Source organism: Oncorhynchus nerka, linkage group LG21 (genome assembly GCF_034236695.1).
Source record: "Oncorhynchus nerka isolate Pitt River linkage group LG21, Oner_Uvic_2.0, whole genome shotgun sequence".
Taxonomy (NCBI): domain Eukaryota; kingdom Metazoa; phylum Chordata; class Actinopteri; order Salmoniformes; family Salmonidae; genus Oncorhynchus; species Oncorhynchus nerka.
Window position 1 is genome coordinate 34,080,617 of NC_088416.1, and position 72,089 is coordinate 34,152,705.

At 41.9% G+C, this 72,089-nt stretch overlaps 2 protein-coding genes across 3 annotated transcripts; one reads left to right on the forward strand and one right to left on the reverse strand.

Moving 5' to 3' along the window:
* The first annotated feature begins 3,287 nt into the window (after nt 1–3,287).
* LOC115110710 (monocyte to macrophage differentiation-associated) lies at nt 3,288–25,300 on the forward strand. 2 transcript variants are annotated; one of them, XM_029636569.2, is made up of 7 exons: nt 3,288–3,474; nt 10,249–10,330; nt 12,088–12,248; nt 12,758–12,832; nt 22,258–22,359; nt 22,622–22,691; nt 23,613–25,300. In XM_029636569.2, the coding sequence occupies exons 1-7, from the start codon at nt 3,437–3,439 to the stop codon at nt 23,814–23,816; spliced, it is 732 nt and encodes a 243-aa protein (XP_029492429.1). In that variant the 5' UTR covers nt 3,288–3,436; the 3' UTR covers nt 23,817–25,300. The 2 variants fall into 2 exon arrangements, with proteins under 2 accessions (XP_029492429.1, XP_029492430.1); XM_029636570.2 differs by lacking the exon at nt 3,288–3,474 and adding an exon at nt 8,212–8,605.
* A 1,213-nt stretch (nt 25,301–26,513) lies between these two features.
* LOC115104314 (hepatic leukemia factor-like) lies at nt 26,514–41,486 on the reverse strand. The gene is made up of 4 exons (XM_029625714.2): nt 41,117–41,486; nt 37,627–37,983; nt 30,282–30,499; nt 26,514–29,739 (listed from the first exon to the last, which is right to left on the reverse strand). The coding sequence occupies exons 1-4, from the start codon at nt 41,226–41,228 to the stop codon at nt 29,524–29,526; spliced, it is 903 nt and encodes a 300-aa protein (XP_029481574.1). The 5' UTR covers nt 41,229–41,486; the 3' UTR covers nt 26,514–29,523.
* Nucleotides 41,487–72,089: the final 30,603 nt, after the last annotated feature.

Consider the following 72,089-nt stretch of genomic DNA (forward strand, 5'->3'; position numbering starts at 1 on the left):
GTTAAGTTGTAACAACTGTCTACATTTGGCGCACCCTCATGGTTGCCCACAGAGACACCATGGCAACAAAGACAAGAGTGGTCTATGCTGTTCAGTATTTGAACGTGAAGCTAGTATAGGCGAGAAAGGTAAAGTCTTTGTGCTCTAGCAGAAAGTGAGGCTTTTGTTATCAGAAAAGTCAAAGAAAAGACTAACCCCCCTAGCGTCCTCAGACATCTACACACAGAAAGGTTCCATCCAGACAGAGACGACAGATGGGAAGGCCCAAGGCCCTCCGGCAGGTTTCTCTACATACATATCCTTTCTCCCCAGCTCTCTCAGGGCGTCTGTCTGCTTCCAGTCCCGTGGAGACGGCCGGACACCCTGGCACCAGGTCTGGAGCTGGGAAAGATCGCCGGCCCAGATGTAAACAGGAGAGAGACCCCGCCCATGGGCATGGGACAGACAGACAAACCTGACATATCCTCTCCTGTAATCACTTTCAAAGAACTCAACAAAAACATCCCTCAGCTTTTCCTTCAACCCAATGTTAATTTGCTATTTTTTGTTTAGTAATCTTGAAAATGAAGCTATATGGATTGCAACGCACAAAGTCATCTCATTGATGCTGCAAATGACCTTACCAATATTAAACCATACCCACAATGTCATCTCATTGCCAAAATGTACCATTTCCCAGAAGGAAATTCTGGCCTCCAAAAATAAGGTTGATGTTTGCATGTTGACTATGTTCTGCATATCAATACACAAACAGACAGGCTGACTGTATTAATGCTGAGGCCGCTACACAAGGGCGTAGCCTTTTCCAGATGCTCATTTTGGGAATTTGACCAGATGAACAAGTGATGACGAACTGACTGACGTACAGAGGACTGGCATTAGTCTTCTTCATAAGCGTTCATGAAATATTGTGCTGATTGTCCTTCAGAGGCCAAAATAACCCTCTAGTTTTAAATCAATGTCCAAATGAACAGTTAGATCATGACATTTTGGTGTGGCTATGAAAAATCTTTGTAACCTTTGACATTGGTCACAAGAACATTAAAAACGTATTAAAGGCATGAAAATCCAGTTCTGCTATGAAGTAACAGTGAATCCTAACTAAGCCTCTGATGGTATTTGGAAACATGAAACCTATTTTTCAAAGAAATCCTTATTTTTTCGAATTAAAACAACTCTGTCCTTTGTTATAAAAAACCCATGTCATCTGTTTGGGGCTTGTCCATTGTAGACAATCATCCTGATAAATGGCCAGTTGAGCCAGAGGAACATGAACTCTAAAAACAGAGCTGTTAGAAGTTCATCAATTCACATAGGATCTATCTGGTTTTATCTTTGTTCAATAATACAATCTAAAACTCATGCACTCATAAAAATGCAGCAATCAAATCTCATCTATTTGTATTGAAGTGTCTGATAAACAAATATTTATTACCAACGACATCACATTACAGTTTGCCTGTCCCCATAGAATTAACCTTTATTTAACTAGGCAAGTCAGTTAAGAACAAATTCTTATTTTCAATTAACTGCCTGTTCAGGGACAGAACAGCAGATTTGTACCTTATCAGCTTGGGGGTTCGTACTTGCAACCTTCCGGTTACTAGTCCAACACTATAACCACTAGGCTACCCTGCCACCCCAATACATGACAGACACAGGAGTGTGTGTGTGTGTGTGTGTGTGTGTGTGTGTGCGTGCGTGCGTGCGTGCGTGCGTGCGTGCGTGCGTGCGTGTGTGTGTGTGTGTGTGTGTGTGATGGCAGTCTGGGTCAAAGTTCAGATTATCATCCTATAGATGGTGCTGTTCCTACTGCGCAGCTCATGTTGGCGATGATGACTGCCCTCTGCTGCTCATCTAACCCTCTCGCTTGAAAGCAAAAGGATGAAAACCATACCACAGGAACAACATTAGCTTCACTCAGTAAAAAGATATCAGTAAATAAATATGGTTAAGAAATGTCCTTGTGGTGGAAGTTCTCTCTTCCACAGAGCATGTGTATTTGAAAATGAAAAATGGCACTGCCTTAATTGACATGCGTCAGCACAGATTATTGACCTCATAGGAACGCTTTCAATTCCGTTAATCCGCCCTCTGATATCTCTGCAGCGGCAGCCTACAACGACTGTGTCAATCCTCTGCTACACAGAGTGAACAGAAGAGTACTGATCACACATATTTACCACAATAAATATGCCTGCATTGATATTTAACATTGAAATATGAAAGTCAAAGACCCCTCTTTCACATCTGAGTAGCTTTTTAAGTCTCCATCTCGGGTCTCTATTTAGCCAGATGGCTCCTCTCTCAATCCCCACTCACAATCAAGATTAGGATTACACACACACACACACACACACACACACACACACACACACACACACACACACACACACACACACACAACACACACACAAACACACAAACACACACCTCATAAATGCGTCATACACATGTTCATACTAACGACAGACTGTCCGTCCCCACCCTGCTTTTTCTGTTAATTCTCTAAATCCGTGCTGTTTCCGACATTAATATGCCCTTGATAAACAGATTCTGGTGATATAACACAGGCTTTCAAAAATGGCCTTTTTAAATGGGAAGAATCCTATATGAGATTCAGTTGTTGAAATTACAACTGAGGCTTAAGTTATTAAACAGAGCAGCTTTAATCATTGATCACAGAAATTCAAGGTTGGAGGAATGGCATGGATTAAAGTATTTTTACCACAAAGCCACATATCCACTGTGATCTGAGAGAGAGAGAGAGAGAGAGAGAGAGAGAGAGAGAGAGAGAGAGAGAGAGAGAGAGAGAGAGAGAGAGAGAGAGGAGATTGACGAGGATAGAGAGACAGCCCTACTGTCACTTGCTAGTTTAGTGATTCCAGCTCCACTGAAGGTGACCGTCTTCCATTCTCCGTCCCATCCACCAGCTGTTTCTTCTGGGCCTGTGGGCCGCACAGTATGAGGCAGCTACCATGGGCTTTAAGGAAAACTTCTCGGAGATTGATCCTGTCACTTTGAATCTCTGCATCCTTATCGCCAGCTATGTTATCTTGCTTCTGGTGTTCCTGATATCTTGTATAATGTATGACTGCCGGGGCAAGGATCCAACCAAGGAGTACGCGCCGGACCCTGTGCCGACCCAATCCCCCATCAGACTGGTGGTGATGCAGCAGACCACCCCTTCTCCGCAACATCAACGCTGGGACCAGACCAATATGGTCACCTCATATGAGCCTCAGCCCAGTCCAGACTTCAGGGAGAAGAAGAGCACCATGGTCTAGATTCTAGAAGGGCTACTGTGGTGCTGAATAACTCAGTCCACCACCTGTTGGAATTATCGCAGCGGGATAAACTTTTGTACATATATGTTTTTTAAAATCTGTTTCTACATTTATTTTTTAGACTGTATTTTTCCCTGGTGGCCAGGACAATGCTAGGATTGGACCTGCAGAAGACCAGTCTGAGACGGTAAGAGAGAAGCATGTGTGTGCAGTGTTGATGCACATGAAATCTGTCTTTTAGAAAGCCGTGGTGGATCACAGAAGCCTACAGCTTGTTCTAAAACAAGAAATGTCACAACTGATAATCAACATGGAATTCAGGAGCTGTACTATTAACAGTGGTTTGTGTTACACAACATGAGAGGGAAATGCAATTGACTGAAAAAGGGTTGCAGTTTTCAAACCATATCTTTGCACGTAGCTCAACTATTTACTACATCACAAAATGCCTCAGTGTTTAAATGTGATACAAAGTATTACCAGTTATAATTTTTCATTTTTAAAGAGAGACAGGTCTGTCCCCTCTCAGTGAGCGTCCATTGTCATCTTGCTTCACTACTTTGTCAAATGTTACTTGATAGACATTTGTATGATGCTCGTGTAATGTTTTCATCGATGACAAACTTGTTGTCCTATCTCAACCAGGACTCAGGAGGAGTGTATTTCAAAGTGTCCCCTGGCATTTTCAGATTAGGAGACTGCCCAACATTTCCTCGTATTGTTTATAGGTAAACTAAGGTAGCCATTAGCCAATTACATAACTTGACAGTGTTGAGTCTTTATGAAGTAACCAACCACAGTTCAGCCAAGTGCTGTCCAACCATGGTCCTGACCTGTGAGGCCCAGATTATTCTGCTATTTTTAGACTTGCTTCTTTAATCGCTCTCCCACCCGCCATGAGAAACAGGTTATTTATGGAGCCCTTTTCAGATATGTACCTGCTAACCCTTTGATGTCAAGACATGTGACTTGATTCAGCCAACAGTATATTGTGAGACAGAGGTTGTAGCTAACACTTATCCAATTATTCAGTCAATCTCCTTGAATTAGGATCTCTAAAAGAGAGTGCAAGCTGAAGCTATTAACTGAATTAAGCCCTTGCATGTAATATAATTAAACACCAGTAATCATACATTCACTCGAAGGTGTGACGGAAACCCGTAGTAGTCACTGCCAAAACTAGCACCTGTACACACCGAAATAGCTTTGCCCATGCCACCTTACCTGGAGCATAAACAAATTAAGCTGTTTTAGTCCTTATACTTAGAAATGCTACATGTATGCACCTTGCCCTGAGCTGACATACCTGGCAAAGCAGCTCCAATAGCTTGATTACAGTACAACAACATCAACACCTACAGTACCAACAGAAGATTACAGTACAGCAACATCAACACCTACAGTACCAACAGAAGATTACAGTACAGCAACATCAACACCTACAGTACCAACAGAAGATTACAGTACAACAACATCAACACCTACAGTACCAACAGATGACTACAATACAACAACATCAACACCTACAGTACCAGAATCAAGAGATTCCAACTGATGAGAAACTAGCAATCTGAAAGGATCATTTTCAGCTGAGTATTAAGATGTAAAAATAATTACCACTAAGATAGAATACCACAGAATCCCATCTAAGAATATACTGTATGGGAACAAATAAATGTACCATTTAGAAAAGGCAACATGTTGCAGGACAATGGGGCTCCAAAGGTCTAATATGAACATAAATCCAAATGTTCCAAATATCTGAAAATGCTTGCAGTGTTTTTGTCAACAGTGAAGAGCAATGTTACACCAATGTATTAGCTGGGTGCAGGTCGACTGTCATGCCTCTATGCAGACACTACACCAGTAATCCTTTGCTACAGGGGGAAATGTGCTTTACATTTACATTTAAGTCATTTAGCAGACGCTCTTATCCAGAGCGACTTTACAGTTTAAGAACACGCCATACTCAGCTTGTTAGTTACTAGATCAATTCTGATCTCTGTTGAGGCTGGGACACAACACAGGCTCTATCTTACTTTACAGAAGTTTGATTTATTGATTGAAATGGGCATTGACAGCATGGCTATAACATACACTAATATATCCACCATGCCATGAATTGCAAAAAGCAGCCATTTTATTTTTTCTCTTTACTGAAACCTCGAAGGGCATAGCTATGCATTTAGATGTTTAGCCTTTTCACATTGACAACATTGATTCATCAAGCATCTGAATATCACACCTTTACATTTATTGTCATCTTTGTCAGACAGAATTAGCGTTGTTGTTGTTATTAAGTGTGAGGATGGGAATATTCTGTGGCTTTTCATTGAGGTGTTTCCAGCGTATTGTAATCCACAGTATTGGGAATCCCATGTCTTCCCTTTTTAGAGGTACTGCATTCCAGCATGAAACAGTAAACCAATTACAGAGCTGTTTAACCCTGGCATCACGTGTCTTCACAAAGCCTCTGTTATCCTGTGTGTAGTCCCACCAGTGTCTGTCTTACAGTAGCCACTAAAGATGTCATATTAACAGCATGGCCTGCTGTGTGCATGTACAGTACAGTGCATTGCTGTTGGGCAGTATGGAACATTGTTTAGTACTGTTGATCTACATGGTGTAGAGAGCTTTTACATCCTGGCAGAGGGCTTTGTTGGGCAAGCTTTGAGTGTTTCAAAGCAATCAATGAAAATAGGTCACACACAGCCTTTACAGTATGTGTTGTTATATTGTGACACAGAGGGTGATTCTTGTCAGATGCTTAACATAATACCTGACCTGAGGGACCTTTAACTACACTTCCTCTGTAACATGATCTCTTCCACTTGCACTGCCGTTGTGGCTGGTGGAGTAAGTGAAATGGGTCTTCAGGTTGTTGACTGTGAGCAGAGTGGGGTAACGGATGAACTCTGCATGTGCCTCTAACATGTAACAGTGTCAGAAATAGAATGAGCTAAACACTGTTTTATAGCATATTTAGAAACACAGGGACACTATGCTGAGCTGCTAAACCTTGTGTTGTATGACAGAATGCCAACCTCCATGTCTCAGTCCTGTATCGCATTAGGGGTGTTATGGCACCATGGGGGAACTGCAGCCTTGCAGCAAGAACATGGAAACGCTAAACTCTAACATATGGCTGCTTGCATCCTCCCGTTGTCTCTGCTAATGTCATTCTTAAAACCCCTGCCTGCCTGCCACCCACCATCTCAGCTGTACTTCCACAGCTTGTAAACCATGAGCTCCTCCTGGGCTGGATAAACAACATTTGAACTGTCCGATGCATGGTGTACCCTAGGGATAGGATCTTGTGCAAAAAGTGGATTTTACTTTCATGAACTACAATACACATTAGGCTAGGGCTACTTTTGTAATCCTTTGGCATCACAACATATAAAACCAGAGAGATTAATTCATACTTAGAGGTTTACCCGTCTGTCCAAATATAACATGTGAAATCTTTCTCTAAGGGGTTGATTATACATCTTATTCTGAGTTTACCAATGCAAACATTTAAAATGGATACATTTGGGAATGTTATCTTCTCATGCATAAATGTGCTGGTTATTAATGGTTCTGAAAGGTATTGTACAAAGCCACTGCGTTGAAGTTGAGTCAGTATGGGCTTATGTTTCACTCTGGTTGTAATAGCCCAAAGAGAAAAAAAAACTGCAGGCATTTGTCAGTTTGAAACTCATTAAGACTGCATATCTCACTTAAAGTCTTATGTAAACAGCTATGTGTTGTGTTATCTAATGTTGTTCCTGAATGATCCAGTTACATTACTGTCGCTGTTATGTAAACTCTATGGGTTAGAGAGTGCTCATCAGATACATTGCTGAGTTACAATGCTGTCACTGTTATGTAACTTTATGGTTAGAGAGTGCTCATCAGATACCTTGCTGGTGTGCAATTCAACATTGGCTAGCAGCACAGCACACATATGATCCAAGATGGCGTAGCAGTGAAGACGTGTTTTGTTCGTGTCTCGTGTACTTTTGTATTTTTTGTATTTTTTGTATATATATTTCAACTTTATTTTCAATCTCTTTATTGACTTGTTTATTGTTTACTCCATGTGTAACTCTGTGTTGTTGTCTGTTCACACTGCTATGCTTTATCTTGGCCAGGTCGCAGTTGTAAATGAGAATTTGTTCTCAACTAGCCTACCTGGTTAAATAAAGGTGAAATAAAATAAAAATAAAATGTTTTGTGTCCTGTCCACATACAGCACAACATTATTACCCATAGGGACATATTTGCATCTGATAACATTGTGAATTAATCTCTTTGCATGCAAGTATGCATCTGTTGAAACAGGCCTATGATGTACTATCAGTTTATTTGCTCAAGTTTATTGACACTGAGATAAAAGGTCAATACTAAAAAGGCTGAATTTGGAAAAATAAATGATTAATTCATTACACAGGACATGATATTGAACTCTGAACAGAATACAAAAATCATTTTTGATGCATATTCAGGTTTTCGTCACTAGTTGCCACACCCACAAGGTCATAAACCCCGGCAATTTATACAACTTCTCTTCTTGAAATTAAAATCTGATTTAAAAGCTAACGCTAACATGAACCTTAACCACACTGCTAACCTTATGCCTAAACCCGAACCTTAATTTAAGACCAAAAAGCTACTTTTGGCTCTCATGAATTTTTTCGATAATGTGTTTTAACTTTAGGGTTGTAGTAACTAGAGTGGAAACCCATATTCAGGGTTGCTGGTTGAAAAACAAAAGTAACTACTACTGTTACATCTGTCTATCATGGTGTGACAGATTTTGAGACCTCCTCCAGCCACCCACACTGTCATCAGATCTTTGATTGGTCTGATAGGATGATGTCCCACACTTTTAGTGCTATTATTGGTTCAAGCATCCGTCATTCGAAATGTCTTTGCATGAACTAAATACATTTTAATCGTGAAAAGGGAACAACGCCGGTGTCTACAAGGGGACACAAGTGTTAGGAGGATATGTCTTTGCTAAATGATTGTATTAATGTAATCGATTGAAGCTAGTTTATATTTGCAGCACAATGGTATTAAGGAAAATACTAAAATAGTGTATCGATTTGGACTGGGGGTATTTTATTGTGTGTACAGATTACTGATTAGTTGATGACGTTAGCTGGGCCTTCAATTTCTCTTGTTTTGGCTAGCTTTCTAATTTCCCATTTGGCTAACTTGCGGATTTCCTATTTGTGACTGTAGCTCGCTAGCTTAATTTTGCTTCGTGATTTCCTCCCTTCGTTTTGCGTGAAGGCATTTGAAATGAAGAGAGTGAACAGCCTTCAAAGGTGGGTTAGCTAAAAATGTGGCAGTCATCCAATGTTTGCATTATGATTAATTTAGCTATAGATAGATAGCTGGCGTTTATTTGTTCAGGCAAGTGGTCTTGTTAACGTAAGTGAACCTAGCTATTGGCATTTACTGAGCCTTATTCTGAGATGGATTGTTTGTTTGTAGCCATGAATGAAGCAGAAACATGGTTATTGTATCATGCAGTACTATAGAATACGAGCTACAATGTTTCCCACCAGGAAATGCGATATAGCGCAGGGAAATGGAATCCGGTAAAACATGTCGCCATAATTGTCCAATCATGGCTTTGTAAATAATTGGTATATGTCCTTGATGAAGGGTAAATCTATGTTATCAGAGTGACGCTGAGACTCACTTTAAAATGTGTGGCAAACAAAAACGATTGATCGCAATGTTTAAAAAAAACATACACCTATATGCAAAAGTATAGTTTTAACAATTGCCACTGAACATTTTACAAAGATACTTATTTGAGGAACAGTGCAGATGCAAAGTTTGGTAACAGTAAAATCTCCCTCACTTTTTTATGTGACCACGTTTTTCAAAAACTCTTAAGTACTACGAATTAAGATTCAAAATGATTGCATTAAGAATTAGGTGTCAGCTATGATATGACACCTTGAGTATGAACAAATCTGTTCTGTTTATTGAACTACACTAAGTGAAGTGGATCAATACCCGGTAACAGAATGACTGTAACAGATTGACATCATGGGTCTGTACTATACATGTATAATTATGAATATCATTCTCTTCATGGTGAAGTGTCCTATACAAAGGTTGAAAAATGTAATATTCTCCTTTGCATGTTTGAGTATTATTCTACACACTGGCTATTATTCAAAATGTTATTTTTAAAATGTATTTAACCCTAATGAGCTCTGCCTCCATACTTGACCAAATGTGGTTGGTCCAGACCGGACCAAATCTCTACCAATCATGGATGTCTATGTTTTACAAGTTTGGACATTACAGTAAATTAAAGATATAGTACAGTATAGTGCTGTAGAGTATATAGTTCAATATATCACAGTATATAGTTCAATACAGCACAATATAGTTCGGTCCAGAAGAGTATATTACATTATATGGTATATATGGTATAAACTTCCATCTCTGTGCCCAGAAATCAAATCTTTTGCATATTCCACATTTTTAGGATTTAAAATGGTTGAAAAATGTATCTATGTTTTAATTCAAATTTTTAAAAAACACAGATTCTTAGCTTTCATTTGGAACAAGATGTTATATGCTTCTATAAACTCCTATAAACTTCAGGATAGTGCAGATTGGTCCTTTTACATGGAAATGACCTGAAACTAAGCAACTTTTATTGTTTTTCTTTGGTCAATCACTAAAATGTGAATGTACCAGTAGGCCTTCATGTGTTAGTTATATGCTATTTTTCTTTGAGATGTACTGTATGTCAGTTTCTTGTCTTCTTGTGTTCTTTTCCTGCTTCCTTCAATTGGCATGGCATACTGTTGCATGAACAACCCAGAACAGTGTGAGAACAGCCCTGAATCAGGATAACCTCTAACACCGGTATTGTAACAGCCCCTAGTCCTCCCCGCTACCTGCCCCACTAACACTTGCTGCATGTTGCGGTATGTTTCAGGTTCATGAACAGGCGGGCCTCTGCTAATTGCCGCTACCAGCCCACCTGCTATGAGCATGCTGCAAACTGCTATACTCACGCGGTGAGTTCACCTTCCCTAAGTGTAGGCCTACTGTACAGTCGTGGCCAAAAGTTTTGAGAATGACACATATTCATTTCCACAAAGTTTGCTGCTTCAGTCTCTTTAGATATTTTTGTCAGATGTTACTATGGAATACTGAAGTATAATTACAAGCATTTCATAAGTGTCGAAGGCTTTTATTGACAATTACATGAAGTTGATGCAAAGAGTCTATTTGCAGTGTTGACTCTTCTTTTTCAAGACCTCTGAAATCTGCCCAGGCATGCTGTCAATTAACTTCTGGGGCACATCCTGACTGATGGCAGCCCATTCTTGCATAATCTAAGCTTGGAGTTTGTCAGAATTAGTAGGTTTTTGTTTGTTCACCTGCCTTTTGAGGATTGACCACAAGTTCTCAATGGGATTAAGGTCTGGGGAGTTTCCTGGCCATGGACCCAAAATATCGATGTTTTGTTTCCCGAGCCACTTTTGCCTTATGGCAAGGTACTCCATCATACTGGAAAAGGCATTGTTTGTCACCAAACTGTTCCTGGATGGTTGGGAGAAGTTGCTCTCGGAGGATGTGTTGGTACCATTCTTTATTCATGGCTGTGTTCTTAGGCAAAATTGGAGTGAGCCCACTCCCTTGGCTGAGAAGCAACCCCTCACATGAATGGTCTCAGGATGCTTTACTGTTGGCATGACACAGGACTGATGGTAGCGGTTGTCTTCTCCGGACAAGCTTTTTTCTGGATGCCCCAAACAATCGGAAAGGGGATTCATCAGAGAAAATGACTTTACCCCAGTCCTCAGCAGTCCAATCCCTGTACCTTTTGCAGAATATCAGTCTGTCCCTGATGTTTTTCCTGGAGAGAAGTGGCTTCTTTGCTGCCCTTCATGACACCAGGCCATCCTCCAAAAGTATTCGCCTCACTGTGCGTGCAGATGCACTCACACCTGCCTGCTGCCATTCCTGAGCAAACTCTGTACTGGTGGTGCCCCGATCCTGCAGCTGAATCAACTTTGGGAGACGGTCCTGGCACTTGCTGGACTTTCTTGGGCGCCCTGAAGCCTTCTTCACAACAATTGAACCGCCCTCCTTGAAGTTCTTGATGATCCGATAAATGGTTGATTTAGGTGGAATCTTACTGGCAGCATTATCCTTGCCTGTGAAGCCCTTTTTGTGCAAAGCAATGATGACGGCACGTGTTTCCTTGCAGGTAACCATGATTGACAGAGGAAGAACAATGATTCCAAGCACCACCCTCCTTTTGAAGCTTCCAGTCTGTTATTCGAACTCAACCAGCATGACAGAGTGATCTCCAGCCTTGTACTCGTCAACACTCACACCTGTGATCACTGACATGTCAGCTGATCCTTTTGTGGCAGGGCTGAAATGCAGTGGAAATATTTTTGGGGGATTCAGGACTTTGCAATGAATTGCAATTCATCTGATCACTCGTCATAACATTCTGGAGTATATGCAAATTGCCATCATACAAACTGAGGCAGCAGACTTTGTGAAAATTAATATTTGTGTTATTCTCAACTTTTGGCCACGACTGTACAAAGACTGGTTTTCAAATGTCAGACCTCAATTGCTCTTTTTCCCCATGCTTAATTCTATTGACAGAATTCTACCTGGTGTTGATAGGGTTATGGAGAAAACACATTTGACCAAAAACACTATCATTGTAGACTATACTGAGTGTATGTTACAAGGATAGTTTTCAACAGTTGGTCATGTTAATCTGTCTCCCTTTGTCTGTACCCTGCAGCTACTCATCGTACCAGCCATTGTGGGCATGGCCCTGCTGCACCGTCTCTCAGACGACCGCTGGGAGAAGATCACAGCCTGGGTGTATGGCATGGGCCTGTGTGCCCTCTTCCTGGTCTCCACTGTGTTCCACATCATCACCTGGAAGAAGAGCCACATGAGGTGAGGAATGTTCTATCACACTAGACCAGGGGTCTTCAACCTTTTCTTGCCAAGGGACCCCCTCCCAAGCAAAACGGTGACCCAGGGGCCCCATCATAAGATAGCACTTTTTTTCTTCCTTTTTTTACATGTCTTGTCTTATCAGGTGAATGGAAAGGAGAAGTAAACAACATTTTAAAATGAATAGATTTGTTTGATTATTTTGACCTCTCCACATTCTAATTGAAAGAGGAAGTGTAAACTCAAAGCCTATTAGTTAGAAAGGTAACTCCAAACTCATTTTCGCTAAAAGCAGCTGTTTAGCTGGTTAAACAAAGGTTAGCCATGTGTTGGTAAAAATGAATGTCTAAGCTGAGAGCTTACCAGGTCTGATTACAGTAACCGGTCTGACTACCTGAGTTATATTATACAGCACCCAGCACATAATTTTAATTGCATACTAGGTATGAGTGGGCAGACACAATCAAAGGCCAAAGAGAGAAATACTGAATGCTTGGTCTTGATTCTAGGTCTGTGGAGCACTGCTTTCATATGTGTGATAGAGTGGTCATCTATTTCTTCATCGCTGCCTCCTACACACCATGGTAAGTTCTATTTCTAATACCAATTTCCATATGTCACTTATGGGATGCACCTAAGGGGCGGATCGCAAACTCGAAGTATCCAATCACGCAGCGTCTGTTGGAGACAGCGTGACGAATGAGGTGAACCCCTCTCCTTCATTAAGGTAGCCACTCATGGAATTGGCCAAGATGGCGTCGCTGTGAGAGGGAGTGTTTTCGCGCTCTTCAAAGCAATATTAAAGGTTAGGTGGTTAACAGTCAAATATTGGCTATTAATATTGAAAGAAACTAACTTTTTTATGGACATGTGATAAGTTTAGAGTTAGTTTTTGTCAAGTTGAATGGGAAGAACACGACAGAAAGACAAAAGTAGACGAAATATCCAAGTCTCACAGAAGACGTCTGACATGCTAGCTAGCCACAACGAGGACCAGAGCAGCACGGATACACAAGAAGCCGTGATCTCAAGCAAGAGAAAGAACAAAACTGACCAGGATGAAATCCTTGCAACCTCTTTACCTCAGACCCCAAGTAAAAATCCACCGGTGAAAAAAGTAAAAGAAGACATTTCCATGTCGGAACTTTTCTCTGCAATCCAGTCCCTGTCTACTAAACAAGACGCCACGCTCTCCAAAGTGTCCCTCATAGAGCGGGCTACAGAAGAAACATCAAAGAAGATCGATAATCTGTCAGAAACTGTCAATCAACTACACAAAATTGTGAGCGAGAACAAGGAATGTTCCTAGAGAATGAGCTGAAGAAAATCCAAAAATAATGAGCTGTGTGAGAATGTAGCTGAACTTCAAATGTACTCTCGCAGGTGGAATCTGAAAATCCAAGGTGTAAAAGATGTAGAGGGAGAGGATATTAGAGAAGGAGTCATTAATGTCCTGGGAAAAGTGGCACCATGCATCAAAGACAGACGAAGAGACGTGATTGATGTGGTACATCGACTTGGGAAACGAAGATCTGATGGACCCCCTCGCAATATCATCTTGCGCTTAACTATGCGCCATTACAGAGACATCATATGGAAAATGGCCAAGGGGAACAAGTTTCTGGACGAGGAGAAACTCTGCATCAAAGAAGCTCTGATACCACAGGATCAGGCTGCCAGAGAGAAACTGTGGCCGCTTATACAGAAGGCAAGACAAGAGGGAAAGAAGGTTGGGTTCAAGGGCCCACACGCATTTATCCAAGGACGAATGATTACTGGGTAACTCTGTTGACATTAAGCAAATTGGAACTGTGAGTACTACTATGAGTACAGTTAATGTACTGCCAATTATACATGTACCGTTCGAACTACAACTGATGAACACTTGCCAAGGAAAATGAAGTAAATAGATTTGTTATTCTGTTAACCACCGCTACCTCATCTGAGCATAGTTTTCCGTCTAGTAATCCTCTCAAGGTTCACTGTTTTGTTTTATTGTTCATTAATACTTGTTATCTAATTTGTGTTCTTTCTTTTTTAATGCATCTAATTTGTGTTCTTTATCCAGAGCGACTTACTTTTTTTTTAATGCAGGAGTTTCGTTTTCAATTTTCATTTAGCAGAATGCAGTGGAACAGTAGTGCATCTAAATCTTTTCAGGAGTTACTTTATCCTATCCTAGGTATTCCTTAAAGAGGTGGGGTTTCAGGTGTCTCCGGAAGGTGGTGATTGACTTAGTCTGAATGCTAGGGGTTTGAGAAGTCCTACAAAAAGGAAAGCTTTATTTTTATACTGTAAACTCAGTAATGCAGATTTTGTCCTTCAGGAAACTCATTTGGGTGAAAGTGATTTGAAATTTTGGAAAGCACAATGGGGAGATATGGCCTATTTCAGTCATGGATCAAATCATTCTGCTGGTGTTTTGACACTTATTCACAAGTTTAAAGGTGACATTCTAGAATCCACATCTTCACAAGATGGGCGATGGGTCATAGTAACTGTTAAACTTGACAATGCTGTTTTCATCATCTGTAATGTATACGGACTTAACTCACATGCTCCTAATAAGACCCTTTTTACCCAATTTACCAGGAAAGTACAGAATTTAAACAACAAATACTCTGAGGCTTTTCTAATTATTTCAGGGGATTTTAATGAAACACCTGATGCATCTGCTGATCGTTTTCCTCCTAGAACGAGTCAACCTTCAAAATAGTAACATTATGCAAGGATCTCTGTGTTGAGGATGCCTGGAGTTATTTCAAACCGGATGCTAAGGGTTATACCTGGACCAACAAAACTATGTCACGTAAATCTAGAATAGATTTATTCATAATTTCCCCCTTTTTGTTATAGATGTAGATCATCAGTTGGCTCCCTTTTCTAATCATCACTTGATTTTCCGTAATTTACAAGCCACTAAAAAAATCGAAAGGCACTCGAGGATATTGGAAATTAAACAATACACTTCTTAAAGATACTGATCTAATTGAAAACATCCAATCATTAGCTAAATATATTTTTGCTAGAAAAGACTTGGGTCATGGAAGTAGATGGGAATTTTTCAAATATAAAGTCAGAGTGGTAGTCATTAAATGCGCCAAAGAGCTGATGCACTTAAAGAACCTTAGAGAAAAAGAGATGATGAGCAAGCTTGACAGTTTTCTAAAGAAAGATAATCTATCTGAAGAAGAGGAGTCTGTGTTCAGGTCTTTGCAACTAGAATTAGAACAGACTTACACGGATCTGGCAAAGGGCGCCTTTGTAAGGTCAAGAGCCAAATGGATTGAAGAGGGGGGAAAAAACACTAGTTACTTTTTTGCACTTGAAAAAAGAAACTACAAAAGAAAATCTATAACTGCACTCAAAATTAACGATGTTTTATGCAAAGATCCCATTACAATATCATCATTTGTCAATTCATTTTATGAAAACCTTTGCAGCTCTCAATTTCAGGAAGATGGTTGTGAAAGCTACATTTGCCACATTCAGAATTATGTCCCTGTAATTGAGGATGATTTCCACTCAGTTTGCGATTCACCTGTGTCAATTGGAGAAATTAGAGAGGCTCTGAATTCAATGAAAAAAGGGAAATCACCTGGCCCTGATGGCCTATCAGTTGAATTCTATAGACAGTTTTGGGAGTTACTAGAAGACCCGATTTTCAATATGTTTCAAGATTGCATTAAAAATGGGGAAATGGTCTCCACTATGAAACAGGGCCTTATTTCATTGATTCCGAAGCCCGATAAAGACCCTTGTCTCATTGACAATTGGAGACCAATTACTTTATTAAATGTTGATTACAAATTGATTGCTCTGGTTTATGCCAAAAAATTAAAGAAAGGAATAGATACCATTTATAAATGAGACTCAAACAGGATTTATGAAGGGTCGTCACATAAGATCTAACATTCGTTTAGTCTTGGACCTTATAGATTATTCAGATGCAATTGACTCAGATGCGGTTGTCCTATTTCTGGACTTCTGTAAAGCCTTTGACATAATTGAACATTAATTTCTCTTTAGGTCTCTTAAACCTTTTGGATTTGGTGAACATTTTATTAAAGTAATTCGCATGTTTTACAAAGATATAAATAGTTCTGTGCTACTAAACCTTAATACTTCCAAAATATTTAGTAGAAGCAGAAGTGTACGACAGGGATGCCCAATTTTGCCATTTTTATTCATTTTGGTTGTGGAACTTCTATCTCTAGATATTCTGAATGATGCAAATTTGTATGGCTTAACCATTTTTTTTTAAAGAAATCAAAATTTCCCAACTGGCTGATACTACTCTTTTCCACTCATAAAGCTCTTTTGTGGAATAATTCAGACATAACTGTAAGGAATAAGTCATTGTTCTACCCCAGCTGGCATGAGAGGAATATTGACTTTGATCTTGATATTTTCGACAACAAGGGTAATATTCTCACATATGAACAATTTATAACATTGAAAGAGTTTCCAATACCTTTCAGGGAGTTTATTTCTGTGATCAAAGCCGTTCCCAGTGGTCTAACTACACTAATGAAAACTCATCTAACCTTATTTACCATTATGAACACTGCCTATAATTGTAACATAAAATATATAATATGTTACTATTGCAATGATAACAAAACCACTGAAATTATTGTTATTTTTTTTATTATTGTTGCCAAATACTTTATACAAAATTCTATAACAAAACTACCAATTTTTCTGATTGAATTTAATTCTTATTAAAACACTTACCCTAGTGAATAACAAAAAGAATAACATCTTCATGAATCATTATAATAAGATTTTTTCAGAGTAAATATAATTGCACTTAAATGGTTTCTTTTTTTGTATTTTATTTTTATTGATATTTTTTGTATGTTTGAGCATTGTTAATACCTGTGTTTGGTTTGCTAGAAATGTTTGATATAGCAATGTAAGTTGATTTTTGTATTATGAATTTAAAAAAATATATATATATTTTTTAATGATAATAAGACGGAAGCAACTCTTCAGTAAAAGGCACATGACAGTTTGCCAAAAGGCCCGTAAAGGACTCAGACCATGAGAAATAAGATTCCCTCGTCTGATGAAACCGAAATTGAACTCTTTGGCCTGAATGCCAAGTGTCATGTCGGGAGGAAACCTGGCACCATCCCTACGATGAAGCATGGTGGTGGCAGCATCATGCTGTGGGGATGTTTTTCAGTGGCAGGGACTGGGAGACTAGTCAAGATCGAGGGAAAGATGATTGGAGCAAAGTACAGAGAGATCCTTGATGAAAAGTGCTCTGGAGCAGGTTAGGACCTCAGACAAGGGCAAATGTTCACCTTCTAGCAGGACAATGACCCTAAGCACACAGCCAAGACAACGCAAGAGATGCTCTGAATGTCCTTGAGTGGCCCAGCCAGAGCCCGGACTTGAACCCGATCGAACATCTCTGGAGAGACCTGACAATAGTTATACAGCAACGCTCCCCATCCAACCTGACAGAGCTTGAGAGGCTCCCCCATAAGAATGGGAGAAACTCCCCAAATGCAGGTGTGGCAAGCTTGTATCGTCATACCCAAGAAGACTCGAGGCTGTAATCGCTGCCAAAGTACTGAGTAGATGGTCTGAATACTTACGTAAATGTTATTTCAGTTTTTGTATTTTTAATGTATTTGCTAACATTTCTGAAAACCTGTTTTTGCTTTGTCATTATAGGGTATTGTGTGTAGTGGGGGGGGGGGGGGGCAGTGTAATACATTTTAGAATAAGGCTGTAACGTAACAAAATGTGGAAAAAGTGAAGGGGTCTGAATACTTTCTGAAAGCACTGTATATGAAGACTGTTTTGTGCCAAAAATAAGGGGTTAAATACATTTATCTGGAACTATCTGTTCTACCATGTAGTCAATGCGTTTGTATGGGCCAATAGCAGTAAGGCCCAACATTTTTTATTAAATACATTTTTAATATATTTTTCTGATAACTAAAGAGGTCTTAAAATTCCAAATCAAATAGCAAAATGATCCTTGGTATGACCTTCTTTAAATTAATTCCATATAGCTTAGTAGTAGCTCCAGCCCTGATGTCTCTGTATCGATTGGCCAACTCTGGAAAAATACTCCTATCCCGCATGGCCCCGCTAAGAAACTGCTTCCCACGGTGACGGCCTGCCTCAGAGAGGCTAGGAGCTCATGGAATAAGCCCCTTACCAGCAGCATCCTGAATCGGGGTTCCCTAGCAAGAACATGTATGATCTGGGTTTCGCAACCCTCCCAAGGTGTAGCCGTCACTGACTGACCACCTCCACCCCACACGCTGTGCTGCTAGCACTACAGGCACTTCCCTCCCTGGAAAGATGGATCACTTTATTGCCTCCATTTTCCATAAGTCAATGGACCTTTGGACCTTTTAAATCTGAGACTTAATGTGACCTCTGTATTGTTGGCCTACCAGGCAGAGTTACAGGAGGATGTGGGGGAAGCAACTGGATCCAGGTACTCTGAATCTGGTTTCTTGGGATGAGATCTGTATGGCTACAGATCTAAAGCTCTGTGCCTCCCATAATGCCATCCAAGGCTGTGGTCATACTATGAGTCTGGCGGTGGTGGGAGAATTGGCTCTTTGGCTAAGCTTGTCCAGCTTGACAGACAAAGAAAAAGTGGACCTCCTGGATGCCCCTGTGATACCCAAGGAGTTGTTCGGCCTGCTGTCGCCGCCATGCAGCAGAAGTGCGACGTGTATGGAAGGTAAAACCTTCAACTTCTGCATGCCCTGCAAACCAGACCCTTTGGCAGCCCGTTGGTCACTGCAACTCGTCTTAGCCTCACAGGGGGCTAAGGGGGCCCTAAACCCAGGGGGCCCTAAACCCCAGCGACACAGCAGACTGCCAATACCCAGGCTAAGCCCTTGAACCAAGTCAAACCTGAAGCCAAACAATCCTTTTCTGCGGCCTCAGCAAGGTTCCGCCCTCCTAACCCCCCTAACGGGGGCAAGAAGTGCCAGTCAAACTAGGTCACAGCTCTAAGTGGCAGAGGAGGATAATGTGCAAAGCCTCTCTCGGGTTTAACGTAAGCTGTCCCTCCCCCTTGCGTGACAGTGGTGAGGCACATCTGTAAAAAAAATAATATATATATATATATATGTATATGTATACAGTATTCCCTTTTGCAGCAGCGCACTTTTGTGACATTGCTCACATGGGAAGATGGAGGATGTGCACTCTTACCACGAGTGCCATCCCCCTTGGACTCTCCGCTTGGCACCTTCTCAGGTTTTAGCCAGGGATGAAAAAGTTAGCATGTTCGTTCTCCCTCTGGTCTCTTCTGACATACGGAGCTGGATGACAGATTGACTTCTGCTATTATACCATGGCTTTCTTATTTTTCCTTGCCTTACGGCATTGTTGCCTCAAACTGTCTTTCGCACTAGCAACACAGTAAGAACAGGCTAATGTGGGCACCACCTCGGTGCTACCACCAGGAGGCGCCATCACGAACTGAGCAAGGCAGGGGAGAAACCTTGCACCTTTTTCTGTTTTCATAGTTACAAACAGGAAATCAGGTTTCCGGGGTTCACTTTAAGGATCAGTCTTTTTTGGGCAATTTTATGGCAACTTAGCTCTATTGATAGAAAACTATTTTTTTGAGCTATAGGACAGTCAGTACAGCATTCCATATTCCAAAAATAAGAGGGGGAAATGGTTACCTTTTGCTGGGCCCCGGAGCCCCATATAGCAATATGGTACACTAAGTACAACGCGCTCTGGCGTTTTTCCCTTGTCCCGTTCTTACCTGTGCTTGGTTTGCACAGTCTGAGATTAGTTCAGCTCCACCTTTGCTTTCTGAACGAGAGGCTGAGGAGATCTTTTCTCATTCTAACCCTCCCTTCCGGGGTAGGGCCAAAACAGACCAGACACATACAGGCAACTGCCAGAATAAAGGAAACACCAACACAAAGGGTCTTAATAGGGCGTTGGGCCACCACGACCCGCCAGAACAGCTTCAATGCGCCTTGGCATAGATTCTATATGTGTCTGGAACTCTATTGAAGGGATGCGACACAATTCTTCCACGAGAGGCTTTGATGGTGGTGAAACCACTGTCTCAGGCACCACTCCAGAATTTCCCATATTGGGTGGAGATCTGGTGACTCACACACACACACACACACACACACGCTTTAAACTCCCTATGCTTCTTTGAGACCCCTCTTTCAAAGACAATGAACTAATGGGCAACTGTGCATTTTTATACATGAGCATGATGGGATATGAATTACTTAATTAACTCAGGAACTACACCTGTGTGGAAGCACCTGCTTTCAATATGCTTTGTATCCCTCATTTCCTCAAGTGTTTCCTTTATTTTGGCAGTTACCTGTAGCTGATCTATTGCTTAGGATTAGGATCTGGGTAACCAGCATATTTCATTATTTTGGCTACACGGGTTGCCCCTGTTAGTCATTCCATTGGCCGGTCTCTCTTGCACAAAGAACCCCGCTCGGTGACACGGTATAGCCATACCTATTGCCACCTGTAGTCCAAGAGGATCAAGCAGGTTTTGCAAGAAACATTCATGCTCATATGCCTTCGACCCATTACGAGGTATCCTAGTTAACTGGGACACTCTTTGCCTCTCCCCCCGTGGTGTTATTATGCCCCGGGGTGAGCATGACACTCGGCCTCCCCATCTATCCAGACTGACTCGAGAAGACACTGTTAGACGGAAGGAAGGAAGGTTGTTATGGCAACCACTCAAGGGTAATGCCCTATGCTTTTTCTCTCTCCTAGGCCTGACACCCCCACTCTAAGCAGAGCGATGTAACAGGCTTATCCCTGATCTTTCGACTCCTGCAATGACCAGGTGCACCCTGGTTAGCGGAGACCACTCTCCTGCTCTATAACCAGTCCTGGTAGCCACTGTTATGCAGGGATCCACGGACCCTAACATACGGAGAGATTTGCACCCTCACTCAGTAGCCGTGACCCTCTGAGCATAGCCCGTGGGAGGATAAATCTGAATGCGACATGCCGGCCACTCAAAATCTTTCACAATCCAGAGTGCCAGTGCCCCACATACATGCCCATTGTTTGTAGAAACAGACAACGTGTTTTTTGGAGAAGTGGTGTAACCTACACAGATCATTCCTTAAATGCTCCGTATGCTTCATTGCAGTACTTTTTTTGGACAGAGGGAAGATCTCCAAACGTCCAGTTGACTGCTATCTCGCCTGTCACACAGGTCTCGACAGATGTTATACTTCTCTTTCTAACCCGCTTTACCGTCTGCCCTATGCCTGCAAAACGAATAAGCGGGCTGTACTCACTGGCAGCCAACCCCTTTTTTTGGGGGCACCTCCCTGCAAAGGGAGGCCACCTACATTGTTAACGGCTATATTGAGATAGTGTAGGCTATTGTATTGGAAAATATAATAGCAAGGTTACAGCCCAGAAGGTCTCATTCCACCAGAGATATGACTACCTCTTGGGCACTGGTCTAAGGCATCTCCTTAGGGGAGATTTGCGCTATAGAGTGTTGGGCCACCCCTCATATGTTTGTGGTCTTCACCGACTGGATGTCACTGCACCTTCGTGAGGCATACTCCCTCAGTGTCGTAGCCTCTGAGGGGTGATGCTGTTGGAGCTACCCTGGCTTCAGAGAGCATGGCTGTGTTAGTTGTCCATATCTCATAAGTGAGAGGTTCTATGAGAATATGAGTGAGATGTGTCACCGCTTTTCCCTGTTCGCAAGAGCGCAAGGACTAGAGGCATGGTTGAAAATGACCAGTTGGCTGGCGAATGGCTCCCTTTATTGGGGGAGAGGGGCTCACCTCATTCGCCATTCCACCAGGTTGTCTTCAACCTACGCTGTGTGATTGGATAATTTGAGCCTGTGACCCGCCCCTTCGGCATATCCCGTAAGTGACACGTCACTGGTATTCCCATAGAACCGGGGTTACACAATGTGATGAGGATTCTGTAGTTAGTATGTTTCCCTAGGCTAAAGTGTGGAATGAACATCATCTTTCTCTCCTGCCAGGTTGAATCTTCGTGAGCTTGGCCCACTCGCAGTTCACATGCGTTGGTTTGTATGGCTAATGGCTGCGGCAGGAACGATATATGTCTTCAACTACCACGAAAAGTCAGTAATAATCTTTCTGCATTTTAATTGTGCCTTTTTTGCAATGTAAATATATATATATTTTTTTTTAACTAAATCTTCAGTGGAGTAATTGGATATGTACAGACTGCGGTCTCAATGAATCCTATAACAATGAAGCTGATGAACAGGGCCATTGTTATATCTGCTAAACATCATCACTTTTGTTCTCAAATTTGTAGTTGTTCTGGTGATAAAGTAGGTATTTTCTATATTGGAATATTCTGTGTGTTTTTTGTTCTAGGTATAAAGTTGTTGAGCTCGCCTTCTATTTGACTATGGGTTTTTTCCCTGCGTTGGTTGTGACATCAATGGTAACGTACTCAGTTTTACATATTGCCTTTCTGCTGTAATCTCCTTACTCAGTCACCACCCACACTCACAGCGGAAGTGGCAGTGCTGCTTGCATCTGCTGCTTACTGTTTGCTTTGACACTCTGTTTCAAGCTCTCTGGCAGACGCATTAAAGAAGCATTTCTATGATCTGTGGTTAACAAAATAAGGTCCTAAAAATGCTTCTCTGTGACATCACAGGGTAGGATTAAAAGGGAAAAACTGATTTTCAAAACCTTGTGTTTCTTGCCCAAGGGAGGGTATTTTCTTGCTCCCCACGTCTCCATCAATCTCATAGTGTTTGAAAATCACTGTTTTTAAAATGGTTTAACTTTCGATGTATAAAACTTAGAAATGGGCCGTTGACACTGGAGTTGTGAAAATGAGGTTGGAGTTGTTCTAAGGTGCTCTATCATTTTGCACCTTTGTAATGCCTACCGTCATCTGGTGTTCTTGCAAAAACATCATGTTAATGTGTGTATTAGTGACTTATCAGTAGCATCCATCACCAAGGCGTAGTGATCACAGCCTCCATCACCACCCTTCACTTGTGTACCACTATATCCCTCAAACTCAACTCTGGACCTTGAAGCCAGTCCCACAGCATTTTTTCATTATTCCCCTCTAATCAGGGTCTGATTTAGACCTGGGACACCAGCTGTGTGCAATTAATTATTAGGTAGGACAGAAAACCAGCCGACTCCGGACCTCGTAGGGTAAGAGTTGAATAGCCCTGCGCTATATGATCAGCAGAATATCTGTTGTTCAGCTTCCTATGCCCCCCTGTGGTCTTCTTGTGGTAGGTCACTCAGACCCCAAAGGTTTTTAGGGTTTGTATATGCTGAACCTTGGAGAATAATATTCTAGTCCTTTACATGAGATTTTCCCCAAAATTTTCCACAGAACAACACTGATGGACTGTACGAGTTGGCCTGTGGGGGACTCATCTATTGCCTGGGCGTGATCTTCTTCAAGTCGGACGGGGTCATCCCGTTTGCCCATGCCATCTGGCACGTGTTTGTGGCGCTGGCTGCAGCCGTGCACTACTACGCTATCTGGAAGTACCTCTACAGGAGTCCCCCTGCTAATACTATTCGGGACGCCTGACCCCCACCGCATCAAGTAGGCTAACTGAAAACACATTGCCCTCCAGTGCCTCTCGACATAGGCACCAGCAAATAAAGACTCCCACAACTGCCCACCGAGGATGCAACCACAGCCAGAAAGTTTACGAAAACGACCATGCATTGTTTACTGTTTTCAGGTAGGGAACAGTTTTTCTGTTTATCTTTGACTGTACAAACATTGAACAAAGGTTATTTGTAATTCTGTTTTTGTACAACTGTTATTCAGTTGGAACCCCCAAAACAACTAAAATGATCAACTTTTGACTTCCATTTGGGAATTGTTCTCATCTTCTACACATAATGATACATAGGGCTGAGTTGATATCAGTGCTTTGTATCACTTCACATTCCATAGTTAGTATCATCTGTCATTTGTAGTGATTTTGTCAGTCATCTTATTGATTGGAATGCAGTTGGGAAGAACATTCAATAGAGTTGGGCTTTTCACACTGAGGTAAATGTGCACGGTACACATTGGACACACAATGTCTGAATCAGTATTTATCAGTATCTAAGTGCAGTCTTATTTTTCAGAAGCACTTTTGTATGATAAGAACCACAAAGAACCATTGGATATGATGTTTAATAAGTACTCTGATTTGTGTAATTGTATTCTTTCCCACAAATATGGAGCCTTCAGAAGGTGAGTATTTGAGTTGGTTTAGCTTTTAAAAAGGGTCTCTGTGATTGGACTGAACTTCCAAAAAGATACAATATCTACAGTACATCTGAGATGTCCTGTACTTCTGCACATATCACTGCTGCCACTTTAATGGTATAGTAGATAGTTCCATTATATCACACACTTCCTGATTTAAAAACTCTCCTTACATCCTAAATTACCCTTCTGTTCTTTGTATTAATTTTAACCTGTTATGTGTTTTTGGATCTTCAATGGTACTCCGTTCCCTACCTTTCTTTTGAGGAGTATTTGCCATTTCAGTTGAGAAACTATGAAGACCAGTACCATTATACTATGAAGTTGAATTGATTGAGAAACGTGTCATGTACAACCAACCCTATAATGATTTTTAATGGTTGGTAGATTTATCCATTTTTAGCTTTCTCACTTGTTTCTCAAATTGCCAGAGACAGTTTTTGGAACAGGTGTTCACAAATGTTCCTTGTGTAAAACACTGTACAGCCCTTGGTGAGCATGCCTTTTGTTTTCCCCTCCCTGACATTTTGTGAGCTATGCTAAGTGGAGAAATCAAATGATTTGTGTTATGGATTGTAGCCATTCTGAAATGTCTTGCTCCCTTTACCACAATGTTTTGTAATATTTGTATATTCTGTTTTGGCACATGATCCTGTACTGGCCTTTTTAGGGAAAACATCTGCTTCTTATTAAACTCTCTACTTTATCCATTGGGTGTATTGGTGCTGTACATATAGAAAACAATGTTCACTCTGTAAGAAATAGGTTACTAATGTGTTGATGAAAAATAAATGCCCTCAACATCGTTCCTTTCTTCTCAGTTTGTCCATGTCTTGTAAATGTGTACTAGATCTATAGGTTGAAACTATAGCTGACCTCTGGGGGCTTGTCACAGCACTTCATACAGACAGAAAACACATTTCTCCATTGTTCTGTGTAGGAAACCAAACCTTCATTAAAGGAGTTGCATTTCCCCTTAGCTCATTTCCTCCATGGACAGAATGGTAGCCAGACAGAGTCTCAGCAAGAGACCTTCCAATCACTGACTTTGATGCTTGAGACAACTGCTGGGCCTGGGAGCTTTTTGATCAATCAGACTGGCAGGTGGATGAGGAAAATACACACAAGCCACTGAAATGTTGATACCAGCGGTTTCATTCATTTAGTACCATGTCCTGAACATACCACAACTGACCTTAACCCAGCCACCTGTAAAGGTTTTTTACTCCTTAGAAATACTGGTTATGTGACATTACTTTCCTAAATGTATGCTAAACATTAGGAACAACTTCCTAATATTGAGTTGCACCCTTTTGACCTCAGAACACCCTCAATTTGCTGGGGCATGGACTCTACAAGGTGTCGAATGCATTCCACAGGGATGTTGGCCCATGTTGACACCAAAGCTTCCCACAGTTGTCAAGTTGGTTGGATGTCCTTTGGGTGGTGGACCATTCTTGAAACACACAGCAAACTGTTGAGCGTGAAAAATCCAAAAACCGTTGCGCCCGCCTCCGAATACCACTACCCCTTCAAAGGACCTTAAATCCTTTGTCTTGCCCATTCACCCTCTGAACAGCACAAATACACAATCCATGTCTATTGTCTCGAGGCTTAAAAATCCTTCTCTAACCTGTCGCCTCCCCTTCATCTACACTGATTGAAGTGGATTTAAAAAAGTGACATAAGAGCTCATAGCATTCACCTGGTCAGTCTATGTCATGGAAAGAGCAGGTGTTCGATCCCTGAATGCTGATTGGCTGAATGCCATGGTATACCATGGGTATGACTAAAAATGACTATTTACTGGTCTAATTATGTTGGTAACCAGTTTATAATAGCAATAAGGCACCTCTGGGGCTTGTGGTACATGGCCAATATACTACAGCTAAGGTCTGTTCTTAAGCACGACACAACACCGCCTCAGGCCTTATTGCTTAAGTACTATATAGACTCAGTTTATATAGTAAACTGTTTGAAAATGTTTGACACTAGCAGAAATAACAAGTGTGACACTCATCAAAAGAAACAGAAAATACTTTATTAGACACTATGAATTACAGATCGGGAGGCCAAGGCCTGAATATCATATGTTATGCATTCATTCCATGACAGACAAGACAGAATACTCCTTTCATTGTGTATCTATGTACCCTCTGTGAAACAGTCCATTGGTGTTGCCATTAATACAATGATAATTAGTTAATTGTGTTTTAAATAAGTAGAAAGAAAATGGTAAATATATAGAACATTTGCTGCATTAGATCTGAACCTATTCAAGTGGTGATAATGACAATAAGTCGCTGAGAGACTGAGGAACAGTCAGTGTATTCAAGGCACTGGAATAGACTCAGAATTATGGTTACTTTTTTCCATTCATGGGTGAGGTAGTGAAGTCACTCTACAGGGAGGTATGTGGGCAATGTGTGGACTGGTAATGGCTTTATCCTATTCTTTCATATGGTACATCCATAGTACAGAATAGCATGTTAAAATACATGGACACACACAGCTAACAAAACCCATATCTGTACGGATGGGCTATAGAAATGCGAATAAGGAAAACCACCTCCAGCCATTTCTCTACAGCCAAAACATCATATCTACTCTCACCTTGGCTGGACCATGATCTGCAACAGGTAAGGAACACTACACTGTATTTGGTCAACTGTGAAAGTATTATAGCAGAATTAGAGAGATTTCAGTAAGCTATGCAGTGTCATTGAGAGTAATATCACTCAGGCAGTGGGCTTACTAGAACTGCAAAGGTCGAACAAGCAGACAAACAGCAGCTACAGTAACCTGAAATTGCCCTCCCCTTCATTGTAACATCGTTCTAACTAGTGAGCATAGAGGTGGCTCCAAATATTAGTCATATTAGTTTATATCAGAATATGACTAAAGGTAAACCTTTTCAGTTTTACTATCAAAGGACTCCGGTGACTTATTTTGGTCATCTCTGACTGAAGGGACCCATAACAGGAGTCTAATTGAGACACCTAGTGGTGACATCGGGGACAATCAATAGCAAACAAGTGTTGGCATCTCCTTGGCAATAGTGGGTCTCTACAAAAACCGATTAAAGATCATTTCATACATTCCGTCCTCCATACTCACAACTTTATTTCATGTGAACGTTGGGGAGACTCGAGCTTAAAGCACTACGATTCCATGACACAAGGAACTAAAGGTTACTGATGGCTAAATCTATAGTATATAACCAGGATACAGGAGTGTCTTTGAATAATGCCCAATAGTATCCGTTACTGCTGCTGGATTTGGAGGAATCTCTGTAAAACTACCACATTGTTATGGTTAAGATATCAAAACACTACTATATTGGTTCTTTGAGTAATGTATTTGTATTCTTTAATATAATAATAATATTCTGGATTCTGTGCCTTTAAAATACATAGCCAGTAATGTATAGGAAAAATACTGTACAAAAACCCCCATATAGAATAGCTTTATATAAACATCTCTTATAACCAATGTATCATCTCTGTACTGAATCTTTTGGTTTGTAGTAAACTAATTGTTTGGGATAACCACAGTACTGGACAACACCATTCAACTTTTTTCCCCCAACATCTTTTACATTCATACAGCCATCTTACAGAAGAAGGCAAACACATATCTACAAAAATACAGATATCTCTATTGATTATTAAAAGAACCACTCTTGTTAATCATGCTAAATAAAAAGGAAATAATTCAACCACTTTGCGATTAGCTTGAGGTTTGTGTTCTGAGAAATCATGCTGAAATATTCAAATAAAAACGATGAGATGATAATAATAAGAATAACAATATCAACGACACAAATAGAAGTCATAATAATAACAATTCAATATTTTAAAAAAATGAATCTGTCCTTTAACAGAAAAGATACATAAATATCAGGCAGATTAGACTGAGGAACATTGCACCAGGGCAGATTGTGACACGTGTTAGATGATTGGTGCAGAGAGGGTTAGCGGAGTTGTGGTTGTGGAACAGGCTGCAGCAGAGAGACCACTGAGCACAGGGTGGGAAATCTGTCCACCATCACCATGCTAGCTAGCGCAACTCCCAACAGAAAATGACCGTGCCGTGCAACGCGAGACAAGAGGGTTGTGGGTTCTACTGGAGACCAAGAGGTGCTCTGATTGGGGGAATCGGTGTGGGAGGAAAAACTTGGTAGCATGAATTAATATAGATTTGGAAAAGATTATTGCTCAATGTGTGATAAAAAGAATCGCTGGTTTTTCTTTTCAACTGTACAGTTATACTGAGGTTTGAGAGAGAGGTTAAGTGCTAACAAAGAAAATATTAAAATCACAAGAGTAGCTTATAGTCCTGATGTGATGAACTGATGTTACAGCGCCGCAATAGAACAAAAATGGACACGAAAATGTATAATATTCACGGAAGTACAATAACAAAACAAATTGCAATACGAATGTACGGTACAAACCGTTTGAGAAAGGAAGCTACAGGACATAACAACAGACAGGAACAGGGTCTTAGGTAGGAGGAGAATCCCTCTGAAAACAGCACTGGAAGAACATAAGGATGGGGAGGGAGATACATTACAACAGCTCTCAGTCCTGATCACATGTATAAAACAGGTGAGAAAGGGGGAAAACAAACACCATGGCATCATTTACAAAATGAACAGTGGAAAGAGGGGACAGGGTAGGGATCCGGAGAGTAGGTTGTTGGCTCATTAACACTCAAAGTGCCTTGTAGTACTTGAAAGAGGAAAGTGTGTGTGCATACTGTACATACATACATACATACATACATACATACATACATACATACATGTTTGTACATGAAGGATGAGTGAGAAAACAAAAGGAACAAACAAACGGATGCCAGTGACAGAATTCAAAATGATAGAATCCTATAGGATTATCATGTACAGGGGTGAGGGGCTGGTGTGTGTGGGGGCCAGTGCCACCAAAAGGGAGGCACATTGTCCTTTAAACTCTTGGGTGAGGGGGTGAGAGGGAAGGGTGTGGTGTGGACGTTGGTTTGGGGAGGTTCACAGGGGCCCATGCTGAGCCTCGTATTTGGCCACAATGTTCTTGGTGCGACCCAGTTCCTTCCTCAAGTCGGCCACCTCTGAGCGAAGTGCACCGTTCTCCTTCTCTAGGAAGCCAGCCCGGATGGCAATTTGGTTCTCCTTCAGTCGCCTGGCATCTCGTGATCTTTTGGCTGCTACGTTGTTCTTTCTGCGTCTGGCCCAGTACTTGTCATCCTGGAAAGTGAGGTGAAACACACTGTTGTGATTCATATTTTTTTTTCACACTACCTGTGGTATTGTAAAATTATAAGTGATTCATCTGAGTAATAAACCGTATTCCAAATGTGACCTATTATTTATGTCATCACGCATCTCATTTTCACTTATTACATTTCCATAATGTTGTTTAAAACTGCCTGACACATTTAACCTCCTTTGCACCCTGCAGGAAGCCATCTTACCTCAACAAACAAAATAGTACATGTGATACACCTCTTCCAACATCGTATGACCCGGGTTAAGGGTGAACGGCTAAACCTGTCAATCTAAATCCTGGCCAAGTTCACCTCCTCCCTATCAATACTGAAAAAGCTGCCGGTTTGAGTTTGCGCCAACGCTCCTCCTTATATTGTGGTTTAAAATACTTCTGGTTATTTAGGTGGAATAAGTCCACTTGCTGCTTACATAACATAAGAAAACATGGTGCTTAAAGTTTTTGGCCAAACAAGTGGCAAACCCTTTCAACCTTCCACATAAGTAGGCTCCAGGTAGGTTACCTTGAGATCTTCGGGGATGAAGATCTTGCGTGCCTTTTTGATCATGGGCTGTGGTTTGAGCTCCTCTGGGGCGAACTTGCGTTTTCGGGGGTCAAACATCTCCTGTCCGGGTACGCTGGACAGAGCCAGGTCTGCAGGGTCGGGCTCGTAGCCCACTGGAACTTGAATAGACTCTGGATCGATGGGGCTGGGGGTGTTCCTGGCAGCTGAGGGTAGCACTGCAGGAGAAAGGCAAAGGAAAACAGGTTAGAGGGTCTGCTGAATTACATCTGGGCACTGTTTAGAAGAGACTGTACTCTCTGAAAGAGCAGGCTTTGAGGTGCAATGGTCCTTGAGAAAGTAATGGTTAGAAATTAGGCCTTATTAGACCTCAACTAGTTTCCTTAAAATGAAGGTTCTAGAATCTGCCATTAAATGTAATATAAAAAGCTATGACAAATGTGGCAGTCATTAGTACCCCATACTTTTGAGTTCTCTAGAAAGCCCCCTTTGAAAAGTCCCTAGGAGGGCACTTAGGGGAAACTAACACACGTGTGTCTATTTACATCATAGTATTCTGCCATTCTCTTCTTTAACATGGTTGTGCTTTACAAAGCTGATCCTCTAGAACAGGGGTGTTAAACATACTGTGTGTATGTTACACATACCTGTGTAAGGGCTATTTGACCAAGAAGGAGAGTGATGGAGTGCTGCGTCAGATGAACTGGCCTCCACAAATCATCTGAATTCAACCCAAATTGAGATGGTTTGGGATGAGTTGGACTACAGAGTGAAGGAAAAGCAGCCAACAAGTGTTCAAGATATGTGAGAACTTCTTCAAGACTGTTGGAAAAGCATTCCAGTTGAAGCTGGTTGAGAGAATGCCAAGCGTGTGCAAAGCTTTTATCAAGGCAGAGGGTGGCTACTTCGAAGAATCTCAAATATATTTAGATTTGTTTAACACTTTTTGGTTACTACATGATTCCATTTGTTATTTCATAGTTGATGTCTTCACTATTGTTCTACAATGTAGAACAATAGTAAAAATAAAGACAAACCCTGGAAGGAGTAGGTGTGTCCAAACTTGACTGGTAGTGTATGCATGCATACACTTTAAAATGTCTAAAACCAAATTTAAAATGTGTAGAAATGATAATGGACCTACATTCATATAGTTTCTTGACTGTGTCCAGCTCGCTAATAATCACCAAAATGAAAGCTAGACAGTCAGGGAGCATCGGAAATTCAGAAAACTACAAGACTATTTATTGCAAATTTTGACAGCAAGGAAATGTAAACAATTTTTTGTGCGGCCCTCGGGACCTCGTTGACGACCGTATGTGGCCCCGGGGCCTTGTTGACGACCGTATGCGGCCCCCGGGGAAAGATTTGTTTGACAACCCCTGCTCTAGAATCAATACCAGCCTTGCAAGTGAAGACGGACTATATTCTTATGTCCATCTTATTCTATACATGCTCATCAAGTCAATGACTATTTCAGCTAAATAATTCTACAACTGGCCTTGCCCACAGGGAAGCAAAACAACTGTGGTTGCACCTTTTAACCAACAGGTGGAGCACAGAGAACACAAACACACAGATTTACCGACACACAGACAGACAGACACTCTCACAAACACAGAAGATGTTATTTAAGCTTTTCTGGTGCCCTGTTATCAGTGCCTCTAGTCAGCTGAGCTCAGGCAGACAACATTTTGTCTGTAAATTGACTGAAGGCAACCTCCTCAGCATGTGCCTCTGCAATCTCTCTGTGTATGTTACGTAACACCTAATAGATTTCTATTGCACAGAGCAGCAGGTCAGCAGTTGACACGGTTTCACATTCTACCCTTCATCATTCAGTGGATTAGCAAGCAGAACTGAAGAACTTAATTGGATGGCTTCATCAAATCATCTGTAATTTGATTGGTGGCTGGCGGTGAGCATCTTATGACAGTAAGCTAATAGAGCCCAATGTCAGTGTATTTACTTGACTTAAACAGCTTGACAATTACAACGATTCACAATCGAAGGACTGTAGTCTTTTGTAGTTGGTTTCAAAACGTAATGAGGAATGAAAGAAATACAAATTCTTCCTGCTGACGGTGAAAACACTTCACTCAAACAGAATTCAAAGGCCGACATTTTAGGTCACTTCCTACGTCATTTATCACTCCAGTGTTAATCTGCAAAATTGTATTATTCGCCTACCTCCTCATGCCTTTTGCACACATTGTATATAGACTGCCCATTTTTTTTCCTACTGTGTTATTGACTTGTTAATTGTTTACTCCATGTGTAACTCTGTGTTGTCTGTTCACACTGCTATGCTTTATCTTGGCCAGGTCGCAGTTGCAAATGAGAACTTGTTCTCAACTAGCCTACCTGGTTAAATAAAGGTTAAATTAAAAAAATTAAAAAAATTTTTTAAACGTCATGACCCAGCTTCTCTGTGCTTTAAGCTGGCTATGGCCTTAAGCCTTCTGACCTTTGGTCACAGCAGCATTTCTAGCTCCAGCCAGTCCTGGCTGAGATTTAAGCAGAGGCCAACATACAGGTCTGACCTGCTTGTGCGTTATGCAGAAGGAAGTAAGACAGCTACTCCAACCCTTTCAGAAGAGAAAACAAATATGGATGAATATGTATGCCCTCACTACTATAAGTCGCTCTGGATACGAGCTTCTGCTAAATTACTAAAATGTATACACGCAAGCGTTACCAGTGAATCACTGCATCAGTAGTCACCGACACATTAAGCTAAAATGGCTGACCATCCAAAGTGATACTTCAGCGGGGGTCCAAAATCAATGCCTCATTTTAGTGAATTGTCAACAAACACGTTGGCTGCATGTTCGTCCCCAACAAAGACAGGCCACTGACTTAACACTGTCAGCTTAGTGCCAAGCTACTTACAAGGGCTAAATCAGACGCTGTCCAAAACAATCTGTCAAAGGTTATCACCTGTATAAATAACAAGCACTGTGGCCCAAACATCTTATCACTTTAACCATTAATTCTGACCAGATTACTGGAGTAAAAATACAGTGACATGCTTTACTGGCTAAGAGTGGCCTGGTGAAAAGCCTGGCTGATAGTGCCCTATAGAATTTGGCTGTGACCTCTCCTCTATGAACCTCCAATAGGAAGAGACAACACACACCCGTCTGACAACATGTGTCAAACGTCCACCAAACATAGCTAGAAGGTAAGAGCTCTGTGTCTTGTTCCTTCTCCTGTAGGTAAATGCTCAGATTTGCATTGTGTGGGTGGGTAGTAGTACCAGTGCAGATGGGATGGAGGGCTAAGATGGCTCTGACCTGACTCTCACCTGCATGTTCTTCCTCTGACTGCTGGACAGTCAGGAGAGAAACTCAAACCCTCTTAAAACTGGTTTGATTTTCATTAACATGTTAAGCTTGACCCCTAAGGAATGACAACATCGAGTCTGTGCCCTTTCCAACCAATCTTCAAAATGAAGTGTGAGCTAGTAGGGGATTCATATTATTGTGTTAAGTGTTTACTGTATATGAATGTGATGCTAAACAACATGGAGTCAACAGAACTAACCATACCTCCCCTTTATCTGTTTACTATAGGGAGAGGATTTCCATAGGTACCACACACCTTATCAGACAGTCACTTCCATGGCACACAAGTTTAGACCTGACCTTTGACCTCGTCTACGTTCCACTTCCCTTTTGGCCCCTGCCAATAATACAATGTGGGCCCCTTATTGAACCAGCAGTGGGACCCGCCCATCGCTAACTCCACTGGATATCTGCTGTGATAACAAAGCTATCTCAGGCTGCATTGTGCTTGCATGCAATATGGAATTGGGAGGTTGGTGGGGCGGGCTAGGCTGGAGGTGTAAATGATAGCAGTATAGCCTTGACCATGTGATCTCATCAGGGTTCAGCATGTGCCTCTGCTATGGCTCTGACTGGGATCGGTCTGGTGAGGGACAATTAAAAGGAAGGAGGAGATGCTCATGCCATGACAGTGAGGAAATAAATACTGAGAGGAACATTGTGGTCACTGTACATACACTGACGAAGGACATACATATGGCTGTGTTTGGCATGAGTAATGTCATCATTAGAAACAAACTATTACACTTCTGTCTGCGACTACTTTCAAGGGACAAGCTAAATCATCTTAAAATATGTCAAACAGAATGTCATACATCAGAAGAAGTTGTGAATGTTTTGTTTTTTGTCCATGGCAATTGTGAGGCTATTTTTGGAATGGATGGGAATTTAGGGCATTTGCAATTCATTCAAATGTGATTGCGAATCACAGTAAAAGCATGCTGGGTGGATCAGAGTAATAGTGGGGGGGGGGGGGGGGGGAATTGATACAGTAGAGTATCGTAATATTAATACTATTTATGACAATATATACATTTTATGACTCCAAGTATCAATTCTCAACAACAAACCATTTGTATATTTTCTGCTAGGTAGTTGACGTTAGCTGGCACTAGTCGGCTGTACCTGTGCCAAAACGTTGGTATTTCTCCTTCTATAGCTTTGGCCTCAATCTTCTATTAAATGGTGAGCCAACATGTTTTCAGCACATTTGTTTCCATGACGGATCAAAACTAATTTTTATCATAGGTCTCGTGTCCCCCTGCAGCAGACATAGTGAGCAACATGCACTGTGATAGTCTCAGAGGTCCGTTAAAAGCGCAGAGAGCATCATGAAGAACAAGGAACACACCAGGCAGGTCCGAGATACTGCTGTGAAGAAGTTTAAAGCCGGATTTGGATACAAAAAGATTTCCCAAGCTTTAAACTTCCCAAGGAGCACTGTGCAAGCGATAATATTGAAATGGAAGGAGTATCAGACCACTGCAAATCTACCAAGACCTGGCCGTCCCTCTAAACTTTCAGCTCATACAAGGAGAAGATTGATCAGAGATGCAGCCAAGAGGCCCATGATCACTCTGGATGAACTGCAGAGATCTACAGCTGAGGTGGGAGACTCTGTCCATAGGACAACAATCAGTCGTATATTGCACAAATCTGGCCTTTATGGAAGAGTGGCAAGAAGAAAGCCATTTCTTAAAGATATCCATAAAGAGTGTCATTTAAAGTTTGCCACAAGCCACCTGCGAGACACACCAAACATGTGGAAGAAGGTGCTCTGGTCAGATGAAACCAAAATTGAACTTTTTGGCAACAATGCAAAACGTTATGTTTGGCTAAAAGCAACACAGCTCATCACCCTGAACACACCATCCCCACTGTCAAACATGGTGGTGGCAGCATCATGGTTTGGGCCTGCTTTTCTTCAGCAGGGACAGGGAAGATGGTTAAAATTGATGGGAAGATGGATGGAGCCAAATACAGGACCATTCTGGAAGAAAACCTGATGGAGTCTGCAAAAGACCTGAGACTGGGACGGAGATTTGTCTTCCAACAAGACAATGATCCAAAACATAAAGCAAAATCTACAATGGAATGGTTCAAAAATAAACATATCCAGGTGTTAGAATGGCCAAGTCAAAGTCCAGACCTGAATCCAATCGAGAATCTGTGGAAAGAACTGAAAACTGCTGTTCACAAATGCTCTCCATCCAACCTCACTGAGCTCGAGCTGTTTTGCAAGGAGGAATGGGAAAAAATGTCAGTCTCTCGATGTGCAAAACTGATAGAGACATACCCCAAGCGACTTACAGCTGTAATCGCAGCAAAAGGTGGCGCTACAAAGTATTAACTTAAGGGGGCTGAATAATTTTGCACGCCCAATTTTTCCGTTTTTGATTTGTTAAAAAAGTTTGAAATATCCTATAAATGTCGTTCCACTTCATGATTGTGTCCCACTTGTTGTTGATTCTTCACAAAAAAATACAGTTTTATATATTTATGTTTGAAGCCTGAAATGTGGCAAAAGGTCGCAAAGTTCAAGGGGGCCGAATACTTTCGCAAGGCACTGTAGGTCTATTGGAATAAAAAGGCAGCAGAATGTGTTTTGTGTGAGAGTTCAACTTCTATTTAATCTGAGGATGTTTACTGATAATGATGTCAACTCATATCCATAAAACCCCAAGAAGTATGGGACAAATAATATAGGTCCCACCGAGCAGAGACATGGTAAACATGAGCTTCTGTTATACACTGGAACATTATAAAAAGGCAGGTTTCCATACAGTGTGGAAGTGATTATAAGGATTGTTTTTGACACACTGTGCTCTACCAACAATGTTAATGAGAAGATATCACAAACACCAACCAAAATACATACCAAAGTTACTATATAACACAAACCAATGGGCACACAGAAATATTCCTGTTAAACATATAACATACTTATAACTGATGTGATAATCAAGTATATGTAAATAAGGTGTTAAATAAAATAGGGTCATAAAGACAACTACCATCCTCATCATTAATTAACTAGTTTCAAACTAAAACAATTACAGGCAATAGAATCACTGTTTTCCCCTCGACTAGAAGATTCAGATAGGATGTCAATTTTTTAGCAACAAAGAATTGGCTAGCACAAACCAGATCACATCTGCCTGCTCCAACAAACACACCAATTACACTGACCATCTTTATTCACTCCCCCACTTTCAAGAGGCTGAAACCATGACAACTAGCCTTGGGGAAGATGTTTGCCTTGGTGATGCCTGTAAATAAAGGTATGTTTATCCTCACACCTCTAAATAACTGGGTACCAGGAATGTGTGTTTCATTAAGGAGGAACGTTTTACTTGTTTCTGGTTGTCTCTTCAGTAGGCAGCAACAGATACGTCAGGATTCACCTTAGGCAAACAAAGCAAAATAGAGCATTGCGTGCCAAACAACAAAATGAGCCAAATCTAAATCAATATTGGAATTTCATCAGGTATGTAGTAAAACTGTGAATGTTTGTTGACAAAAACTACACAGTTGAGGGATCAAAACTACAACCCACCCAAGTTGTACAACTACTGTCCCTCCAGTTTAACTTTCTAGTACTTGGCACAATGCCACTCAAGCTCCAAAGTCCCGTGCCAGAATTGTAGAAGAAATGTCCTAGCATACTCAAAGCCCCTGAATTAGCCTAAATACTGAGAAACCTCTATCTGTGCTTTTGGTCAGAGTGGAATGGGGTATACAGTAAAGGAGAAAGTTCAGTGTTGAGAAGACAACCTGGTCATGGTTTGCATGCTGAGTACACCAGGTGGATAAACAGCACCAGGGGCATATTATTACAAAGCGCAACAACTAAGGCTTTGACCATAGAGATTTGCCCTAATTTGAGAGCTGTAGGAGGGTTGTGTGTGTGCACGTGTGCGTTTGGTTGACCTTGCAGATGTTAGCCCTTGTTTGAGAGTGTTCCTGTGCTGTGTGTTGTGAGTGATATGGTCTTTTACCTGCTCTGGCTGGGGGGCTCTGGAGACAGTTCTGGGAGACCATGGCTGTATGAACGGAGGTAGTGGCGTGGCTGCTGAGGTCGACCACAGAGGGTATGGGGAGTGCTGGGGAAACCTGCTGGATAGTGGGCTGCCGGGACTGCTGTGGCTGGTTTTGGTTATTCTGAGCTGAGTTTGCGGGGATGCCATTCTCTGACAGAAACTCTTCCAGGTCCATGTACTCTAGCTGAAAGTTGTCCCCATCATATGGCAAGGTCTTGTCCCACAGGGTTGGCCCTAGGAAGGCCGACTGTGGAGTATTGGCACCGCCTTCCTCATCCAACTTTTTCTCTTTCGCATTCTTCTCTTTTCCAAAACCTGCAAATATTTGGAGAGAGTCATATCACTGTTAGACCAAAACAGCCAAACAATGCCTTTACAATGTCAAAACGGCTAAGCCAATAAAAGGCTACGTTTTTTAAATTTTTTATAAATAAATGTCTACTTGAGCCGTATTTGAATGTTTATATACTTGATGCAAATAGATAAATAACCAAACTACAGTAAACACCCCATCAACTCCAATAGCAAAAAAAAAAAAACCTCTAGGGGACAACCTCCAGTCTCAGGCAATATATTTTAATTTCTCTTCAACCTATTTCCAGAAGTTTTAAAGAGTTTTTCAAATCTTTATCTATATATTCCCTATCAAGTTGTTGACAAATAAGTACTAAATGGTTTCTAGACTGGCTAGTCTTTGGAATACTACCTATAGTGTATTTACAGTAGATTACAAACTTCCCACAATGTACTACTGTTGGACTTGTTTTTACCCTTTAAATGTATTTTTGTAGTAGTGTTGGGAAAGTTCTCAAAATGTCAGTTCTTTTAAAATGTTAGATAGAATGTAGTTGATAAAACAGCGGTTGTTTGATTGGTAGAAGATATTTCTGTTCTGATTTAAACAGCAGAGAAGTAGACCAAGATGCCATATCCTCTAAGTTTTTGCCTAAGTTGTTGGGAAAGTGGTCCAAATAGCTGATGTGTCAAAAGTCTAAATGTTTACTCATTGTCTCATGGTAGAAATGTGCTCACCCAGTGCTATAAATGGTATATTTCTGAAACTTATATGACAGTTGATTCAGGCTAGCCTAGTGGTTCGAGCGTTGGACTAGTAACCGGAAGGTTGCAAGTTCAAACCCTTGTCGTTCTGCCCCTGAACAGGCAGTTAACCCACTGTTCCTAGTCCGTCATTGAAAATAAGAATTTGTTCTTAACTGACTTGCCTAGTTAAATAAAGGTAAAATAAAAAAATAAAAAAAGTGGGAAGTTAGCTCATCGAATGCAGTGGATAACCATTACTAAAACAGCTGTCACTTTTGATCAGAAGAAGATCATTCTGTTCTGATTACAGATTTGAATGTGTTGTCACGACACCAGAGTTTTGACTTCGATACCAGGTTTAGTATCATGATACCAAAAATGATACCAATTGAAAAAATTAAAAGGGTATTAGCCAGTCACAGAATGGTAATTGATCCAGATGGATCTTTTGAGTCCATTATCATTACATTTGTACAAATGTTTTAATGTATGCATTAATTAATTAAAAAATAAATGTCACTTCATAACATTATGGTCATCGTTTATTTGAATGGTAAATCTCTAGTCTATTGATAAACTGGGTAAATCAAGATGTAGCCTATGTCTATTTACAATACAAGTGAATGCATATTCAATAGGAGTGTGTCCATGCATTGAGTTATTGACCTTGTCTCGGCTGATTTCATTGGAATACAGATGAAAACCAATCTGTTTCCATTTGGGACTTATTTTAAAGTATGCACGTTCTCTTTAAGACCCATGACGTCATTCACACATGCACACACTTTGAAAAAATGTATTAACAGTTTCAACATTTCCACATGCTGTTTTTCATTATTCAAGTGTGTTAACTTATGTGCAGCATAAGTGGTGATGCAGCTCAGACTCGCAGTGGTTCCTCCTGACAGGCTTGGGCTAGCAATGAGTAAGTGGAGCAGGCACGGTGCTCTCGCGCTATAAGGGGACATCGGCTACGCTGATAGACAGACTTGGTCCTACCTCAATCCGTAGACGACATGAGACATGACAGAAGTACCAAATATAACAAAACTGCTGGTACCCAACCGTTTTTCAGGTTCTAGTATAGAAAAAGTACTGAAGTTTCGGTGTATCGTGAAACACGCATCTGAATAGCAGAGAAGTAGACCAAGATCTCATACCCTCGAAGTTATTTTTGTCTAAAGTGCTGGGGAGTTCGGCCAAAAAATATGTTTTTTCAGAAAATGCAGTTGATGCGGTTACTAAAAGAGCTGTACCGTTTTATCGCAACAATATATTTTTGTTATAATTTCAGATTTCAATAGCAGAAGTAGAGGAAGATGCCATACGCCCTAACTTTTTGTCTAACTTGTTGGCAAAGTGTCTATGTAGCTGATTGTTGTCACAAGTTATTGTTCACAGTGCATAGAATGTTGGATGTAATGATGTCACAATGGGACCTTTAGAATGTTGAAATCCCTTTAGAGTGGATGGAGGACAAAACGAAGGGCAAAAAGCTTTATAGTTTATAAAGTGCATCCAAAAGTTGTATTCAAGCACACTGGTCCTGACCACTCTGCACGTTTGAATGATGTTTATAGCTTAAACGGTGTACGAAAAATAGCACTCCAAATAATAATAAGTACTGTATGCCAAAACTTACAGTGGGACGTGTTCTGTCGTAAATCACATGAATTAAAGGGATAGTTGCTACACTGTATCCTTATCAGTCCAAAGCTGTCATACCAGGAATGTATTTTTGACATTTAATGACAAATTGCAACCATCATGGATCATACTGTACTCCTTCCCGATCTGGCTAGATGTAGTAGTACTAATACATTACACTTAATGCGGAAATCAGCAGTATAAACAATAACAAAGCGAATCCCCGACACTGGTTCGGTAAAAAGCTGAGGGATGGGGCTAGAGAAATGTAACCACCGAAATGCATAGACATTAAGAGTTTGAGTTATGGATACAAGGATTGATTACCATCCATGATATCAAAATTATAGTTTTAACCATGTTAGGGCTATATAGTGTTTGTTTACAAACATTGGATTAAAACAATCTTATATTTGGGGTTCTGGTATGACAGTTGAACTAAGCTCATGAGGCATTTATAAATTCTACTCTTCAAGAATCAATGAATGTTTAAGTCCAACAATGGATGTAGCAACAGTGATTGTCCCTTTAATTTACACTTGAATCAACGCCAATTCTTAGTAAACAAAGGTGAGAAACACCGGGCTACTGAAATATTGTAGCCATCCGAGACGTTGTTTTTTTCTGCATTGTATCTTGCTTGCTCACGCGCTGCAACACTGACAGATCATGCTTGAAAGCGAGAACGACAAAACAATCGTCTCAAAACTGAATGTAAACTACCACGTAACAAATGATTTGATGTCTGCGTTTTGTTTACCTTCATGGTGAAATGGCAGCTTCATTGGATTCTCCAACAGGGATTTCAGTACGCCATTAGTTGGAGTTTGGAAAGATGAGTTTAAAGGAACAGGTCTGGCCATTTTCTCCATTGGTCTGGAGGACGATAGTATAGCGTACAATTGCTGTTATTCCAAAAGAAGACCCGCGTTTGAAAATATGTTAAACAAACACCAAACGTCAATGCTTGACCCAACCTGTAGTTCAGACCGAGAAATTGATATCCGCGCAGAAAATAACAATTAGGGGTTTCGTCGAACGACGCTAGTTCGAGAAGGCAGAGAACTAACTGGATGTGAAGCTCAAGATGGTTCACAGTCCATTTGTGGACACCTATGTACATGACGTCAAACCTTTGGCAAATACTTGAATACCGACTCTGCGAATGAGAAGGAGGGACTGACCACTGCTGAATTGGGAACTTTTTTGTTTCACGGTTTTTTCCCTATCATTTTTTTCTCAGCCCTTTTCTCCTTGAAAATATATATGTCAATCATGTTAATTGACAGATTACTCCGACATGGCGAACAAAATCGTTGTACTACCCACATCCATTAGCCTTGGTATGTAGTGCAGATCCATAGATTGAGCCCCCCCCCATACAGTTCTCTCTCTCCCAGTTAGGCTACACTATTCTGTTATGTACTATATGTTTGTTCATTCCATGTGTTGTTGTTTGTGTCGCACTGCTTTGCTTTATCTTGGCCAGGTCGCAGTTGTAAATGAGAATTTGTTCTCAACTGGCCTACCTGGTTAAATAAAGGTGAAATAAAAGAAATGAAACACTGGTGACAGCAGTGGGCTCATTGTGGTGTTCTCTCAGGGCCTTGTAAGCATGTGAAGCTTTGAGTGTGAGGACAGCCGGTGTCCTGGCTAAATTCCCAATCTGGCCCTCAAACCATCACGGTCACCTAATAATCCCCAGTTTACAATTGGCTCATTCATCCCCCTCCTCTCCCCTGTAACTATTCCCCAGGTCGTTGCTGCAAATGAGAACGTGTTCTCAGTCAACTTACCTGGTAAAATAATGGATAAATAAAATGAAAATAAAATACAACCCTTCTTTAAAGAGGTGGAATATTGTAATTTAGGCCTACTGCAATGTGGTGTAGTGAGCTTCGTTGGACATATACACAGAGGCCTGTGTTATTAGGTACTCAGCTCTGTAATAGGATATGGATCAAGCCCCCATCATAGCTCTCTCGCTCCTGTACATTCAATAGATCATTTAAAGCTCGTTTCCACCAAACTGGTAACTATTCAACTCTAATCATTTGTCACACACACACCGCATAGTTGTAGTGAAATGTGTTGTTTTACAGGGTCACCCATAGTAGTATGGCACCCCTGGAGTAAATTAGGGTGGCACCCCTGGAGTAAATTAGGGTGGCACCCCTGGAGTAAATTAGGGTAAGTCAGATTTTTCACCTTGTCAGCTCAGATATTCAAACCAGTGACCTTTCAGTTACTGGCCCAACGTGCTAACCGCTAGGCTACTAAAAATAGTAGGCTTATAACAGGTGTGCCAACTGTACATTTCTTAACCTTAGACCTATAGACCTACTATTGGCCACAGAGTAATTGAATTAGACAAACATTTATTTTATCTCTATTATGCCCTACAAACATTTAACCTATGGTCTACAACAGCCCTCTACACTCATTGTATTTCTTCAAACCAATCAATTAGAATGTTAGTACAAAAAAATTCCCAGGACATCTACAGCACCCAATGTCACAGGAAAGCAAAAAAGAACATCAAGCACATCAGTCACATGCGCCGAATACAATAGGTCTAGACCTTACAGTGAAATGCTTACTTACGAGCCCCTAAACAACCACACAGTTTAAGAAAATAAGAGATAGAACTAACAAGTAATTAAAGAGAAACAGTAAAATAACAATAGCGAGACTATATAGACAGGGGGTACCTATACAGAGTCAATGTGCAGGGGCACCAGTTAGTTGAGGTACTATGTACATGTAGGTAGAGTTAAAGTGACTATGCATAGAAGACAACAGAGAGTAGCAGCTGTGTAAAGAGGGGGGGACTGCAAATAGTCTGGGTAGCCATTTGACTAGATGTTCAAGAGTCTTATGGCTTGGGGGTAGAAGCTGTTTAGAAGCCTCTTGGACCTAGACTAATGAAGCTGGTTGAGAGAATGCCAAGAGTGTGCAAAGCTGTCATCAAGGCAAAGGGTGGCTACTTTGAAGAATCTCAAATATAAAATACATTTTGATTTGTTTATGACTTTTTGGGTTATTACATGATTCCATATGTGTTATTTCATAGTTTTTATGCCTTCACTATTATTCTACAATGTAGACAATAGTAAAAAATAAAGAAAAACCCTGGAATGAGTAAATGTGTCCAAACTTTTGACTGGTGCTGTATATTAAAAGTCAAATGTATGTCCCGGATAGGGTCCATATCAAGTGAATGATTGGCCTATGTTGGGATCCCTATATCTGAAAGTTTGGGAAACAACATCAGTTCACCTCAACAGAGGAGCTGAGTCTAACAACTTGATAAAACATAAATAAATATCTAGTTTTATTGGCTAAGTTGCTTTAAAAAAAAAAGAAGAGTAAATTCAGGCCATATTTCAGTCATGGCTTGTTGTGGGTGGTAGTGGTAGTGGTGGTTGAGATGGATTTATTCCTCAGATAGAGTAGTTCTGACTAAAACTGCACCATTCTACACAGCCTACCAGAGTGGGAGTACATAGATCACAAATACTGTATGTGAGAACCTTACTTTGCCTGCAGCCATTTTTGGGGTTCTTGTGAATAGGGTTGAAATGATCAGTATATCCAAACACACTACCCTGGACCTTTCCCCCTCACTCCCCCACAACCAAAATATAGAATTGAAGATTCAACTGGTTGAAATGTGCAAAATGAATCCCACAGCTTAATTTGAATTGTACCGACAGAGAGGAGACTATGGTTTTTCAAGAAGATTGTCCCACTTAGCCGTGGAAGTCATGTGAATAAGAATTCAGGGGCTGGACAGAAAAAGAACAACTCACTGAAACGAGCCACAGTACAGTAGCTAAAGGCCTGTGGAAGGGACTGAAACAAGCCACAGTACAGTAGCTAAAGGCCTGTGGAAGGGACTGAAACGAGCCACAGTACAGTAGCTAAAGGCCTGTGGAAGGGACTGAAACGAGCCACAGTACAGTAGCTAAGGGCCTGTGGAAGGGACTGAAACGAGCCACAGTACAGTAGCTAAAGGCCTGTGGAAGGGACTGAAACGAGCCACAGTACAGTAGCTAAAGGCCTGTGGAAGGGACTGAAACGAGCCACAGTACAGTAGCTAAAGGCCTGTGGAAGGGACTGAAACGAGTCACAGTACAGTAGCTAAAGGCCTGTGGAAGGGACTGAAACGAGCCACAGTACAGTAGCTAAGGGCCTGTGGAAGGGACTGAAACGAGCCACAGTACAGTAGCTAAGGGCCTGTGGATGGGACTGAAACAAGCCACAGTACAGTAGCTAAGGGCCTGTGGATGGGACTGAAACAAGCCACAGTGGCCTGTGGAAGGGACTGAAACAAGCCACAGTATAGTAGCTAAGGGCCTGTGGATGGGACTGAAACAAGCCACAGTATAGTAGCTAAGGGCCTGTGGAAGGGACTACTAGGTGGGGCCCACTAAGTACCTTTAAGATACATGATATGGATAACATTGGGTCTTAAAACATTCCTTCAGAGCCCTTGATATTGACCAACTATTTTGGGACTTAGCATCATGTGCAGCTATTGATTAGAACCACTTGACATGATTTATTGTCCACCACAGCCAATGAAAAGTATATTTACCATTCAAAATTATTGATTTTATTTGCAATTCTTATACATTTAAATCAATTTCAGTGGCCTAATGTAGACATATTGCAAATCAGTGAGGTGCACTTGCCATCTCGAAAGGATGTTGTGTTTATTTGATCTCATAGATCTACCAACCCTGTTCTAGCTCTGGCCATGATGGTTAGACCTCCGCCTTAGCTGCACTAGCTGTGTCATGTTCCCCATGGCTCCCCACCTGGGCGTAGGCTTCCTGTGAAACTACTGGGCCTGAAAAAGAAAACATGACAGATCTCACTCGGCCTGTCTGAGGAGCTAGATGGGAGACCAAGCCCAGAAGGGTTTAGAATCCTCTCCTCAGTAGTGGCAAGCTACTCAAGCTGGAAGTTTTCATTGTTTTAATTCCAACTTCGTTGTGCACTGTGTATTTTGTACTTTTAAATATGCAGTGCACTTCAACTTGAAGTTGAGCCTGTGAGAAGAGTCACATTTCAACATTCTCTTTGTCATGTTTCAACTGGACCATAGCATAGCTCTATCCTTTGTGTGTGTTTTTTTTTTACAAGGACTAGTGATGGATTACCAGTAATACAAGTGTAAGTATTGATAAATGCAGTCAATTTGACTGGCTTTTAAAGTACAGCTGAGAGTAGACTTGTACATTTCACAGTTGGCCCTCCTTACTCTGCTCTATGCAATGCAGATATGCCACCGTGCCACAATGTCACTGCTGTGGCTTAAGTGCATGTTACTCAAGGAATATATAATTGATTAATTGTTCATAAAGTGTTGGTCCCCTCCATTTTCTATTTATTTTGTTATGTAAGTGCCCGATAGTACTGTTTTGTGAAATACATGCAGAGTCTAATTCAATGCAACATCCCCCTCCCTGTGTTCCCCCTGACAAGAATTCACACTGAGGGTTCAGATGTGGTTTTGGGCAAGATGTGGCACACAGAATCCTGCAGCACGGTGAGCTAGGGATAACGGCCTGAGTCTGCGTGCAATTACTCTGTGAAATGTTACATAACATGAACAGTTTTCCGTTGAAAAGAGCTTCAGCTTCATTTCAGCTTCTGCAGCATGCTACCCTAGACCTTCAGGCCTGCTGGGGTATTACAGTACAGCTTTTTATCTCATCGTGTTTATTCATTCACAATATCCTTTTTTCACAGAAAGATGACGTGACATTGTTGACCTCACGACCCCTGGCTATTTCAGGCACATCATATACGTACAGTGGCTGATGTCAATCCTTCGGATTTCGTTATATTCCCAAGGGGAATCCAAGTGGCCTGGGCCAACGCTAAAATAAACCTTATTTAGGGTTGGTTATTTTTAGAGGAGTGTAGTCGTCAAGATGTTCTGTGCTTATATATAGTTTTGAGTCAATTTGAGTGAGGCGTCCTCAAAGATAATCCCAGATTATGGAGACATCTGACCTACCTGGAACCCTGCTCCTCCTTCTCCAAATGGAAGCACTTCAAGGAGCTCATTCTTTACCACAGTATTGCAACTCAAACATCCCCAAACCTGAGAGATTGCCAAGGGTTACACCAAAACCTCTTCAGAAATAGAATGGGCATGAATGTACAATATATAGCAATAACAATTCCATGTAACCAGGAAAGCATAAGGCAGGGTAACACTCTTCAGTTTCTGAGAACCCAGGAAAGCATAAGGCAGGGTAACACTCTTCAGTTTCTGATTCCGTTTGCTTTGATTTATCCTGCGGCAAGTAAACATTTCTTGGAATCAGAGGAGCTCAAACTCGGGCTTTGTGAGGTAGAGCAGAGAAACAATCAAGCAGAAGTGGGCCGTAAGCGATACTCTAACCAGATCTAATTTCATTGACAAAGAGAACTCAACAAGACAGGTGGGCGGCATGAGACAAAGGCTACGTGTCAAATGTATGTCTCCGTGGTAACACCTTGCGAAGAAGTGGCAATAGACAGTCGGAGACAAGGACATGATCGGTATGTTTTTCCATTTGAATGTTATCACTACAAGGGGAAAGAACTCTACTATGTTTTGTTCATTTACATTAGGGACAAGAAAGGGTTTTAGGTGTAACGCTCGTCGAAATGGGTAGACCAAGGCGCAGCGTGATTTGGATTCATTATATTTTATTTAAATGTGAACCAGCAACAAAACAATAAAGAGAAACAAATGAACGTACAGCCTTGTAGGGCTCAAAAGCAACAATACAACAACAAGATCCCACAAACAACAAGTGGGAAAAGGCTACCTAAATATGATCCCCAATCAGAGACAACGATAGACAGCTGCCTCTGATTGGGAACCATACCAGGCCAACATAGAAATACAAAAACTAGACTACCCATAGAAATAATAAACTAGAACACCCCCCAGTCACGCCCTGACCTACTCCACCATAGAACATAAAGGGTTTCTATGGTCAGGACGTGACATTAGGGCTGTACAGTATTTGCTCTATGCAGCTTCATGCATGCATTCTTAGCTTCTACTTCACACACTACTTCTCCATCCTCTGCATGATTTTGCTTTTAATCTTTTTAAATGAATTTATCTTAACACTTTGTTCTAGCTAGCTATTTGTGTAGGTAGCTATCAAGTAAACGCAATGATAATATCTGTCTATCACCTCCTCTCCCTGCCTGAGATGTGAGTTATTGAGGGTCATCTCCAGCTCCCATACACTGCATTAAGCTCTCACAGCGCCAAAATACTGAGCTGCTGCTGCCCACACACACATCAAGAGCAATGCAGGTGAAGAAATCTCTCTGCGTGGTTGCCAGATATGCTTGATTTATTAAGCGCACATATAGGTAGAAGTAAGAGTAAAGAACAGTCAATTGACTTATACTATTCAGGTCATCAGAGTTTGTTTACCTGGAGATGTAGCATATAGATACAATTCAGACTGGTGGTGATTGCTCCGTTAAAGTAATCTCCTTTTTACATTGGATTGGGGACTTTCTAGTATCATTTTTGCAAGGCACAGTAGCACTTCTTTCTGTGCCACCCATCCCTTGCTCCTCTCCTCCTCTGTAGGGTATTTTTCTGTGCTTAGTTATCATCATCCACGTCCACATCTGCTCTTTGATGGTTTGTTGTGTCACATTGCTGCCCAGTTGGCCTTCACATGGCACACAGTAGAACCCGGCAGGCCAGCCGCATTGCTGCCCCAGGGGATGTGTGTCCCTCTGGGATCTGCTGGGGAGAGACCACCCTCAGCCTACACACAACACTCATCATCCCTGCAGAAAATACTCTGCTAAAACAACAGTATCCCCACAAACACACACACAGTAAGAAGTCACATGCTGACAGTGCACACAGACACGTTTTCTCACACACACAAACATTCAGGGGAGAACGGATACATCTCCTCTCTCATCAGTGGATACACACAGCCACGCACGCAGGCACGTTCACACACACACACACACACACACACTGAAATAGAGCTGTGTCCATCTGTTGTGGCTGGTTGTTTTTACAGTCAACAACAGATAGAGACAGCATGTTGGCTAGGGCTAAGGACCAGCAGAGATGGAGCGTTCAAGGGGAGTGAGTCAGAAAGTGAAGATGGAGACAGGGGATGTCCACAGCATAGCAGACCATTCTCTGTGCCTTGTCTGTCATTTCTTGATGACACAGACAAGTCTGAACCCAGACACCTCTCTCTCTCTCTCTCTCTCTCTCTCTCTCTCTCTCTCTCTCTCTATTCAATTCAGGGGGCTTTATTGGCATGGGAAACATGTGTTAACATTGCCAAAGCAAGTGAGGTAGATAATATACAAAGTGAAATAAACAATAAAAATTAACAGTAAACTTTTCACATACAGAAGTTTCAAAACAATAAAGACATTACAAATGTCATATTATATTATTATATATACAGTGTTGTAACAATGTACAAATGGTTAAAGTACCCAAGGGAAAATAAATATGCATAAATATGGTTGTATTTACAATGGTGTTTGTTCTTCACTGGTTGCCCTTTTCTTATGGCAACAGGTCACAAATCTTGCTGCTGTGATGTCACACTGTGGAATGTCACCCAGTAGATATGGGAGTTTATCAAAATTGGATTTGTTTTCAAATTCTTTGTGGATCTGTGTAATCTGAGGGAAATATGTATCTCTAATATGGTCATACATTGGGCAGGATGTTAGGAAGTGCAGCTCAGTTTCCACCTCATTTTGTTGGCAGTGAGCACATAGCCTGTCTTCTCTTGAGAGCCATGTCTGCCTATGGCGGCCTTTCTCAATAGCAAGGCTATGCTCACTGAGTCTGTACATAGTCAAAGCAGTGGTTGGGTATTCTGCCACTGTGTACTCTCTGTTTAGGGCCAAATAGCATTCTAGTTTGCTCTGTTTTTTTGTTAATTCTTTCCAATGTGTCAAGTAATTATATTTTTGTTTTCTCATGATTTGGTTAGGTCTAATTGTGCTGCTGTCCTGGGACTCTGTGGGGTGTGTCGTGTTAGTGAACAGAGCCCCAGGACCAGCTTGCTTAGGGGACTCTTCTCCAGGTTAATCTCTCTGTAGGTGATGGCTTTGTTATGGAAGGTTTGGGAATCGCTTCCTTTTAGGTGGTTGTAGAATTTAACGACTCTTTTCTGGATTTGGATAATTAGTGGGTAGCGGCCTAATTCTGCTCTTCATGCATCATTTGGTGTTCTACGTTGTACACGGAGGATATTTTTGCAGAATTCTGCATGCAGAGTCTCAATTTGGTGTTTGTCCCATTTTGTGAAGTCTTGGTTGGTGAGCGGACCCCAGACCTCACAACCATAAAGGGCAATGGGCTCTATGACTGATTCAAGTATTTTTAGCCAGATCCTAATTGGTATGTTGAATTTTATGTTCCTTTTAATGGCATAGAATGCCCTTCTTGCCTTGTCTCTCAGATCGTTCACAGCTTTGTGGAAGTTACCTGTGGCGCTGATGTTTAGGCCAATGTATGTATAGTTTTTTGTATGCTCTAGGGCAACAGTGTCTAGATGGAATTTGTATTTGTGGTCCTGACGACTGGACCTTTTTTGGAACACCATTATTTTGGTCTTACTGAGATTTACTGTCAGAATCTGTGCAGAAGATCTAGGTGCTGCTGTAGGCCCTCCTTGGTTGGTGACAGAAGCACCAGATCATCAGCAAACAGTAGACATTTGACTTCGGATTCTAGTAGGTGAGGCCGGGTGCTGCAGACTTTTCTAGTGCCTGCGCCAATTCCTTGATATATATATGTTGAAGAGGGTGGGGCTTAAGCTGCATCCCTGTCTCACCCCACGGCCCTGTGTGAAGAAATGTGTGTGTTTTTTGCCAATTTTAACCGCACACTTGTTGTTTGTGTACATGGATTTTATAATGTTGTATGTTTTACCCCCAACACCACTTTCCATCAATTTGTATAGCAGACCCTCATGCCAAATTAAGTCGAAGGGTTTTTTGAAATCAACAAAGCATGAGAAGACTTTGCCTTTGTTTTGGTTTGTTTGGTTGTCAATTAGGGTGTGCTGGGTGAATACATGGTCTGTTGTACGGTAATTTGGTAAAAAGCCAATTTGTCATTTGCTCAGTACATTGTTTTCATTGAGGAAATGTACGAGTCTGCTGTTAATGATAATGCAGAGGATTTTCCCAAGGTTACTGTTGACGCATATCCCACGGTAGTTATTGGGGTCAAATTTGTCTCCACTTTGTGGATTGGGGTGATCAGTCCTTGGTGCCAGAGCTAAGGATGATGTTAAAGAGTTTTAGTATAGCCAATTGGAATTTGTTGTCTGTATATTTTATCATTTCATTGAGGATACCATCAACACCACAGGCCTTTTTGGGTTGGAGGGTCTTTATTTTGTCCTATTACTCATTCAAGGTCATTGGAGAATCCAGTGGGTTCTGGTAGTCTTTAATAGTTGATTTTAAGATTTGTATTTGATCATGTATATGTTTTTGCTCTTTATTCTTTGTTATAGAGCCAAAAAGATTGGAGAAGTGGTTTACCCATACATCTCAAATCAAAATCAAATCAAATCAAATTTTATTTGTCACATACACATGGTTAGCAGATGTTAATGCGAGTGTAGCGAAATGCTTGTGCTTCTAGTTCCGACAATGCAGTGATAACCAACAAGTAATCTAACTAACAATTCCAAAACTACTGTCTTATACACAGTGTAAGGGGATAAAGAATATGTACATAAGGATATATGAATGAGTGATGTACAGAGCAGCATACAGTAGATGGTATCGAGTACAGTATATACATATGAGATGAGAATGTAGACAAAGTAAACAAAGTGGCATAGTTAAAGTGGCTAGTGATACATGTATTACATAAGGATGCAGTCGATGATGTAGAGTACAGTATATACGTATGCATATGAGATGAATAATGTAGGGTAAGTAACATTATATAAGGTAGCATTGTTTAAAGTGGCTAGTGATATATTTACAACATTTCCCATCAATTCCCATTATTAAAGTGGCTGGAGTTGGGTCAGTGTCAATGACAGTGTGTTGGCAGCAGCCACTCAATGTTAGTGGTGGCTGTTTAACAGTCTGATGGCCTTGAGATAGAAGCTGTTTTTCAGTCTCTCGGTCCCAGCTTTGATGCACCTGTACTGACCTCGCCTTCTGGATGATAGCGGGGTGAACAGGCAGTGGTTCGGGTGGTTGATGTCCTTGATGATCTTTATGGCCTTCCTGTAACATCGGGTGGTGTAGGTGTCCTGGAGGGCAGGTAGTTTGCCCCGGTGATGCGTTGTGCAGACCTCACTACCCTCTGGAGAGCCTTACGGTTGAGGGCGGAGCAGTTGCCGTACCAGGCGGTGATACAGCCCGCCAGGATGCTCTCGATTGTGCATCTGTAGAAGTTTGTGAGTGCTTTTGGTGACAAGCCGAATTTCTTCAGCCTCCTGAGGTTGAAGAGGCGCTGCTGCGCCTTCTTCACGACGCTATCAGTGTGAGTGGACCAATTCAGTTTGTCTGTGATGTGTATGCCGAGGAACTTAAAACTTGCTACCCTCTCCACTACTGTTCCATCGATGTGGATAGGGGGGTGTTCCCTCTGCTGTTTCCTGAAGTCCACAATCATCTCCTTAGTTTTGTTGACGTTGAGTGTGAGGTTATTTTCCTGACACCACACTCCGAGGGCCCTCACCTCCTCCCTGTAGGCCGTCTCGTCGTTGTTGGTAATCAAGCCTACCACTGTTGTGTCGTCCGCAAACTTGATGATTGAGTTGGAGGCGTGCATCTCCATTTTGGATAGATAATTCTTCATGTTGTTGTTTATTTAGTGTTTTCCAATTTTCCCAGAAGTGGTTAGAATCTATGGATTCTTCAATTACATTGAGCTGATTTCTGACTTGCTGTTCCTTCTTTTTCCGTAGTGTATTTCTGTATTGTTTTAGTGATTCACCATAGTGAAGGCGTAGACTCAGGTTTTCCGGGTATCTATGTTTTTGGTTGGACAGGTTTCTCAATTTCTTTCTTAGATTTTTGCATTCTTCATCAAACCATTTGTCATTGTTGTTCATTTTCTTCAGTTTTCTATTTTTAGATTTTTAGATTTGATAGGGAAGCTGAGAGGTCAAATATACTGTTAAGATTTTCTACTGCCAAGTTTACACCTTCACTATTACAGTGGATTGAATTTGTTGTTGCCTAATTGTTTTTTGGTAGGTTTCCAAAAAGCATTCCTTCCATCTATAGCATTTCTTAATGTTACTCAGTTCCTTTGGCTTTGATGCCACATGATTGAGTATTGCTCTGTTCAAGTAGACTGTGATTTTGCTGTGGTCTGATAGGGGTGTCAGTGGGCTGACTGTGAACGCTCTGAGAGACTCTGGGTTGAGGTCAGTGATAAAGTAGTCTACAGTACTACTGCCAAGAGATGAGCTATAGGTGTACCTACCATAGGAGTCCCCTTGAAGCCTACCATTGACTATGTACATACCCAGCGTGTGACAGAGCTGCAGGAGTTGTGACCCGTTTTTGTTGGTTAAGTTGTCATATTTGTGCCTAGGAGGTGAGAGCCGCTGGGCTTGGGGTTCTTCATTTGTCTGTTCTGATGTGATGTCGCCGCTATGGTCAGGGTCTGGTGTGGACTGTTCTGCTGTGGTGTCGAGACTTTTGTCGGGTGCTGAGGTGGGCTGTTCTGCTGGCTTCTCTGTGGGGGTGGCCACCTCTCTAGTCGATGTCACACACCATCCCCCTCAACCTCTCCTTCAGCAGTCTGATCCTCTCCTCTAGTGCTCTGTTCTTCTCCTGCTCCTGCTCTTTCTCCTGTTGAAGTTGTCTCACCACTGTCCAGAGAGCAGATATGTCTCTCTCACCTCCAGCACTCCAGGTCTGGTTAAGAGAGTGTTGTTGTGCTGAACTGTTGTCTGGGTCTGTGCTGACTGAAGTGTAATCACCTGCTGTTCCAGCTCCACCTGTCTTACCTCCAGCTGGGTGAATTTATCCTTCATTTCAATGAGAGGGTAGTACTCTGTGCTGGGAGGTTGACTTTCCGCTGGGGGTTGCTCGTCTGTGGGGTTATATAATGAGGTCTGGTCTGACCCGCTCAGGGTGGGGCTATCTTTCCCAAGGGAGAGCTTCTCCTGCTGGGCTAATTCTTTAATTAGGTGAAAGTCCAGCTGAAACTGTTTGGGGTTACCCTGTACCATTACTGTTCCAGACTTATAGAGATTTATATTAGCTGACTCAGAGTCCTCGTTGTCAAGTATCCTGAGTTTCCACCCCTTGTTAACACCCCCTCTCTTAACAGAGGGGTAGTGTGCTAATATAGCACTGTGCCATTTCTTGCCTTATCATTCTTTACATACACAGGGTACTGTGTTTTAATTACCTCTGAACAGCGGGAGGCAGCTTCTAAGGCCTCTCTATTCGGTTGGGGTAGACTGTTTGACTCTCCTGCCATTGTTGGGCTAAAGGGCTTTGACACCTCTCACTTGACACGTCAGTGCTAATTGAAGCTGTTATCAAGCATGGCAGAATTATGTTAGCGTTCAGTCCTTATAAAGTTATGTAGTATGTTTTTCTTCTTGGCTTTTGGAAATAAAATATAGTTTCAGACTAAACATTACTCACTCAGTTCCAGGATGGGTGGTGTTTACAGGTTTCTGTTGTTTTCCAGAGAATTTGCTATATAGAATAATAATATTTGGTAGTTGTAAACCTTCCAAGTAATTCCGTAATTCTGTCTAAAATCAGTTTGTAGGTTTTGAGAAAAGATTTAAAGTGAGGGTTATGTTGTAGATGGTAGCATCCTGTATATGTTCCTGACAAAAAAAATCCAAGTTTATCTAACTCTAAATCTACCTTTTTTTAAGAAAACCCTGATAAATGCAGGAGCTCGTCTGATCGTGGCCTCTCTATCTATCTATCTATCTATCTATCTATCTATCTATCTATCTATCTATCTATCTATCTATCTACAGTGCCTTGCGAAAGTATTCGGCCCCCTTGAACTTTGCGACCTTTTGCCACATTTCAGGCTTCAAACATAAAGATATAAAACTGTATTTTTTTGTGAAGAATCAACAACAAGTGGGACACAATCATGAAGTGGAACGACATTTATTGGATATTTCAAACTTTTTTAACAAATCAAAAACTGAAAAATTGGGCGTGCAAAATTATTCAGCCCCTTTACTTTTAGTGCAGCAAACTCTCTCCAGAAGTTCAGTGAGGATCTCTGAATGATCCAATGTTGACCTAAATGACTAATGATGATAAATACAATCCACCTGTGTGTAATCAAGTCTCCGTATCAATGCACCTGCACTGTGATAGTCTCAGAGGTCCGTTAAAAGCGCAGAGAGCATCATGAAGAACAAGGAACACACCAGGCAGGTCCGAGATACTGTTGTAAAGAAGTTTAAAGCCAGATTTGGATACAAAACGATTTCCCAAGCTTTAAACATCCCAAGGAGCACTGTGCAAGCGATAATATTGAAATGGAAGGAGTATCAGACCACTACAAATCTACCAAGTCCTGGCCGTCCCTCTAAACTTTCAGCTCATACAAGGAGAAGACTGATCAGAGATGCAGCCAAGAGGCCCATGATCACTCTGGATGAACTGCAGAGATCTACAGCTGAGGTGGGAGACTCTGTCCATAGGACAACAATCAGTCGTATATTGCACAAATCTGGCCTTTATGGAAGAGTGGCAAGAAGAAAGCCATTTCTTAAAGATATCCATAAAAAGTGTCGTTTAAAGTTTGCCACAAGCCACCTGGGAGACACACCAAACATGTGGAAGAAGGTGCTCTGGTCAGATGAAACCAAAATTGAACTTTTTGGCAACAATGCAAAACGTTATGTTTGGCGTAAAAGCAACACAGCTCATCACCCTGAACACACCATCCCCACTGTCAAACATGGTGGTGGCAGCATCATGGTTTGGGCCTGCTTTTCTTCAGCAGGGACAGGGAAGATGGTTAAAATTGATGGGAAGATGGATGGAGCCAAATACAGGACCATTCTGGAAGAAAACCTGATGGAGTCTGCAAAAGACCTGAGACTGGGACGGAGATTTATCTTCCAACAAGACAATGATCCAAAACATAAAGCAAAATCTACAATGGAATGCTTAAAAAATAAACATATCCAGGTGTTAGAATGGCCAAGTCAAAGTCCAGACCTGAATCCAATCGAGAATCTGTGGAAAGAACTGAAAACTGCTGTTCACAAATGCTCTCCATCCAACCTCACTGAGCTCGAGCTGTTTTGCAAGGAGGAATGGGAAAAACTGTCAGTCTCTTGATGTGCAAAACTGATAGAGACATACCCCAAGCGACTTACAGCTGTAATCCCAGCAAAAGGTGGCGCTACAAAGTATTAACTTAAGGGGGCTGAATAATTTTGCACGCCCAATTTTTCAGTTTTTGATTTGTTAAAAAAGTTTGAAATATCCAATAAATGTCGTTCCACTTCATGATTGTGTCCCACTTGTTGTTGGTTCTTCACAAAAAAATACAGTTTTATATCTTTATGTTTGAAGCCTGAAATGTGGCAAAAGGTCGCAAAGTTCAAGGGGGCCGAATACTTTCGCAAGGCACTCTATCTATCTATCTATCTATCTATCTATCTATCTATCTATCTATCTATCTATCTATCTATCTATCTATCTATCTATCTATCTATCTATCTATCTATCTATCATCAATGGAGAAGTGTGGTTGGCCATCCTAACACAGTAATCTGCTTAGAGTCTACCGGTGTGTCCTTGGCACTGATATGGTATGATAGTTGACAGGTTGAGATGGAGAGGAGGGAGAGGAGCTGAAGGTAAACGTTAGATTATAGACTGAGGGTAGTGACTGTAGTGCTATTTTGAGATATATAATCGAATCAAACTTTATTTGTCACATGCGCCGAATACAACAAGTGTAGACCTTACCGTGAAATGCTTACTTACAAGTCGTTAACCAACAGTGCAGATCAAGAAGAGTTAAGAAAATATTTACCAAAGAAACTAAAGCAAAAAATGATAAAAAAGTAATACAAAATAACAGTAACAAGGCTATATACAGAGGGGACCGGTATCGAGTCTATGTGCGTGGGTACAGGTTAGTCAAGGTAGTTTGTACATGTAGGTAGGGGTGAAGTGACTATGCATAGTGTACAAAACAAATGGGTGGGGGTCAATGTATATAGTCCGGTGGGCATTTGATTAATTGTTCAGCAATCTTATGTCTTGGGGTTAGAAGCTGTTAAGGAACTGGATCCTGGACCGCCCGTCAGGAGATCCAGGATCCAGTTGCAGAGGGAGGTGTTCAGTCCCAGGGTCCTTAGCTTAGTGATGAGTTTTGTGGGCACAACGGTGTTGAACGCTGAGCTGTAGTCAATGAACAGCATTCACACATAGGTGTTCCTTTTGTCCAGATGGGAAAGGGCAGTGTGGAGTGCGATTGAGATTGCGTCATCTTTGTATCTGTTGGGGCGGTATGTGAATTGGAGTGGGTCCAGGGTATCCGGGAGGATGCTGTTGATGTGAGTCATGACCAGCCTTTCAAAGCACTTCAGCGCTTCCTTGGACATAGGGACTATGGTGGTCTGCTTGAAACATGTAGGTATTACAGACTCGGTCAGGGAGAGGTTAAAAATATCAGTGAAGACACTTGCCAGTTGGTCCGCGCATGCTTTGAGTACACATCCTGGTAATCCGTCTGGCCCTGCGGCTTCACACCATGAAAAAGTGCTAAGTGAGCATCATGCACTGTTCAGATTTGGTATTTGGTATTTGATTAGGATCCCTATTAGCTGTTGCAAAAGCAGCAGCTGCTCTTCCTGGGGTCCAACACACAACATGAAACACAATACAGAATGACATAATACAGAACATCAATCGGCAAGAACAGCTCAAAGACAGAACTACATTAAAAAAAATGTAAAGGCACACGCAGCCTACATATCAATGCCTACACACAAACTATCTAGGTCAAATAGGGGAGAGGCGTTGCTTCATCTGTTTTAAAAAAAACAGGTTTGCTGTTTATTTGAGCAATATGAGATGGAAGGAAGTTCCATGCAATTAGGGCTCTATATAATACTGTATGCTTTCTTGAATTTGTTCTGGATTTGGGGACTGTGAAAAGACCTCTGGTGGCATGTCTGGTGAGATAAGTGTGTGTGTCAGAGCTGTGTGTAAGTTGACTATGCAAACCATTTGGGATTTTCAACACATTAATATTTCTTATAAAAAGAAGAAGTGATGCAGTCAGTCTCTCCTCAACTCTTAGCCAAGGGAGACTGGCATGCATAGTATTTATATCAGCCCTCTGATTACAATTAAGAGAAAAACGTGCCGCTCTGTTCTGGGCCAGCTGCAGCTTAACTAGGTCTTTCCTTGCAGCACTGGACCACTGGGACAGTGATAGAATCATGCACTGTTCAGATGTGATAGAATCATGCACTGACAGCACTGTAGTCCTTTTATCATCAGCCAAACACTATGCTCTATCTGACAGAGAAAAAATTACCTGACCTGCAGCTCTAGCTGAACATGAGTACAGTATAGAGGTTGGAGGGGGTAGAGGGGAGAGGGGAGGGGAGAAGGATAGAGAGTAAGGGACCATGACCATCTGCAGTGAAGCCTGAGAGGAGATATGCCCAATGTCTGCAGCCTCCACTGTGAAATCGATTTAGGCCTACAGAGATGTGTACATTCAGCCATGTCGTAAGACAGGAAAGGTTTCAATTATGTCCCTCTGAAATGCATTATGAATGGCAAAGTTATTGTAGACACAGGTCATCCAACCTATCAAAGGAATCCCCAAAGGGCATCTTAATATGCATTTTAGTGTATGAAGTGAAAGGCATTCCATAGATTTCAGTTATATCCTGTGTACTAGGATAGGACAACGACAACATATGTTGTTCCAGTGGTTGGGGTGGCTCCCCTGTAGGCCCGGGCCTGTGTGCTCCCTGATCCACGTCCCCTACTCTGGCCCCAGGAGGGCGGCTCGGCCGGCGGCTGAGAGAACAGCCTGTGCCGGAGGAAGTGGCCCCCAGCCGTCTGCGTTTGTCACGGAAGCTCCTTGGATGGATGCCAGTCACCCTTTAGACCCAGTTACAGTACAGAGTGTGAAGTGCTCTCACAGACACTCATGGCAGAAGGAGAACAAGCAACAGGCTAAAGAGTAATGACCAGGCATACACCAATCGGACAATCAGTATGGAAATTATTACATTTTTCATGAATAATATTTAGAGGTTTTAGCAAACTCCACAGATATTGTAAATTATGAGTCCACTCATACATATATGCCATATCTTAATTTGATCCAGTTTCTCAGAACAGGAAAAGAATCCTGCAGAAACAGGAAATGTGAATTATAATCAGTGGCAATTTTAGCATGTAAATCTTGGTGGGGCAAATTCAACAACAGCAAAAATATGATGATTGCCACACAACCACTCACTGAATAGCAGGCTAGCGATTGCTTTGCAACGCCTGCAGTTAGCCACTGATTCCTTCCAAACCACACATTTTTGAATTTGCGATTTCCAACTAGTTATGTAATGATTATGTCCAATGGCTGATGAGCACTGATATGTTTTATCTATTATTTCTCTCCATATGACAATAATTGAAAAGGATTTGCCAGTAGATTGTTAGATTTGATTAATGATAATGGCTGCTTGTCCAGCTTGCTCACTAACATTTTGAAAGTATGATGTTGACATGATCAGTCCAATCAAAGCTATGGTAGATATAATGTAATTTTATGTAATTTTATCTGTGGCCAATGACCTTGAGCCTTCTTGGATGGGCACTTCTAATGTAAATCTATGGCAGCACCCAAGGGGCTTGAATTGTATAGCTCTCTCTGTAGATTTTGCTGTGAAGTAGTGTCCTCATGAGTGACAGAACACTGAGCCAATCACAGCGCAACTAGAGAATATTACCAACCCCTACACTCTGTATTTCTTGCGGTCTGCATCACCACCACAGAACACACTGAGCTAGCCTGAAACACCTGCATTTTGGAGCTGCCTTACTTAAGAAAGCACTGAGCTAGCCTGAAACACATGCATTTTGGAGCTGCATTACTTAAGAAAGCACTGAGCTATCCTGAAACACTGCATTTTGGAGCTGCATTACTTAAGAAAGCACTGAGCTAGCCTGAAACACCTGCATTTTGGAGCTGCATTACTTAAGAAAGCACTGACCTATCCTGAAACACTGCATTTTGGAGCTGCATTACTTAAGAAAGCACTGAGCTAGCCTGAAACACCTGCATTTTGGAGCTGCATTACTTAAGAAAGCACTGAGCTATCCTGAAACACTGCATTTTGGAGCTGCATTACTTAAGAAAGCACTGAGCTAGCCTGAAACACCTGCATTTTGGAGCTGCGTTACTTAAGAAAGCACTGAGCTAGCCTGAAACACCTGCATTTTGGAGCTGCCTTACTTAAGAAAGCACTGAGCTAGCCTGAAACACCTGCATTTTGGAGCTGCGTTACTTAAGAAAGCACTGTGCTAGCCTGAAACACCTGCATTTTGGAGCTGCCTTACTTAAGAAAGCACTGAGCTAGCCTGAAACACTGCATTTTGGAGCTGCATTACTTAAGAAAGCACTGAGCTAGCCTGAAACACCTGCATTTTGGAGCTGCCTTACCAAGAAAGCACTGAAGAAAGCACTGAGCTAGCCTGAAACACTGCATTTTGGAGCTGCCTTACTTAAGAAAGCACTGAGCTAGCCTGAAACACCTGCATTTTGGAGCTGCCTTACTTAAGAAAGCACTGAGCTAGCCTGAAACACCTGCATTTTGGAGCTGCCTTACTTAAGAAAGCACTGAGCTAGCCTGAAACACCTGCATTTTGGAGCTGCCTTACTTAAGAAAGCACTGAGCTAGCCTGAAACACTGCATTTTGGAGCTGCATTACTTAAGAAAGCACTGAGCTAGCCTGAAACACCTGCATTTTGGAGCTGCATTACTTAAGAAAGCACTGAGCTAGCCTGAAACACTGCATTTTGGAGCTGCATTACTTAAGAAAGCACTGAGCTAGCCTGAAACACCTGCATTTTGGAGCTGCATTACTTAAGAAAGCACTGAGCTATCCTGAAACACTGCATTTTGGAGCTGCATTACTTAAGAAAGCACTGAGCTAGCCTGAAACACCTGCATTTTGGAGCTGCGTTACTTAAGAAAGCACTGAGCTAGCCTGAAACACTGCATTTTGGAGCTGCCTTACTTAAGAAAGCACTGAGCTAGCCTGAAACACCTGCATTTTGGAGCTGCGTTACTTAAGAAAGCACTGAGCTAGCCTGAAACACTGCATTTTGGAGCTGCCTTACTTAAGAAAGCACTGAGCTAGCCTGAAACACTGCATTTTGGAGCTGCATTACTTAAGAAAGCACTGAGCTAGCCTGAAACACCTGCATTTTGGAGCTGCCTTACTTAAGAAAGCACTGAGCTAGCCTGAAACACCTGCATTTTGGAGCTGCCTTACTTAAGAAAGCACTGAGCTAGCCTGAAACACCTGCATTTTGGAGCTGCCTTACTTAAGAAAGCACTGAGCTAGCCTGAAACACCTGCATTTTGGAGCTGCATTACTTAAGAAAGCACTGAGCTAGCCTGAAACACTGCATTTTGGAGCTGCATTACTTAAGAAAGCACTGAGCTAGCCTGAAACACCTGCATTTTGGAGCTGCATTACTTAAGAAAGCACTGAGCTAGCCCGAAACACCTGCATTTTGGAGCTGCATTACTTAAGAAAGCACTGAGCTAGCCTAAAACACTGCATTTTGGAGCTGCATTACTTAAGAAAGCACTGAGCTAGCCTGAAACACCTGCATTTTGGAGCTGCATTACTTAAGAAAACACTGAGCTAGGCTGAAACACCTGCATTTTGGAGCTGCATTACTTAAGAAAGCACTGAGCTAGCCTGAAACACTGCATTTTGGAGCTGCATTACTTCAGAAAACACTGAGCTAGGCTGAAACACCTGCATTTTGGAGCTGCATTACTTAAGAAAGCACTGAGCTAGCCTGAAACACTGCATTTTGGAGCTGCATTACTTAAGAAAGCACTGAGCTAGCCTGAAACGCCTGCATTTTGGAGCTGCATTACTTAAGAAAGCACTGAGCTAGCCTGAAACACTGCATTTTGGAGCTGCATTACTTAAGAAAGCACTGAGCTAGCCTGAAACTGCATTTTGGAGCTGCATTACTTAAGAAAGCACTGAACTAGCCTGAAACACCTGCATTTTGGAGCTGTGTTACTTAAGAAAGCACTGAGCTAGCCTGAAACACCTGCATTTTGGAGCTGCATTACTTAAGAAAGCACTGAGCTAGCCTGAAACACTGCATTTTGGAGCTGCATTACTTAAGAAAGCACTGAGCTAGCCTGAAACACCTGCATTTTGGAGCTGCCTTACTTAAGAAAGCACTGAGCTAGCCTGAAACACTGCATTTTGGAGCTGCCTTACTTAAGAAAGCACTGAGCTAGCCTGAAACACCTGCATTTTGGAGCTGCCTTACTTAAGAAAGCACTGAGCTAGCCTGAAACACCTGCATTTTGGAGCTGCCTTACTTAAGAAAGCACTGAGCTAGCCTGAAACACCTGCATTTTGGAGCTGCCTTACTTAAGAAAGCACTGAGCTAGCCTGAAACACTGCATTTTGGAGCTGCATTACTTAAGAAAGCACTGAGCTAGCCTGAAACACTGTATTTTGGAGCTGCATTACTTAAGAAAGCACTGAGCTAGCCTGAAACACCTGCATTTTGGAGCTGCCTTACTTAAGAAAGCACTGAGCTAGCCTGAAACACCTGCATTTTGGAGCTGCCTTACTTAAGAAAGCACTGAGCTAGCCTGAAACACTGCATTTTGGAGCTGCATTACTTAAGAAAGCACTGAGCTAGCCTGAAACGCCTGCATTTTGGAGCTGCATTACTTAAGAAAGCACTGAGCTAGCCTGAAACACCTGCATTTTGGAGCTGCCTTACTTAAGAAAGCACTGAGCTAGCCTGAAACACCTGCATTTTGGAGCTGCATTACTTAAGAAAGCACTGAGCTAGCCTGAAACACCTGCATTTTGGAGCTGCATTACTTAAGAAAGCACTGAGCTAGCCTGAAACACCTGCATTTTGGAGCTGCATTACTTAAGAAAGCACTGAGCTAGCCTGAAACACCTGCATTTTGGAGCTGCCTTACTTAAGAAAGCACTGAGCTAGCCTGAAACACCTGCATTTTGGAGCTGCATTACTTAAGAAAGCACTGAGCTAGCCTGAAACACCTGCATTTTGGAGCTGCCTTACTTAAGAAAGCACTGAGCTAGCCTGAAACACTGCATTTTGGAGCTGCATTACTTAAGAAAGCACTGAGCTAGCCTGAAACACCTGCATTTTGGAGCTGCCTTACTTAAGAAAGCACTGAGCTAGCCTGAAACACCTGCATTTTGGAGCTGCCTTACTTAAGAAAGCACTGAGCTAGCCTGAAACACCTGCATTTTGGAGCTGCCTTACTTAAGAAAGCACTGAGCTAGCCTGAAACACTGCATTTTGGAGCTGCATTACTTAAGAAAGCACTGAGCTAGCCTGAAACACTGTATTTTGGAGCTGCATTACTTAAGAAAGCACTGAGCTAGCCTGAAACACCTGCATTTTGGAGCTGCATTACTTAAGAAAGCACTGACCTATCCTGAAACACTGCATTTTGGAGCTGCATTACTTAAGAAAGCACTGAGCTAGCCTGAAACACCTGCATTTTGGAGCTGCATTACTTAAGAAAGCACTGAGCTATCCTGAAACACTGCATTTTGGAGCTGCATTACTTAAGAAAGCACTGAGCTAGCCTGAAACACCTGCATTTTGGAGCTGCACTGAGCTAGCCTGAAACACCTGCATTTTGGAGCTGCCTTACTTAAGAAAGCACTGAGCTAGCCTGAAACACCTGCATTTTGGAGCTGCGTTACTTAAGAAAGCACTGAGCTAGCCTGAAACACCTGCATTTTGGAGCTGCATTACTTAAGAAAGCACTGAGCTAGCCTGAAACACCTGCATTTTGGAGCTGCGTTACTTAAGAAAGCACTGAGCTAGCCTGAAACACTGCATTTTGGAGCTGCCTTACTTAAGAAAGCACTGAGCTAGCCTGAAACACCTGCATTTTGGAGCTGCCTTACTTAAGAAAGCACTGAGCTAGCCTGAAACACCTGCATTTTGGAGCTGCCTTACTTAAGAAAGCACTGAGCTAGCCTGAAACACCTGCATTTTGGAGCTGCCTTACTTAAGAAAGCACTGAGCTAGCCTGAAACACTGCATTTTGGAGCTGCATTACTTAAGAAAGCACTGAGCTAGCCTGAAACACTGTATTTTGGAGCTGCATTACTTAAGAAAGCACTGAGCTAGCCTGAAACACCTGCATTTTGGAGCTGCGTTACTTCAGAAAGCACTGAGCTAGCCTGAAACACCTGCATTTTGGAGCTGCCTTACTTAAGAAAGCACTGAGCTAGCCTGAAACACTGCATTTTGGAGCTGCATTACTTAAAAAGCACTGAGCTAGCCTGAAACACCTGCATTTTGGAGCTGCATTACTTAAGAAAGCACTGAGCTAGCCTGAAACACCTGCATTTTGGAGCTGCCTTACTTAAGAAAGCACTGAGCTAGCCCGAAACACCTGCATTTTGGAGCTGCATTCCTTAAGAAAGCACTGAGCTAGCCTGAAACACCTGCATTTTGGAGCTGCATTACTTAAGAAAGCACTGAGCTAGCCCGAAACACCTGCATTTTGGAGCTGCAAAAGAAAGCACTGAGCTAGCCTTGCATTTTGGAGCTGCATTACTTAAGAAAGCACTGAGCTAGCCTGAAACACCTGCATTTTGGAGCTGCATTACTTAAGAAAACACTGAGCTAGGCTGAAACACCTGCATTTTGGAGCTGCATTACTTAAGAAAGCACTGAGCTAGCCTGAAACACTGCATTTTGGAGCTGCATTACTTAGAAAACACTGAGCTAGCTGAAACACCTGCATTTTGGAGCTGCATTACTTAAGAAAGCACTGAGCTAGCCTGAAACACTGCATTTTGGAGCTGCATTACTTAAGAAAGCACTGAGCTAGCCTGAAACGCCTGCATTTTGGAGCTGCATTACTTAAGAAAGCACTGAGCTAGCCTGAAACACTGCATTTTGGAGCTGCATTACTTAAGAAAGCACTGAGCTAGCCTGAAACTGCATTTTGGAGCTGCATTACTTAAGAAAGCACTGAACTAGCCTGAAACACCTGCATTTTGGAGCTGCGTTACTTAAGAAAGCACTGAGCTAGCCTGAAACACCTGCATTTTGGAGCTGCCTTACTTAAGAAAGCACTGAGCTAGCCTGAAACACTGCATTTTGGAGCTGCATTACTTAAGAAAGCACTGAGCTAGCCTGAAACACCTGCATTTTGGAGCTGCCTTACTTAAGAAAGCACTGAGCTAGCCTGAAACACTGCATTTTGGAGCTGCCTTACTTAAGAAAGCACTGAGCTAGCCTGAAACACCTGCATTTTGGAGCTGCCTTACTTAAGAAAGCACTGAGCTAGCCTGAAACACCTGCATTTTGGAGCTGCCTTACTTAAGAAAGCACTGAGCTAGCCTGAAACACCTGCATTTTGGAGCTGCCTTACTTAAGACAGCACTGAGCTAGCCTGAAACACTGCATTTTGGAGCTGCATTACTTAAGAAAGCACTGAGCTAGCCTGAAACACTGTATTTTGGAGCTGCATTACTTAAGAAAGCACTGAGCTAGCCTGAAACACCTGCATTTTGGAGCTGCGTTACTTCAGAAAGCACTGAGCTAGCCTGAAACACCTGCATTTTGGAGCTGCCTTACTTAAGAAAGCACTGAGCTAGCCTGAAACACTGCATTTTGGAGCTGCATTACTTAAGAAAGCACTGAGCTAGCCTGAAACGCCTGCATTTTGGAGCTGCATTACTTAAGAAAGCACTGAGCTAGCCTGAAACACCTGCATTTTGGAGCTGCCTTACTTAAGAAAGCACTGAGCTAGCCCGAAACACCTGCATTTTGGAGCTGCATTCCTTAAGAAAGCACTGAGCTAGCCTGAAACGCCTGCATTTTGGAGCTGCATTACTTAAGAAAGCACTGAGCTAGCCTGAAACACTGCATTTTGGAGCTGCATTACTTAAGAAAGCACTGAGCTAGCCCGAAACACCTGCATTTTGGAGCTGCATTACTTAAGAAAGCACTGAGCTAGCCCGAAACACCTGCATTTTGGAGCTGCATTACTTAAGAAAGCACTGAGCTAGCCTAAAACACTGCATTTTGGAGCTGCATTACTTAAGAAAGCACTGAGCTAGCCTGAAACACCTGCATTTTGGAGCTGCATTACTTAAGAAAACACTGAGCTAGGCTGAAACACCTGCATTTTGGAGCTGCATTACTTAAGAAAGCACTGAGCTAGCCTGAAACACTGCATTTTGGAGCTGCATTACTTAAGAAAGCACTGAGCTAGCCTGAAACACCTGCATTTTGGAGCTGCATTACTTAAGAAAGCACTGAGCTAGCCTGAAACACCTGCATTTTGGAGCTGCCTTACTTAAGAAAGCACTGAGCTAGCCTGAAACACCTGCATTTTGGAGCTGCATTACTTAAGAAAGCACTGAGCTAGCCTGAAACACTGCATTTTGGAGCTGCATTACTTAAGAAAGCACTGAGCTAGCCTGAAACACATGCATTTTGGAGCTGCATTACTTAAGAAAGCACTGAGCTAGCCTGAAACACCTGCATTTTGGAGCTGCATTACTTAAGAAAGCACTGAGCTAGCCTGAAACACCTGCATTTTGGAGCTGCATTACTTAAGAAAGCACTGAGCTGCCTGAAACACTGCATTTTGGAGCTGCATTACTTAAGAAAGCACTGAGCTAGCCTGAAACACCTGCATTTTGGAGCTGCCTTACTTAAGAAAGCACTGAGCTAGCCTGAAACACTGCATTTTGGAGCTGCATTACTTAAGAAAGCACTGAGCTAGCCTGAAACACCTGCATTTTGGAGCTGCCTTACTTAAGAAAGCACTGAGCTAGCCTGAAACACCTGCATTTTGGAGCTGCCTTACTTAAGAAAGCACTGAGCTAGCCCGAAACACCTGCATTTTGGAGCTGCATTACTTAAGAAAGCACTGAGCTAGCCCGAAACACCTGCATTTTGGAGCTGCATTACTTAAGAAAGCACTGAGCTAGCCTAAAACACTGCATTTTGGAGCTGCATTACTTAAGAAAGCACTGAGCTAGCCTGAAACACCTGCATTTTGGAGCTGCATTACTTAAGAAAACACTGAGCTAGGCTGAAACACCTGCATTTTGGAGCTGCATTACTTAAGAAAGCACTGAGCTAGCCTGAAACACTGCATTTTGGAGCTGCATTACTTAAGAAAGCACTGAGCTAGCCTGAAACGCCTGCATTTTGGAGCTGCATTACTTAAGAAAGCACTGAGCTAGCCTGAAACACCTGCATTTTGGAGCTGCCTTACTTAAGAAAGCACTGAGCTAGCCCGAAACACCTGCATTTTGGAGCTGCATTACTTAAGAAAGCACTGAGCTAGCCTAAAACACTGCATTTTGGAGCTGCATTACTTAAGAAAGCACTGAGCTAGCCTGAAACACATGCATTTTGGAGCTGCATTACTTAAGAAAGCACTGAGCTATCCTGAAACACTGCATTTTGGAGCTGCATTACTTAAGAAAGCACTGAGCTAGCCTGAAACACCTGCATTTTCGAGCTGCATTACTTAAGAAAGCACTGACCTGTCCTGAAACACTGCATTTTGGAGCTGCATTACTTAAGAAAGCACTGAGCTAGCCTGAAACACCTGCATTTTGGAATTGCCTTACTTAAGAAAGCACTGAGCTAGCCTGAAACACTGCATTTTGGAGCTGCCTTACTTAAGAAAGCACTGAGCTAGCCTGAAACACCTGCATTTTGGAGCTGCCTTACTTAAGAAAGCACTGAGCTAGCCTGAAACACCTGCATTTTGGAGCTGCCTTACTTAAGAAAGCACTGAGCTAGCCCGAAACACCTGCATTTTGGAGCTGCATTACTTAAGAAAGCACTGAGCTAGCCCGAAACACCTGCATTTTGGAGCTGCATTACTTAAGAAAGCACTGAGCTAGCCTGAAACACTGCATTTTGGAGCTGCATTACTTAAGAAAGCACTGAGCTAGCCTGAAACACCTGCATTTTGGAGCTGCATTACTTAAGAAAACACTGAGCTAGGCTGAAACACCTGCATTTTGGAGCTGCATTACTTAAGAAAGCACTGAGCTAGCCTGAAACACTGCATTTTGGAGCTGCATTACTTCAGAAAACACTGAGCTAGGCTGAAACACCTGCATTTTGGAGCTGCATTACTTAAGAAAGCACTGAGCTAGCCTGAAACACTGCATTTTGGAGCTGCATTACTTAAGAAAGCACTGAGCTAGCCTGAAACGCCTGCATTTTGGAGCTGCATTACTTAAGAAAGCACTGAGCTAGCCTGAAACACCTGCATTTTGGAGCTGCCTTACTTAAGAAAGCACTGAGCTAGCCCGAAACACCTGCATTTTGGAGCTGCATTACTTAAGAAAGCACTGAGCTAGCCTAAAACACTGCATTTTGGAGCTGCATTACTTAAGAAAGCACTGAGCTAGCCTGAAACACCTGCATTTTGGAGCTGCATTACTTAAGAAAACACTGAGCTAGGCTGAAACACCTGCATTTTGGAGCTGCATTACTTAAGAAAGCACTGAGCTAGCCTGAAACACTGCATTTTGGAGCTGCATTACTTAAGAAAGCACTGAGCTAGCCTGAAACTGCATTTTGGAGCTGCATTACTTAAGAAAGCACTGAACTAGCCTGAAACACCTGCATTTTGGAGCTGCCTTACTTAAGAAAGCACTGAGCTAGCCTGAAACACCTGCATTTTGGAGCTGCGTTACTTAAGAAAGCACTGAGCTAGCCTGAAACACCTGCATTTTGGAGCTGCCTTACTTAAGAAAGCACTGAGCTAGCCTGAAACACATGCATTTTGGAGCTGCATTACTTAAGAAAGCACTGAGCTATCCTGAAACACTGCATTTTGGAGCTGCATTACTTAAGAAAGCACTGAGCTAGCCTGAAACACCTGCATTTTGGAGCTGCATTACTTAAGAAAGCACTGACCTATCCTGAAACACTGCATTTTGGAGCTGCATTACTTAAGAAAGCACTGAGCTAGCCTGAAACACCTGCATTTTGGAGCTGCATTACTTAAGAAAGCACTGAGCTATCCTGAAACACTGCATTTTGGAGCTGCATTACTTAAGAAAGCACTGAGCTAGCCTGAAACACCTGCATTTTGGAGCTGCGTTACTTAAGAAAGCACTGAGCTAGCCTGAAACACCTGCATTTTGGAGCTGCCTTACTTAAGAAAGCACTGAGCTAGCCTGAAACACCTGCATTTTGGAGCTGTGTTACTTAAGAAAGCACTGAGCTAGCCTGAAACACCTGCATTTTGGAGCTGCCTTACTTAAGAAAGCACTGAGCTAGCCTGAAACACTGCATTTTGGAGCTGCATTACTTAAGAAAGCACTGAGCTAGCCTGAAACACCTGCATTTTGGAATTGCCTTACTTAAGAAAGCACTGAGCTAGCCTGAAACACTGCATTTTGGAGCTGCCTTACTTAAGAAAGCACTGAGCTAGCCTGAAACACCTGCATTTTGGAGCTGCCTTACTTAAGAAAGCACTGAGCTAGCCTGAAACACCTGCATTTTGGAGCTGCCTTACTTAAGAAAGCACTGAGCTAGCCTGAAACACCTGCATTTTGGAGCTGCCTTACTTAAGAAAGCACTGAGCTAGCCTGAAACACTGCATTTTGGAGCTGCATTACTTAAGAAAGCACTGAGCTAGCCTGAAACACTGTATTTTGGAGCTGCGTTACTTAAGAAAGCACTGAGCTAGCCTGAAACACCTGCATTTTGGAGCTGCGTTACTTCAGAAAGCACTGAGCTAGCCTGAAACACCTGCATTTTGGAGCTGCCTTACTTAAGAAAGCACTGAGCTAGCCTGAAACACTGCATTTTGGAGCTGCATTACTTAAGAAAGCACTGAGCTAGCCTGAAACGCCTGCATTTTGGAGCTGCATTACTTAAGAAAGCACTGAGCTAGCCTGAAACACCTGCATTTTGGAGCTGCCTTACTTAAGAAAGCACTGAGCTAGCCCGAAACACCTGCATTTTGGAGCTGCATTCCTTAAGAAAACACTGAGCTAGCCTGAAACACCTGCATTTTGGAGCTGCATTACTTAAGAAAGCACTGAGCTAGCCTGAAACACTGCATTTTGGAGCTGCATTACTTAAGAAAGCACTGAGCTAGCCTGAAACACCTGCATTTTGGAGCTGCATTACTTAAGAAAGCACTGAGCTAGCCCGAAACACCTGCATTTTGGAGCTGCATTACTTAAGAAAGCACTGAGCTAGCCTGAAACACTGCATTTTGGAGCTGCATTACTTAAGAAAGCACTGAGCTAGCCTGAAACACCTGCATTTTGGAGCTGCATTACTTAAGAAAACACTGAGCTAGGCTGAAACACCTGCATTTTGGAGCTGCATTACTTAAGAAAGCACTGAGCTAGCCTGAAACACTGCATTTTGGAGCTGCATTACTTCAGAAAACACTGAGCTAGGCTGAAACACCTGCATTTTGGAGCTGCATTACTTAAGAAAGCACTGAGCTAGCCTGAAACACTGCATTTTGGAGCTGCATTACTTAAGAAAGCACTGAGCTAGCCTGAAACACTGCATTTTGGAGCTGCATTACTTAAGAAAGCACTGAGCTAGCCTGAAACACCTGCATTTTGGAGCTGCCTTACTTAAGAAAGCACTGAGCTAGCCTGAAACACTGCATTTTGGAGCTGCCTTACTTAAGAAAGCACTGAGCTAGCCTGAAACACCTGCATTTTGGACCTGCATTACTTAAGAAAGCACGGAGCTAGCCTGAAACACCTGCATTTTGGAGCTGCATTACTTAAGAAAGCACTGAGCTAGCCCGAAACACCTGCATTTTGGAGCTGCCTTACTTAAGAAAGCCAAAGAGACCATATTTGTATGCAGCTTTATTACCTCAAAGATGATTTCAAATCAAATCAAATTGTATTGGTCATACACATGGTTAGCCTGGCAGATGTTATTGCGAGTGTAGCGAAATACTTTGTTTACGTTGTTTGCAAACTGATATGTGACACGTACTAATGCCAAAATATTTTTTAGCTAAACAGGCTCTGCCCCACCTGCCCTGAATGACGTGTCAGGGAAAGGGAGATACCTAGTCAGTTGTACAACTGTCATCACTGATTATAATTAATGGAAGACATTTTTTATTTTTTTTATTTTACCCTTTTCTCCCCAATTGTTAGTAGTTACTATCTTGTCTCATCGCTACAACTCCCGTACTTGCTCGGAAGAGACAAAGGTCGAAAGCCATGTGTCCTCCGAAACACAACCCAACCAAGCTGCTTCTTAACATAGCGCGCATCCAACCCGGAAGCACCATGCACCTGGCGACCAGTGAGAGAGATATTTCTGGAAAGGTGGATTTTTAAAAGTAGGAGCTCGAACTGTTTGGGCACAGACCTGGATAGCATGACAGAACGCTGCAGGCTGTCTCTGCAGTAGATTGCAACTCCATCCCCTTTGGCAGTTCTATATTGGTGGAAAATGTTGTAGTTGGGGATGGACATTTCAGAATTTTTGGTGGCCTTCCTTAGCCAGGATTCAGACACGGCTAGGACATCAGGGTTGGCGGAGTGTACTAAAGCAGTGAAAAAAGCTAATTTAGGGAGGTAGGTACAGTTGGATCAGTAATCCATAATATATACTGTATAGGTACAGTATCTGAATGGTGCCTGGAGGTCCCTTTAATAGTGCTAAAACATCAGGAGAGCAGCACAGGAATAGTAGTACAGTGCCCTTGACCATTTATTTTAAGGATTATTGTGCAAATCCTCTGGTGACCTGGAAACTTCCTACAGATCGTAATTTGACCTAAAAATTGTCACAGCAAAATAATCCTGCAGCAACAGGATTTGAAAGTTTAGTCCATAATGTTGATTGATCAGCGGTTAGGCTATTAGCTGGCCAAAAGTAGGCTACATGAAAAGCGCCATACTGTTAGTGTGGGTTTTCAGTGTACTGTATGTACTGTATGTAAATCACGAAGTTCATCTGCATTTCCTGCGGTGCAGGAAAATTCTCAGCAACAAAAGAGTGATCAAATTAAAATCCTAATTCTGTCGTGAGAGTAAACTTTGGGTCTCCTAAAGGTAAAAATAAAAATGAGGCTTTCTCTTGGGTCACTACTGTACCAATCAATCAAATTGATTCATGAAGTCCTTTTTACATCATCAGTGTCACAAAGTGCTTATACATTAACCCAGCATAAAACCCCTGAGAGCTCCATACTGTTGCTGATGGCGCCGACAGAGATAGTCGCCTCGCTTCGAGTGCTTAGGAAACTATGCAGGGGGCTGAAGAAATGCGTCTTGTCACCCAAAACCCTGACAAGCTTTTACAGATGCACATTTGAGAGCATCGTGTCGGGCTGTATCACAGCCGGGTACGGCAACTGCACCGCCATCAACCACAAGGCTCTCCAGAGGGTGGTGCGGTCTGCACAAAGCATCACCGGAGTCAAAAT

What these genes read in the sequence shown, in the direction of transcription:
- LOC115110710 (XM_029636569.2), top strand. Translation starts at nt 3,437, where the DNA reads ATGCTAGGATTGGACCTGCAGAAGACCAGTCTGAGACG. An exon ending in CAAACTGCTATACTCACGCG is followed by an intron (nt 10,331 to 12,087) that starts GTGAGTTCACCT and finishes TGTACCCTGCAG; the next exon opens with CTACTCATCGTACCAGCCAT. An exon ending in TGGAAGAAGAGCCACATGAG is followed by an intron (nt 12,249 to 12,757) that starts GTGAGGAATGTT and finishes TCTTGATTCTAG; the next exon opens with GTCTGTGGAGCACTGCTTTC.
- LOC115104314 (XM_029625714.2), bottom strand. Translation starts at nt 41,228, where the DNA reads ATGGAGAAAATGGCCAGACCTGTTCCTTTAAACTCATCTTTCCAAACT. An exon ending in GCTGCCATTTCACCATGAAG is followed by an intron (nt 37,984 to 41,116) that starts GTAAACAAAACG and finishes AAATATTTGCAG; the next exon opens with GTTTTGGAAAAGAGAAGAAT. An exon ending in TCATCCCCGAAGATCTCAAG is followed by an intron (nt 29,740 to 30,281) that starts GTAACCTACCTG and finishes CTCACTTTCCAG; the next exon opens with GATGACAAGTACTGGGCCAG.